The sequence below is a fragment of the Brachypodium distachyon genome, chromosome 3, assembly GCF_000005505.3.
Source record: "Brachypodium distachyon strain Bd21 chromosome 3, Brachypodium_distachyon_v3.0, whole genome shotgun sequence".
Lineage (NCBI taxonomy): Eukaryota > Viridiplantae > Streptophyta > Magnoliopsida > Poales > Poaceae > Brachypodium > Brachypodium distachyon.
Genome location: NC_016133.3, coordinates 29,283,810 through 29,351,510, shown reverse-complemented (window position 1 = coordinate 29,351,510; position 67,701 = coordinate 29,283,810). Strand labels below are relative to the sequence as shown.

Genomic DNA, 67,701 nt, shown 5'->3' with positions numbered 1-67,701 from the left:
TGATGGGAATAGAATAAAATTTCGTGGGCATAATAATTTCAGAAACATATAGCCAACACATTCTTGTTCAGAGCACATAATAATCTAGCTACCACATACAGCCAGCATATTTACATTTCAAAAGAAAAGAAAAACACAAACATTGCACATTTCGGTGCTCCTTTTTTTTTCCTTCTCTCCTGACCTCATTTCCTACTGTTTCTCTTGTTTTTTATCAAGCTCCAAGACACACTTGATTAACATTGGCCTGACAAAGCCGACGATGATACAGATTCCCCCAGGGGCATGCATTTTTTTCTGATAAAAAGAGCTTTTATTGAACTTAAAAGTCGCATCAAGAAGATACATCAAGCAAGTTCGCATCCGGTCTCTGCATAATAAGATGCATACAGCCCAACTAAACCATATGATAAGAAATAAAGAAAAAAAAATTAATACAACCGACAAGAAAAACACTCAGGAGCTTGCTGTCGCAGTTTACACTACAACCCATTGTGGGTAAAAACCTTCCTTAAAAGCTTGCTTCACTTGAGTACAGGCAGCCATAACCATAGGCATGTACACTTCCCGCTCCAATAACGCCCATGCATAAGAGAGGGAGATGGCCGGTTATGATTAAAAATAACGTCGTTCCTGCATAGCCAAATCGACCAACAAAGCACGGTCGCTCACACCAAAATCTTAGCTCTAAAATTACTGCCTATGACATGTAGCCAATTATCAAAAATATTTGATATGCCATGTGGCGGACGAAGATTAGACGCCACATGAATGGTAGACCATATGCGAACTGACAGTCAAAAAGTAGGTGCTTGATTGACTCGTTATGAGAGCAAAACGCACACTTGGGGTCATCATGCCAGTTTATTTTTAGTAAATTATCTTTTGTGAGAATTACCCCACGACGCAGAAGACACATAAAAACTTTCACCTTAAGCGGAACTTTGAGTTTTTAAAGGCTTTGATTCATCGGGGGCCAACACTTGTGTTGACTAAAGCGTGGTAGAACGAGTTGACTGCCCTGGGGTAAAACTCAAGAATCTCTTCTTGGTCATCTTTTTCCTAAGGTGACACCAACAGCCACATTGCTCACCTGGACGATCATATCATCATACACACGCAAAAATAGTAATCACGCACATATTTGCTTCTTCTTAACCAGTGATGGAAAGACAGAGTTTGTTGACAGTATTAGTTAGCAATGAGTTCGGTTACGAGCTTGCCCTTGTCATTCATTGTCCGGGGGTTATCCACCAGAACTGTCTGACTTTGAGGCCGGTCATACTGCAAGTAGCAAGAAGTTCAGTTAGCGAATAAAGCCATCATCATGGTCCATCATTTGATATCAGACAATAGGATTCCAACTAATGGACCAGCAGCAAGTGATTTAGGCTGACAACACACAAACCATGGTCCAAGAATTTTAATGGTATCTAAGATATAGTATAATCATCTATGTTCTCAGCTCAGGTACTTTCCAATTTTCAGAACCGATTCATATTTGCTAGCAATAGGGTGATTTATGAATGGGTATTGTGGCTATCCAATCACTGAAAGTCTGAAAGGTGTTAATCTGTATGTACAGAGTGTACTACTACAAGCTAACATATATACACCCCATGTCCTGATGTCCAGCTACAACTTGGAGCTCCCCTGTATATATACAACGAGTGGCTACCGCTTCGAGCTCCCCAGCTTAAAGAAAACAGAAACAAAGAGAGCCATTTACACTGGACGCTAACGCTATACATCCACTAAGCGGACACGAGCTGGCCGTCGTCGAAGTTTCGGGAGTAGCTCTGCAGGTCGTACCCGAACCTCGCCTCGCTGCGCTTCGGCCGCCGCAGCACGGCTTTCTTCACCCTCCAGTACAGCTGCCTCACCGGCGCCGGCGCCCGCCACGGTCCGCTGCCGCCGTTGATCTTCGCAGCGCCTGCCGAACCCCGGCCGCCGCCGTACAGCCCCGCCAGAGATCCCATTTTACAACAGATGTATTAAGCACCGGACTCCCGTCTATACAACTGCATGCAAGAGTGTTGTTCTTGGGTACGTAGCTTCGGTGTTGCACAGATGACTGAGATGAGCCCGTCGGCAGGTGCTTATAGCCTTGGAATCTGGAAGCGTCGCGGTCGTCGGCGGGGCCGGCACCAACCGCGCACTCGCGGGCCGACGAGGGCATCCACCATGCACGATCAGCCTCGCATCAGAATGGTCCTAGCAAAAAGCAAATTTCAGACATCTTTCTCCACGTTGCCATCTTACAGTCATAGATCGATGTGGCAATGGGCCCAAAAGCCGTCCAAAGGTTTCTCGAAGATACGTCTGTTGTGCTGGTTATGCTAAAGCTCAAGCACTAAAGCAACGGGGTCAGTGAAAAGCGTAGATTCAATTAAGATATATATACTCTTCTTTTGACTCACAGGATAGGATGATCACATCTGTACACGAATAAAGTGCCATGGAGGGAGGTGAATGACAAGCAGGTGACTGCACAAAGGGCGCTTTTTCATCAGACCAAACCGCCTTTTGCAGGTACGAAGCAATTGGCAAATCGTATGATCTTATCCTTAGATTAAGAGCAAGTTGACAAGGTCAACACCGCGATACAGTCACAAACATGGCAAAGGTTTATTGTACTTTGGGGCGTTTAACATTATCCGAATAGGATCAAGTTATTTAGGTTGGTACGTACTCACTTCTTCAAATATATAAGGCTAACACAAAAGTTCATGTTAAATTTTGATCAACTAGTAGTCAAATAATATTTCGTACATATGTATAAAAGTTATAGCATTAGAAATTTTTCAAGAGATATATAATGACATCACTTCCGCGTCACAATAGCCTAGTCTAATAGTTGCTCAAAATTCGTCAACTTGCAAAACCTGATTTGCTGCAAAGGTAAACAGATCTCTTCTTCTTATGAATAGTAGAAAAGGAAGCAGGCAATCCATTATTCCCTTGAGAATATCACCATCTTTTTGCTGAAGTAGTTCCAGGTTTTCAACTGCTAAGCATGTCCAAGCCGATCGCATAAAAGAAATTTCCAAAAAGGATAATAAAAAACAAAAAATAGGGGAAAGGCTGGTAATAGAATAAAATATCCTGGCCATAGTGATTACAGCAAACATATGCCAGCACATTTTTGTTCAGAGCACATCATAGGCTGGCTAGCAGATATAACCGAGGATGGGGTTTCAACCTTTTTTTCGAAAGTAAAAATGCTAACAGATAAGCATATTTAAATTTTAGAAAACACACACAAACATAGCACATTTCAGTGCCCCTTTTCGTGCCTTCTCTTCCTTTCCTCATGTTGTAATATAATAAAATCCTTACATGGGTCGGGACGCAATCCTACGTGGCGACGACCAAGTCAACAAATTCTAAAGACCGGTCAAATCGTCAACAAGGCATAGCCATGCTAACTAAGCACCGGTCAAAAGAGTTAAAGGGTCAAACCTCCCATACCATGGTCAAAGGAGTTAGAGTAGGGGTCAAGAAAACTCTAGGGATGAATTTACCACCTTACCCTCACTTTCTCTCTCCCTCAAGAGTAGCTATGGTCTTTTGTCATGGACCCCTAGGCTATAAATACCCCCCATGAGGGCATGTATCATTCACTCTCCATTGAAATAAGATCAAAGGAAGAGGGTTAGAGCAACCCAAGGAGCCCGTTCTCGAGTGCTGGGGTCGAGACTAGTCTCGACTCGACCTCGGGGACGCGACTTGGGAAGTCTAGTTTCGAGATTCCGGGCCATCTAGTATGACCTCGACTCGAAGTAGAGGGATCGGGTTAGAGTCTCGAGGGTATCCCAACCTCGCTACTTGGGAAGACAAGTTTGGCCCAAGTCCGAGACGGTCTCTAGAAATCTCTCGCTATAGGTGACTTGGGAAGACAAGTTCGGCCCAAGCACTTGGCTAACGACCCCCTCGAAGTCTCTCCTAACATAGAACTAAGTCGTACCCGCAGGGTCGACCGAACCTATTCAAAAAATATCGACGTGTCAACTTGTCCCAAGTATACGGCGACCTTCGCTATAAGGCAGACGTACACCCCCTACACATTATTCTCGCATTTGTACCATCGTGCATTAGCACCCCGTACTCCTGTTGTTTTCTGGAACAACAACACCTCATTTCCTATTGTTTCTCTTCTTTATATCAAGCTCCAAAAGACACTTGATTAGGCAAGAATTTACACTAAACACCATTTTGCACCCTATCCGAGATGACCTCCCTGGCACTACCCTACGCTGAGGACACCCTGATCTTAGACCACTTTTCTGATGTAACCCGCCTTGCAATTAATTTTCGTAAAATTATCTTCATTCCTCTAAATGTCGACCCTAAAATTGCCATCCAATTAAAAACCAAAAATGGTTAACCGGAAAATGAGAATGACAATGTCTTGTTGTCATGGTGGAGTCGTGGGTGCATGACTCCACCCAACAGAGTTCAAATCCTGATGTTCATAATTATGTTTTAGGGGTTTTACTTCGGTCTTTTCATAAATAAAAAATGACAATGTCTTCGCCTTTGAGCCTCTGGCCTGGCCCAAGTCTGGATGGATTTTTTTTTTGGCTAGTTGGACGTGTTTTGGAACTTAATTGGGCCTAGGGTTAGTTTCCAAGTTAATTCTGGTCGATTGGGTTGGTTCTTGATGACTGGATTAGGCTTCATTATGGCTTGGCGCCGGTTCTGGCGGTGTAAACAATGCAATTTTTTTTCTTTCCTGAACGGCAATACGTGATTGTGTGAGTGTACAATGATATTGCTTGTGATTTGTACAAGACTACAAGTGCCATGCTGCTTCAATTTTTACGACTTTCAAGGTTTAATATCAGTATATTAGTGTACAATGTGAACGGTTAAGGCCCAACTAAAAATCAAAAGAGTGGCAAAAAATTACGTAGTCTTTGAAAATAATTCATGTCATCTTCGGTTAATTTGGTTATTACCGAAACCAAACCAAAACTGAATGATTATTACAAAAACCGAACCATGTATTTATATAAAAACCAGTTTACCGAAATACATAAACCGAATAACCGAACCAAAGCGAAATAACTGAACACACATCCTAATCTGGCATGGCAGTTATCTCCTCCTCCAGGAGTAGCACTTCAAGGTCATATTGAAATAGAACTCACTGCGCTCATTTTCAAGTAACCCACCAGGCTTCTTTACCGGTCCCATGGGGTACCTCTGAGTATGTCGTCGTGTCCCTGTATGGCCCCCGCTCAGGTTAGATGTACTCGCAGATCTTTGGGAACAGCTTACGCGGGTGTTTGCGTAAATTTGTACAATAAAATAACTGTTGGCCAAACTTAGCCTTAATTTTAATTAACTCGAGTGGCTCTTCCCAGACCCCGTTGCTCGTATTAACATGGCTCATAGGGATGCTGGATGCCCGGTCAGGGGCGGATCCAGGGCAAAAAATGACTGGGGCACTCTTAAGAAAACTAAACCAAACTACATAATACCACAAAGAATGGGAGCCTTTTAGTAGAGTGAGTGGGGGTGCGGGGCATCGGTCCGCTTTATGTCAAAATTGCTTTGGCGCTTAAAATTACCACTCAAAATTAAAGTCTTTCTTTGGTTTCTTTGTTGAGGAGTTATTCTAACAAAAGACAACTTGACTAAGCGTAGATGGCAAGGGGATACCCGTTGCGTTTTCTGCTACGAACATGAGTCTATCCAGCACCTCTTTTTTGATTGTGCGATGGCGAAGGTTGCTTGGAGAGCAGTCCAGGTGGCTTTTAACATTTTACCTCTGAACAATATAGCTCATATTTTTGGTCCTTGGTTGCGGGGGTGGACAAGAATTTACGTTCCTTCATTTTAGTAGGGGCCGCAGCAGTTTTTTGGTCCATTTGGTTATGCCGTAATAACATTGTTTTTGACAGGAAGGAAGTGCGTTCTTGTATGCAGGTGTTGCTCTTATGTACAAATTGGCTGCGATTGTGGGCGTTGTTATAGAAGGTGCAGCACAAGGAACCGATGGAGTCTGGCACCAAGCGACTAGAGTGGATCACCAGGGAGTTTATGTCCCGGTTTGGGTGGCGTGCTAGCTCTGGGTTACTTAGTATGTAGAGCGGTTTCATGTGTGGCCTGTCACATTTTTTGATGGTGTCATGTGTTTGCAAATTGTCACAAATAATGTAAAACTTTAGACCGTGTGCATCCTAGATGCAGAGGCCGGAGGTAATAAAGTTTCCAATTTCTAAAAAAAGACTGAGTGAGGGGCATTAAAGGTGAAATTCTACGTTATTTAGTATAAACATAGTAATTAACTAGGGGCCTGGGACCCCCACTCAGTATACTCTGGATCCGTCCATGTGCCCGGTGCTTAGTTCCCTTCTGAACCTCAATACTCCAAACTTAAAGATGTGCCATGTTCTCTGTTTCTGAGGGAATATAAGCTGACTGTTTTTAAAGAAAAAAAAAGACTTGATTAGCATGTACTGTTTCTACGGCCAGTCGGGGACAAGCAACCCAAAATGGGTGAATGGCTGCGCTGCTACAAGTATGTTTGGTTCACACCCAACATAGCCCTTCCGAATCTAGGCAAATTTTGGCTTGCCAATTTTTTGACCAATAATTTTTGAGTACACACTTGACCAAACATACGGCAAGAATCTATTAGAGAGATTGCTAGATGCACGTTTGGAAACAAAGCCAAAATGTCATATGCTGCCAATATTTTGGCTTTGCTAGCTTTGTCTCAAGTCTCAAACATCATATTCACAAGTCAATACACTAATTTAACTGGGCGGTGAGAAGTCAACGACATATATAACTGAAAGGTATAAATCTGCATGTACATTTGTACACACATGGTACTGCCTACAGTAACAAGTCCACCTGTCGATTCGAGCTCCCCAACCTAAAGAAAACGGAAACGGAAAGAGCTACTCTGCATTTACACTGGACTAGACGCTCCACTAAGCGAAGACGAGCTGCTGGCCGTCGTCGAAGTTTCGGGAGTAGCTCTGCAGGTCGTATCCGAACCTCGCCTCGTCGCGCCTCGGTCGTCGCAGCACCGCTTTCCTCACCCTCCAGTACAGCTGCCTCACCGGCGCCGGCGCCCGCCACGCTCCGCTGCTGCCGCTGATCTTTGCAAGAGACACCATCTTCTAGATCGATGTTAACCACACTTCCGACTCACGCAGATAGAGATAGTTAATTAAGCACCGCGCTTGCTCTCTCTTGTCTTTGCTGCTCCGTCTGCAACTGCAAGTGTTCTTAGCCCCTATCTGATGACGAGCAATCGTCGTTGGCGGGTGCTTATTATAGCGTTGGAGTTTGAACGCGTCGCTGTCATCGGGGCCCCCGGCACCAGCCGTGCAGTCATAGATCGATGTTGGCAATGTGGATTATGGTCCCAAAGGCCGTCCAAAGATTCTCGAAGACACGTGTGCTGTGATGGTTGTGCTACAGCTCAAGCACTAATTAGTGAAGAACATACATTCTTTTCAACTAAGATACTCTTCTTTGGACCAAAGGATACTATCAGATCTTTACACAGATAAAGTGCGATTGAGGGCGGTGAAAGACAAGCAGATGACTGCACAAAGCCGCTTTACGCGTATGATGGACATGGCATATATATCCTCTCGGGACAGAGGCTGGCCCACAATTTGATAAGCACTTTCATCAAGCCGAAGCACGAAGAAATTGGCAAATTGTATAGTCTTATCCTTAGATAAGAGCTACCCTCCATTCTTAAATACTTGTTTGCATTAAAATCACGGCAATTATTTAAGAACAGAGGAAGTATTTAACAACGTCAAGACCACAATACTGTCACAAAGTTTGTACATGGCGAAGGTTTATGAAACTTTGGGGGCATGCTTAACTTTATCCAAATACGTCGGAGCAGAGCATTGTACTGCACAAAAGACAAACAGCCGATTGCATGAAGACGCTTTACGCGCATGGCGGACATGACATATATATCCTCTCGTACAGGTTAACATAGAGCACATGCTATATGATACTACTCCGTAAGCACTATCATTAAACCAAACTGGATTTTTTTTTGAGGAAAACCAAACTGGATTTTGCACGAAGCAATTGGCAAATTGCAGTCTTATCCTTAGATAAAGAGCCATTTGATATTGTCAACATCACAATACGGACACAAAGTTTGCACGTGACGAAGGTTTGCAGAACTTTGGGGCATGCATGCTTAACAGTATCCGAATAGGACCATGTGTACAAAGGTTGGTACGTCAGAGCAGAGCATATAACACTGTACTCACTTCTTTCACGTATATAAGGCTAGCTAACACATAAACTTTATGTTAAATTGATCAACTATTAGTCAAATGTACATGTTTTCAACTACTCAAGGAAAAAAGTTCCAGGTCTTCACTCTGTTTTAACGCCGAAAAGGAAAATAAAGTTCCAGGTTTTCAACTACTCGAGAACCAGAGCTAGTGCAAAGCTGATTAAGGTAAAGAAATTTCCAAAAAGGATAACAGAAGAAAAAGAGGGAAAATGATAGGAATAGAATAACATTTCATGGGCATAATGATTTTCCGAGAACACGCAAGCACATTTTTGTTCAGAACATATCATAGGCTAGCTAGCACATATTGTCAGCATATTTACATTTCAGAAAAAGAAAATACAAGCATAGCACGTTTCAGTGCTCCTTTTTTCATTCTATCCTGACCTCACTTCGTACTGTTTCTCTTGTTTTATATCCAAGCTCCAAAACTAACTTGATTTTGACATTGGTATGGCAAAGACGACAATGGTGACAATGATACAGATTCACCCAGGGGCATGCATATTGTTGGTCGTCTTTTCCATGAGATGAGACCAACACACACATTGCTCACTTGGATGATTATATCATCATACACAGACAGAAACAGTAGTCACACAGTCACACAGACATTTGCTTAATCATAACCAGTGATGAAAACAAAGAGATTTAGTTTACATTATTAGTTAGGATTGGGTTCAGTTACAGTTTGTCCTTGTCATTCATTGTCTTGGGATTCTCTACCAGAACTGCCTGAGGCCGGGCATCCTGCAAGTAGCAAGAACAAATTCAGTTAGCGAATACAACCATCATCATGGTCAAACATTTGATATCAGACATTAAGATTGCAACTAATGGACCAGCAGCAAGTAATTTCGGGCCTACAAATCATGGTCCAGAGAATTTGAATGGTAGCTAAGCTATTCATGCATGTTCTCGGGTACTTGCCAATTTCAGAAATACCAATCATGCTTAATGATCTGGCAAAATAACTCATATTAGAAGTATACCGTTTCGCTGGTAGATTAAATACTATACTGATTGTCAGGTATCTCTGGATTATTTAAAACATATATCACATGCCTAAAGGTTTTAAAACTGTTTTTGCAAATGGCTCTCAAGACCCATGGCGCCACAGTTCTAAGCAGAAATCGTCGCAAGAAAGTAAAGACTAAATTCTTGTCGACTGCGTTGGCCAGGAGTCAAACTTGAGACCTCCTGCTCTGATACCATATTGAATTGCATGTGCTAGCCATCTGAACCAATAGTCCGAGCTGATGAAAAAAGACCAGACAATTTACTTCAACAGAATCAGATTTTTTTTTTTAGAAACTTCAACGGAATCAAATGGCCAATCAATTCTAGTTTAACACGAACTGATGCGGGCCTGTGAATCTATAGCTTCTCCTAGAGCACCTCCAGCCGCCCCCCTAAAGGCCCCTCAACGGGCTTGGGGGCGCCGGCGTAAAAATTTAGACCCAGTCGGCCTCTCCAATTTGTTTTTTTAGACGGCGCGGCACAAAAGGTTAGCCGGGTCTATGCCGTGGACCAGCCTTGTCAGCGCCATTTACTGCCCTCATCGGCTTCGGCATTAATCGCCACCGGCTTCGCCTCGACTTCGCAGATGAGTTATGGTGGTCACCGGGTCAAACCGCCGCCCCGTCCCGTCGGTATCGGCGCGCCCCCGCGCATTCCCAACGTCGTTTCCCGCCACGTTCACACCCCGGCAGCCTATAAAAGGCAGCGCCGTCGATCTCACCATTCATTCACCTCAGCCAACTCCTCCCTCGCCTTCTCTGCTCTCTCTCCCTCGCCCTCGACGCCATGGCCCATTGGGACGAGCGCCGCTGGCTCCGCGTCGACGAGGCCGAAGCGATCCGGGCGGTGGACTACCTGTCGCCGCCGGACTGCCGCCTGCCCCACGGCTGGCAGCTTAGCTGGGGCGGTAGGCCCGTCCAGCCGGTGCCGACGGGTGCGCGCCTGCAGGAGCGCATCTGGGAGCGCTGGGTCGCCCTGACGTCGGCGGAGTGGTCTCGGGAGACCGGCAACGCCTGGGCCGGTCACTTCGCCGACGAGCATCGCCGCGTCGTCCAAGATGCCGGTCACTTCGTCGACGAACATCGAAGGCCAGCGCGCCTTCTGGCGGGGGCGCACCATCAATGGCGTCCTCGCCCACATCATCGCCGGCAATCAGCCGCGGCTCAATGGAGGCGCCGCACTCTCTCCTCCTCCTCCACCGGCCCTCCCCCCCCCCCCTCCTCCACCGGCCGGACGCCACTGCTACCTGGGCGGTGGCTCTGGCTCGTCCTTGCGCGCGCCCTACCGGCTCATCAAGATGAGTCAGGTTCATCATCGGACGGAGCACGATGGCCGAAGTCGGAGCCAGAGGAGGGGGCGCCTCCTCTGGAGTACGAGAGCGCCGCCATCGACCACCACGGCGACTCCGACCCGGAGGAGTTCCCGGGTCAGTGGGCCGCCGAGCGCGCTAGCAGGGAGGAGGCGGAGCGACAGGCGGAGGAGTGGCGCCGGCTCCTCGCCTATGTGTCCGTGGCCGAGGACCAGGCATGGTTGGCAGCCGAGGCGACCAAGGAGGAGGCGAAGAAGGGGGCGGCGCCGGCACTCGTGCCGATGAAGCAGGAGCCGGGAGTCATCGTCATCGACTCCGACGATGACTCCGGCTTCAACTTCGACAGCTCCGACGACGACGACGACAGCGTGGACGACTCGTGGATGGACCACCTAGACGACTAGGTTTTTTTATTATGTAAATTATCGCAAGTTTAATGAAATGTCGTCGAACTTTATGAAATGTCGCCTAATTTGATGAATGTTTGTCTAATTTGATGAAATTTCGTGAGTTTAGATTTTTAGTATCGGGGTCCGGCTTGGACGCGACAGGCCCCCAAATTTCACTTTGCGCCGGCGTCCTCCATATGGCCCAAAAATGTGACAGGCCGGACGCCTTACAGAGAGGGACGGCTGGAGATGCTCCTGCACGCCCCCTTTACCATACGCCCCTAGAAAGCTCGGCCCAGAAGAGCAACCTTGCGAGTGGGCCTAACGCGCGCTCTGGCGAGTCGTCTCGGGCTTACGGTCGTACGGAGTTACCGTGAATCCAAAACCCAAGGTCTCAAGCCCACCTACATCATTATATAACCAACCCGAGCCAGCGAAACCCTAATCGGGACACTTCTCTTCGCGCCGCCGCCTGCAGCCGCCGCCATGTCGAAGCGCGGTACGTGCAACCAGCTCTCTCCGCCCGGTCGCTGCCTCCTTCCCCATTTCGCATGTTCGTTGATCTAGTTTGTTGGAAAACTTTGCAGGGAGGGGAGGATCCGCGGGGAACAAGTTCCGGATGTCGCTGGGTCTGCCGGTGGCTGCGACTGTGAACTGCGCGGACAACACTGGCGCCAAGAACCTCTACATCATCTCCGTCAAGGGCATCAAGGGGAGGCTCAACAGGCTGCCTTCGGCCTGCGTCGGCGACATGGTGATGGCCACCGTCAAGAAGGGGAAGCCTGACCTGAGGAAGAAAGTCATGCCGGCTGTCATCGTGCGTCAGCGCAAGCCGTGGCGCCGAAAGGACGGTGTCTTCATGTACTTCGAAGGTAACGGTACTTTCCTTCTGCGCGCAGTACGATTCGTGTTTCTGTCTATGTGTAATGCTATGTTTCTGCTGCTTCACGTCATGCTATGCTCTTGCGTTGGTTGTATGGTGCATAAAGCATCTGTGTGCTACTGTTACTCTGGCTGGAGGTTGTCTTTTATCGTGGAGTAGTAGCAAACTCAAGAGAGGCAATTTGTTTGATGTGTTATGAGATTCGACCTTATTAGGAAATCTGGTTGTTCTGAAAGAAAGAAAGTAAGAAAGAAGAAACCTGAAAGCTTTTTATTTCACGTCACTCACCCTTCTTTAATTGGGAGTAAATCGCCCATGCCAAAATGATGACAGGGTATTGGGTTTAGCAAACGTTCCATGCTTTTCCATGTTGCAAGAAAAATGTCATAGAAACAAATCTTATTCGTATTAGATTTCTCTCATATGCTGTTGTCGACCTGTCATTGTTTCTTTAGAGTTACAACAGGTGCATTTCTGGAGCATGATCTTTTCATAAATAGTCTATTAAGTATGATGGTAGTTGGTATAATTTTTTGGAAGCATGTTGTTTGTATATTCCCTCCATTCGACTGTTCTCTTTGGACCCTGAAGTCATTGTAGCATTATAAACCTTTTGAACAATATGCTATTCTGTTATTTTTTATTTCCCAACAGGTGCATTTCTGGAGCATGATCTTTGTTGTAGTATTCTATTTAAACAATGACAGTGTTCTCTACCTGAAAATCTTCTGAAGTTGCAATATTCTTACGGCTTAATGACATGTTTCTGCGTTACATGCTTACATCATTTCCTTTTGGCTTTTACTGTGTACCACACAAGTGCCTAGTGAGTGAAATCTTGAGAAAACTGCACATGTTTGCATATTCCTAAATAAATGTCACAAACAAAGCCTTCTGGATGTAGTGGTTTTCTGTGAAGAATTGAGACTGCATAAGAATTCCTCCATCTGGAAGCTGGTCTCGTATCCTATCGCCTTGGTTAGCAGCATTGTGGCCTTGAAACTTCGGGACTTGCCATGGGACTTGCATAACATGATCCCTTATGTTTGATCACTTTGTTGCTTTTTTTTTGTTTTTTAAACCCGGCCCAAACTAGTTATGCAGGTTATTAATTTTCTTAAAAATATTTTACTGCCCATCCATTCTTTTCTTCTGCGACTCATTTACAAACAAACTTATTTAACTCATGTATGTAGGAGCAGCGAGAGCTGTAGCTTTTTTCTGTTAGATGCTCTAGGATGTCTATATTGTGCTCAACTGAAAAGCTTCTCAAGTATGCTTAAAATACCTTGTTTGCTTTGCATATTATACGTGTGATTGTTTTTGTTATTTCTAGAACATATTGACTTTGTTACTGGCTATGACCTACAGAATAATTATTCAGTGTTTTGCACCTTCTACATTCAGTGTTTTTGCACCTTCTAACATTTCCTGCATAGCCATGTGTTTTCTCAAATCAGTTTTACGCCCATCATATATTGTTCTCTACCCCAAAAGATTCTCAAGTATCCATTGATGTTATGCTTAAAATACCATGTTTGTGTTGCATGATATTCCTAGAACAGTTGGACTTTGTTATTGTCTATGACCCATGAATATTATTCAGTATTTTGTGCCTTCTACCATTTCGCTTGACTATGGCATGTTTTCTCAAATTACTGAGCTTGTCAACCTAACGTTGTATTTGATTTGCAGACAACGCTGGGGTGATTGTGAATCCTAAGGGTGAGATGAAAGGTAAGACCAGGATATAAGATGTTATTGCGGTTGCCTCTGAACATTGTATACAACCTTGCCGTATTATCTTGCACAGCTGCTAACTTGGCATTGCCGTATTATCTTGCAGGATCAGCTATCACTGGACCCATTGGCAAGGAGTGTGCCGACCTCTGGCCTAGGATCGCTAGCGCAGCAAATGCCATTGTCTGAGAGCTTGTTTGGGTCCAGTTTTGTACCGGATGTTAGATGATTAATGTGCTTGGATTATTTGTTCCAGATATTTTATCTTAATTTGGTGTGAACCTCTGGTTAATTTAACAATTGAGCTATGAAGTTTCATCAAAAGTTGATTGGTGATTTTGTACAGTTGGTGGGATGCTATGGTAGGTCATCCATAAGATACAAGTACCCGTCGTGGTCCAGTCTCTGGATCTGCTTGGCTGGACAAAAATCATACAATCCGTAGACGACAAGTAATTTTGTGTTCCACTGCACCTAGCCAGGCTGAAAATCCTGGCCCAAACCCTTCAAACTTCTAAAAAACTACCTACTGTCGTAACGTGCATTTTTTTCGAGGTTACAGCATCTTGGCTGACTTAATCACCTACTGTTCCTGATTTAAAAAAAAGGGAAGCGTTGGAGCTTGTCCGTTGCCCTGTCCGCACGGCAAAGGAAAATAGCCCAACAACATCTTCTATTCACATGAGTTTTTTTTTTCATTACGTCAAAGGAACTATGGGTCAGTATGGAGAAGTTTTCCCCCAAGGCGATTAGGGTTTCTACTCTCGGCAGTGCTGATGGCGACCCTGATTCCAATCTCCGATGCGGCTCAGATTCCGCCTGCAACCTTCGTATGGCAGCAGCGCTAGCAGCTCCAAAGGAGATGATGTGCAGGATCTCTTGGAGAAACTGCAGATTGGCGAAGATGACTTCGATGACGTGATCCTGGATGACGAGGAAGAAGACTCGACGGCAGGCCCCCAGTGGCTTGCTCTGGCACGGGTGAATTCGCCGAAATCCTATAGCGAGGCGGCTTTTGAGAGGGACATGCGATCTGCATGGTCCCTGGACAAGGACATGGTCATCAACGACATGGGAGAGAACCTCTTCCTACTGCAGCTCTTCTGTCTCGGTGATTGGCAGCATGTGATGGAGGACGGCCCGTGGCACTTTCGCAAGATGGCGGTGGTAATTGCTGAGTACGATGGGATTGCCAAACTATCTACCGTGGCTCTAGATCGTCTCCCAAGATCTACCCCCTAACTACCGTACCGAGAAGATTATCCGTGCCCTAGCCGGCAGGGTCGGGGAGGTGACGAAGCTTGATGATGCTCCTGCCCCGTGCGGTACCTATGTGAGGATCAGAGTCAAAATTCCGGTGGATCAACCTCTGAAAATCCTCTCCTCGGTGATCAATGGGAAGGTGAGACAAGTGTACAAGAATCACTATGAAAAGCTCAAGGTTTTGCGCTCTTTGTGGTCTTCACGGCCACCACCACCTGGAGTGTGGTGCTGGCATTCACGCGCCAAAAGATCTTGTGTTTGAGACTGGCTTCGGGCAGATCCGGTCTGGCGCCCCCGCGCTAGTGCCCGGCGGGGCTGTGGCGGTGGCCGTTCAGGTGGACTGGACAACTACTATGCTCCAAACTCTTTTGATGCAAAGGACAATGAGAATATGGATCTTGATCCTGATGCTAGTCTGGACCGATCTGCCAGGAAGCGTCTTGGCAAGACTAGCTCAAACGGACCTCATGCTCACAGATGGTGCTCACGGTGGTGACACATGCACCGTACCCCCGGCTAGCAAGGCATGCCTCACAAGGGAGAAAATAAGAAGAGACATAAGAAAGGAGATGATACAACGACTGACAACACTGAGATATCAGCGGGCTCCCTTGAGGAGTACCATCGGGAGCAATGAAAATCGTAAGTTGGAACTGTCGCGGGCTCAATAAACCCGCGACAGTTCGGTCGCTCTTAGACCTCCAAGAGTAGGTTAGGGCAGATGTACTTTTCCTCGCCGAGTCACATCTGGATGTAGTTAAGGCGGACAAAATTCTTCGTAAATTAGGTTTTGATTTTCAGTTGGTTGTTAGCAGTAATGGTAGAGCTAGAGGGCTTGTGCTATTCTGGAATGATTCGAATAAAGTAATGTTGCAGTATATGACTCCCAATTACATTGATGTTACGTTCTCTTGTGATGATGGAGTTGATTGGAGATTGACGGGATTTTATGGCGAACTAGGATGGGACAACAGACATCTATCCTGGGACTGCCTACGTGACCTCCATGCGCGCGCTTCTATGCCATGGTTGGTGCTAGGTGATTTTAATGAGATCCTATATAACGATGAAAAGGAAGGAGGAAATCCAAGACCGGCTAGAATGTTGCATGATTTTGGGGAGTGTCTTGCCAATTGCGACCTTGATGACCTGGGTTTCATGGGGGACCGTTTTACGTGGAGCCGGGGAGATATTAGAGAATGCGTTGATCGAGCAGTCGCTAACCCAATGGATCACCAGATTCCCTTGTGCAGCGGTGATCAATGAGGGTCATTTTGAAAGATCGGTATGGTCAACTAGAGGGGGGGAGGGCGGGGTTTGAATAGGCGACTAACAAATTTTATTTTTTCTTTTCACTTTTATGGGATACAAGCATCAATACATGGGTTCACTAAAACGTCTAAATGATGAACACCCCTAGTATCATGCAATAGCCGAAACACGAGCACAAGCAATAGATAATCAATTGAAACTTGCTTGACAGCCGAAGGACAAGATAAACAATTAAGCTTTGCGAGTAAGTAAAAGGGCAAGAATGATACCACACGGGGAGACGAAGATTTCACCGGAGTTCCACCTATTAGGGTCGGTGTACGTGTCCGTTTGGAGGAGTGCTCTACCACAAAGGTAGATGCGCCACAAAGGCTCATTCTATTCTCCAACTCACCACACCACAAAGGTGGGATGAGCTCTCACAACACCACAAAGGTGAGGTGAGTTCCACTAGTGGCTTCCTTGAGGGCGAATGCCGAACCCTAATAAACAAGGAGAAGGACACAACTCCACAACTTAATTGGAGGCTCCTTTCTGAATCCTCAAGCACCTCCTCACAAGATTGGAGGCTTTGAAGAGACACCTTCCGGCTATGGATCCCAAAATCCCAAGAGTAACAAAATCCACAAAGGAAACAAAGGGAATCAACTTTTCAATTTGGTGAAACCCTAGATCAAGATCTTCTTCTCCAATTCTCAAAGAATCAAGAGTGGGGAAGCACTAGGGAGGAAGATCTAGGAATTTGAAGCTCTTGTATTTAGGGGGGAGAGGAATAGCTTGGTGGAGAAGAAGTCCTGAGGTAGGGGACGCTTCCTATTTAAAGGACGCCTCAAAAACTAACCGTTAAGTGTATTTCGCGCAGCCGGGTGGTAGAGAGGTAGAAGAGAGGTACTACCGCCAGCGGTAGTACCGCTCCGGTACCGCCCCACTACCGCTAGAAGACAGTAGCGTTTAGGTGCGGTTCCGGTACTGGGGCAGAACTACCGGCCTGGATAGAGCTGCACTGCCGCCCTGGAGACGTTTAGGCACAAAACCCTTAGGCTAAGACTATGAGGTGGTCTCTCTCCCACTTAGGAAACGGCTTTATGTGGGTGCAAATATAATAGATTTGTGTACGTGAAGTTGATTCACCCAAACCTTTCCCATGTGGACTCCCTCTTAATAGTACAGATTTCCTACGACTCAATATAAATAAAAAGCCGTAAATCCTTCTACGCTTCTTTCCTTTTTGAGGGCAACGAACCGTCTTGTGCCATTTGATCTCACATCTGAAACACTTGAGCACACGGTTAGTCCACGAGTCATGTTGTCATTAACACCAAAACACTTAGGAATCGAAATGCCCTTTCACATTTTCGGTCAGACCATAGACCCATTGTCGTTGACACAGAGTACTTTGATGGATCTCTAATCAAATCCCGTTCAAGTGGTAAGAAATTTGAGGCACGTTGGCTCTCTGAAGAATGTGTTGATGAAGTTGTGCGTACTGCATGGAAGAAAGCTATTTCCTCAGGCGATATTCCTAACCTGGCTGGCCGCATTGCCTTTGTGCATGAGGAACTGCATCGGTGGGATTGATCAACTCTGAAGGGCCCCAAGAAGCGTATTGATGCTTTTAAAAAGAACGGGAGAAGTTAAGGCGCGACGCTATGTCCGCTGAAAGCACATCGCGCCAGAAGGAGCTGCAACTCCTCATTGAAAATCTCCTAGAGCAAGAGGAGATCACTTGGTGTCAAAGGGGACGGGCAAACTAGCTGCTTCATGGTGACATAAATACCTCCTTTTTCCATAATTTGGCCACGGCTGGGATGAAGAGAAATCAAATTAAGCTGATACTCGATGATACTGGTGTTTGGAAAGAAGGTACGGACCAATTGGGTACTTTAATTTCCAATTACTTCTCATCTCTTTTCACCGCTTGAGTTTCAGCTCCTCCCCCCGGGGTCCTTGATAAAGTTCGTCGCCGGGTGTTAGATGACATGAATAATACTCTTACTGCACCTTATTTGGCCGAGGAGGTGAAGAAAGCTTTATTTGACATCGGTGACCTTAAAGCACCAGGCCTAGATGGACTACATGAAATTTTTATAAACGTTTCTGGCCGATGCTAGGTGATGACTTAGTGCATGAAGTTCTTGTTGTCGTTAATTCTGGTTGCATCCTAGATGGCTGGAACGAGATGGTGATTTTTCTTATTTCAAAGCTTGCTTGGCCGGAGAAGATTACCCAGTTCAGACCAATAAGCCTCTGCAATGTGGTGTATAAGGTTATTTCAAGATGATTGTGGCCCGTCTGAAAGGACTTTTGCCTGAGATTATCAGCCCTAATCAAAGTGATTTCGTACCGGGACGTCTAATCACGGATAACTTCTTAGTGGCTTTTGAATGCTTTCACGCGATCAAAGGGAAGAAGCAGGGACATAATGGCATGTGGGCTGTAAAACTTGACATGCATAAAGCCTACGACCGAGTTGAGTGGGCTTTCCTTGAAGGGATTCTCCTCCGGCTCGGCTTCCATAGGGACTGGGTCCGTCTAGTGATGGCCTGTGTGACTTCTGTCGAATACAGAGTAAGGTTCAATTCCAGTGAAACGGACAGCTTCAAACCGACAAGAGGGCTCCGCCAGGGCGATCCTCTCTCACCCTATTTGTTCCTGCTATGCTCTGAAGGCCTGTCGGCGGAATTGCGTCATGCTGAATCGAGAGGTGAGTTACAAGGTGTGAAAGTGTGTCGTGATGCACCTGCCGTTAGCAACCTACTATTTGCTGATGACTCACTAATCCTCATGGGAGCCAATACTAACAATGCAACTACGCTGAAGCGGGTGTTGAATGATTATTGTGGGTCTCTAAGTTTGCAATTATAATGTTATGTTTTTGTAGGTCTCTAAGTTTGCAATTATAATGCAAAATGATTGTAACGCTGCTCCTTTTTCAGTTAATCTCACTTTTCCCTTGAACGAAACAATTTTCGAGTTTGCATTGATAGGATACTGATTTTATTATGTATTCTCTTAAGAACTTGAGTTGCCTGCAAATGGCCCAAGATTAGCTAAAACTATACATAACTAAAAATTAATGAACACATATCAAACATTAAAGATACTCGAAATTATTTTTAAGTGATAGTCCAATATCGTTCGATATTAGCAATATCATATCATATGCACTGGATTTTGAATCAGGTTGATAGTTTTCAGATGTCAAAATTCCCTTGACATACCATATACCACCAGATTCATACGGGATCAGTTTGGGTTATTATCTTAAACACTTTTCCCTAATATAGTAAAGACAAAAAAAGTTAAACTCTATACTCGTGGCAATGCATACTATTTTCATGAGTTTTCTCAAAAAATAATCTGATTTTTCTAGTATATTTCTGATTTATCCAACAATGTACTAATTTTTATCAGTTAACAAAATCAAGAATATATTTTTTCTAGCTTTACAAATTTAATTGTTTACTCTTAGTTTTCCTAAATATTTAGATTTTTGAAATCATATTTTTTTATCTGTTTGTTTTTCCCCTGAGTTATCCCATTTGCACTATTTTTTGTTACCACACACATCATCAAAAATCTCTCAGCAATGGTCTATGGTTTCCGTTTTCCTAACCAACTTTTTCTACCAGCGCAGCACAATTCAGTAATGGCAAACTAGGCTAAGAGATAAATCCATATTATTTAACGATACTTTTTCCGGCAGGAATTACTTGTCGAAATATTGTATCTAGAAGCATTTTAAACATAGATACATCTATATTTAGATAAATTTAAGACAAGTAACGGAGGGAGTACGTTTTTTTTTATCAGACCCAGGGAACAGTTGAGGGACAAAAGAAGAGTTTTCCACTATGTAACGACGTGTTCCTTATTTTCGGTACTATTTTGGAGCATATTCTCTGAAGATAAAGGCACTCCGGCGGGCTGTAGCCCAAGAATAAAAATTCTCGATGGATTTTCCATTCAACTCGGAAAAGATAAACACCAGAAAGCTACATGATGATGATCCCTGAAGTTGTATTTCTATCAAGAAGCCAAGTAAGTACATGACTCCCTCTCTCTATATATACATATACGGTTAATTATTTATTCCTCCGCAATTAAACTCTAACCTCACATTCACCAGAAAGATTGGCGAACAAGCAAAAAAACAGATTGACATGACTGACAGCCGACCCTACGGTAAATTAAATCAGCTCAGCGCTTCAAAAGCTACAAAGATTATTCCACCACGGGGACAAAAATTAAGCTGAACAGGCTGTTAATTAAAAATCTGCACAAAATAGGAGAAAATTAGTGCTTCTGTTGGTCCGGTTTTGACCCCGTCATATCCACGACTCCACGGTGTGGTTGTAGATGTAGGAGCTCATCCCGCTAATGTGCGCCAGCGCCTCCGGGTCCAGCATGTCTTCCCCCTTCACACCGGCCTGAAATCAAATAGAGTTAAATCTCGATTGATTTCAAAGAGTCGGTGATTGTTTGATTTGGAGTTAAAATTACCATCTGTTCGTAGTCGTCGTGATTCTGGGAGCCGATGGCCCTGGAAGCCTCGCAGTAGTCGTCGTTCTTGGCGAACCGGCCGCGGACGCGGGGCCTGCTGTCCGCCAAGGTTTTTCTGCAGGCGTACTGCAAAGTTTATTTCCGGCCGGGGAGGGGAAAAACGTCAGTAACGTGTCGAGTCGAGAATTATATCGTCAATGTTCTCTGATGATCATCTTTGTGTTCCGGGTGCGTCACCTTGATCTTCTTGCTGAAGTTCCTCTCGTTCCTCTTCTTGATGTACCGGTGGATCTTCTCCTTGCGCTCCTCCACGGAGAGCCGGGCCGCCTTGAAGCTGGTGTCCTCGAGGCTCGACCCCGTCGTCTCACCCGCCGCCGCCGCCGGCACCTGCCCGGGGCTCCCGCCGCCTCCCATCTATAAACCAAACAGCGAAACCGAGATCATGCCCTGTTTGTTTGTGGGATTCTAATAAGCGCGCGCGATTGGATCGATTGATAGATCGGTTCTTCTACCTGCATCTCTGCGGCGGCAGAGAAGGCGGCCATCTGCGCCGCGGGGTCGCCGTCGCCGCCAGCTTCCATCATCCGCTGGTACTCGCCGCCCATCTCCTCCATCCCCATCATCATCGAGATCACCGCCGCCGTGCCGGCGCAACCGTTGCCGCCGCCCACGAAGAAACCCCCCTGCGCCGCCGCGGAGTACGGCGACGCCGCAGTGGCCGCCGGGAACATCGCGGCCTGCTGCTGCTGCTGGCACAGAGTCTCTTCCAGCCCCGAGAACGCACCGGCGGCCAGCGCGGCCGCGAAGCCGCACTCGTCGGCCGCGTACCCCGAGGCGATCTGCTGCATGAGGTCCGACGCCGTGCTGCTCATCTGCGTCTGCAGCGCCCCCCTGGCCGCAGCATGGTGGTGCTGCTCGTCCGACACCGGCGGGAGCACCATCTGGCCGCCGCCGAACTGCTGCTGCTCCGCGGCAGCCTCGAACGCGTAGTCTATCGGGAGGAGGAGCTCGCCGCTGGGCGGCGGCTGGTCGTCTTCTTCGTCCTCGAGGAGGGCCGAGAGCGTGGAGTCCAGCGACGGCAGCGGGGAGAAGGCCCCCGTTGCCGAAGACATGTTGTCGCACAGCGGCGGAGGAGGAGGCGTGGCGCCCGTGGACGACGACGAGGCGGCGTCCTCCGAGGAGGCGGCCGCCCCGAACATGTTGTCGGAGGCGGCGGCGTTCACCGCCGCGAAGAGGTCGCCGGCACCGCCGGTGCCATCGTCGCAGAAGTCGAGGATGTGCGCCGCTATGGGGCTCGAGATGCCCTCCTGCAGCAAGAGAAACCAAAGCTTAGTTAGTTACCTCTACTCTGATAAACAAAGATGAGCTAGATGTGTCTTTCTGTCACACGCCTGTATAATGCAGATGCTATTGGCCACCATAATTCTAGACAGGGAAATCAATCAACAAACAAATGCCTCCTACAAGAACAAACACATTTCTTCTACTGTTGTATCCCATTCTTTTATAACCTGCCTTTGCAGGGGAATCAAATGCCGTACTGTTATATTGCGAAAGTACAGCTCAATTTTCCATCCATGAAGATAGGGAGAACAGTAGAAGTATAGGTCCGTATGCCGTATGCCGGGGGAATTTTACTGTTGGGATTATTAGAGAATTTAAGCAACCTTGATCGAAATTCTCTCCCCAGCGGAAATGCGGATAAAAAGGTTAACGAGATCAGGAAGCGAAAACTATCAAGTCCGGCCAGGCATCGATTCTCCGTGTACTGCAAGAGGTCCAAAAGCTGGAAAAGAAATCCTTCTCGATCCGGTCCCTCTGCCTTTTTGGCTTTGGTATGATAGGCACATAACAATTATTGCACGCCATGCACATACCGATTGGCCTAGCAAGGCAGGGAAGCATTTCAATTTGACATTTGAACGGAATCCAATCAAACGTCATGGGCAACAAGACAAAAGGGGATGCATCCAAGCATGCAGAAAAAAGAAGGGTGAAAAATTATGAAACTTGCAAAGGGATCGAAATTCTGGAGAAGAGAATTACGGCGAAAGAGTGATCGTCGTCGAGCATGGCGTAGGCTGTCGATTCGAAACCCCGGCGGTTGCTCCTCGGTTCTCGGGGAAATATTTTGCTCGGAACGAGAGTACTTGACGAGGAGGAAATTAATCGTAGAGGGAGATGGAAGATATGAGAAGCTCGTAGACCATGCAGATGGCAACGGCTTCTATTTATAAGGCCAGGAACAGCAAGATCAGGCACTAGTCGAGGCTAATTATAGGCCACGAGATACGGGAACTTTTGTAACAAGAACTGGATTTGAACAGAGGATTAGTACGATCAGGCCATCCCGGTTACTTAATTAGGACAAGGGTTACACACATGTCGCATGGTCAAAAGACAAATGTGCCCTCTTCTGAAACTGATATGGGCAGAGCGTTCAAGAGGGGGAAAGCTGGAATTGTCCCAAGATGGCTATTTTTGTTCAGGCTGTGAGCTGTATTTTGGCGCTAAACCGACTTGTCTATCCAAGATTAGTTTTTGCTCCTTACTCTTAGCTCGGTTTTGACCGAGAAATCACGCACAAAAAAATGTTGCGAGGAAAATGGAAGATACTATCTTCAACCCATTCCATCCCATGCATGATCATCCGAAAGAAGATGACGCTCCTGATTAAGCCACCCATGTACTGTATTAGATAAGAATGCTTTATTACGGGCGAAAATCCTTCCAATACTTTCTCATGTGCGTCCAGTGAGTAATACTCCTACTACGTATATATGGAGTATGACGCCAAAGAGACCGAGTCTTAATAGAAGTTGGAAATTGAGATTTAATTTTTCGATCCTGGCCTCGGTGATCATTCTGTACTAGCTACTGGCTAGGTTCAGAAAGCGAAGAGACATTCTTGCTTTAACAGGAGGCGCCCCTTGGCTGGTTACCCAAAGCTAGCGAGCAATTGCATAGACGTCGTTGGTAGGATTTTCCAGAGAACTAGATGCCATACGTCCCAGAAAGGAAATGCTCTCTCTCTCTCTCTCTCAATACAGCACATCAATCATGTGGAAAGGACATATATGCGTGCGTTACGTACGTGCCACAGGGTGATCACACACAACCAAGTAGCTAGAAAAGACATCATTCAGAACACTATAACGAATTGGATCGATATGTCAGCGTGGTAGCTAAGCGCAGTTTTTTTGCCGGATCGAGCATGGAGTGACTATACATACACGAAACCCATCAGTAGGCAGGGTATCAGTTCTCTCGATCCGGCACCGGTGGGAAGGCATATGTGTGCTAGGTGCTAGCTGCTGCTGGTAACGAAAAGAGTTAAGCGTGGGTTACCTTGTTGTGATTCTGATTCATGCCGCCGTCCGTACGTGATCTAGTTTATGCTGCTCACAGTGGAAGTAACACAGGTGATAACATAAGTGTGGCATGCTATTAATGAAGAGAAAAAGGTTTGTGCTAACTAAATATGTTACCATAACATCACACAAATCAAGACAAGATTAGTTTACAAGCTAATAAATAACATAATGTATGACATCACATATATATTCCTACCCACTATAGAGGTAGTAACTTAAACTAGTAACCAGTGGGACCAATTTAGTTATTTTGATGTTTTGATTTTTAGGGTGGTCCAACAGTGAAAATATTCATACAAATTTAGTTATTTTGATGTTTTGATTTTTTTTAACTATGTTATATAAAGGATTGGAAAATCTCAGGGTGGTCCATAGCTACGCCACTGCTAGTAACATATGTTACTACTCTAAGTTACTCCCCACAATGATCAGCCTTAGTTCATCATCCTGCGCAGGCCAGGGAATTACTGTCTATTATTAGGACTGCTTCATCAGTTGCGATGCAGCTGTCCTAGTTAACTTAGTTTCTCTTTCTTTTTTGGGAATCCCTTAGTTTCTCTTGACAAAGTTCGCAAGAATTTTTGATAGCCTGAGGGTGGCCCGATCTTTTGATGACGTAGCTAACTTTTCATTGTGTAGGAGGTGTCGACGTTGACGATCTGACTACGACCTAGGAGGCAGCGTCTTTAGCGACCGATACACAAACTCCAGAGGGTTATTGATCACGCAGGGGCACGATCAACCTGACCACGAAGGTCTTTATTCCTGCGAGCAATCGAAGAACAAAACAAGAACAAGATGAAAAGCAATCTGAAATTGCGAATAGAAATTATGAAAGTTCATGAATCTGAATACTCAATATAAGTGAAATCTTGATGACGGTAAAACAAATGGTCTAACCGACACACGTGATTACACGAAAGTAGCAAAAGCTAAACTTTATCTAATAAGAAACCAAAGCTCCATAGGGGGGCTCGTGGGGTATAAATAGGAGGGGAGCTAGGTGGTTTTGGCCAGATCCTTGAGGGACTCCGAAACGGCCTAGAAATCCTCCTAAAACACAACAAAAACGTCTAAAACACAATAAACAAAGGTTATAACCCTCATCTTTAGCCCATAGACACCCATTGGAGGGGGAACCCTCCATTTGGCCGAAATCCTATTGATGTAGATGATTCGGCCTTCTTCTCATCTCTCGTTATAGCGGCTTCAATGTTCTAAAATCTACACCTAATAATAAAAGGAATAGTGTTTCCTTCGTCGGTCGTCGTCCGTCGCACGATTTGGGCTTCGGCCTGGGCCCAGCCCAATTTGGGGGATCGGTCTTCTCGCCTACCGAACCAAGAGTCCGAAAGAAAAAATCGCTTAGTCAGTCCCTAACATGCGCGAGATGCTAAGCCCAACCTCAAATCCGCACGCGCGCCGCCAAATCCGCTGCTGCACTGCCTCCCCGCGCCTCCGGTGGCCCCCACAAACCTCCTGACCGGTACTGTCTCTCTTCTCTCCTAACTAGCTGGAGTAGCAAGAAGTTTTCGTGATATCTTTGTTAGTGTATGACGTTCATGTTCAAGAGTCCGTGGCAACGCACGGGCACTGTACTAGTCATCGCTTAATTGAGCTTGTTCCCGCGACCTTGCTGCCACCTCCATTCTTTGATGTCCAACGCTAATCCTTTAGGTACAAGCTAGGTCCTTCATTCCTAAAACATATAAAAGAACCCATCTTAGGCAGCAGCATATTCTCATTAATATTAAGTGAAGTACCGAGAAACGAAAGTACCTAATAATTTAGTTGTCGTGCACGAGCTCTAGTAATTGGTCCGTGTATCTCCGGTAGCTAAGGTGTAGGTGTTGTAGGGGCTGTGGTTGTATCATTAGTTGGGATGTCCTTATCAATTTTCATCTAAAAATGTCTAATTGAGAAATTGCAACGTTTTTCTGACAATATGCAGAATATTAACATCAAGGTGGATATTTTCATCTACGAGGTGCATGCATATGGTCAATCTCAAGATGATGTGCCGGACCAGTCTCTCGGAGGTGCTCATAGGGGTAGAGTGTGCGTGCGTTCATAGGGATGAGTGTGTGTGCGTGGTTGTGAGCGTCTGCGTCTGTACTGTGTTTTCTAAAAAAAAGTATATATCCAAGTATATTACTCGAGTCTTTCTTTAAATAGACGGGGTGGGGAATTAAGGGATTGATCGCGGGAGGAAAGGGGGAATAAGCAGGGGCAGAACACAAAACATATAAGCGAAAAACCCTTCCCGGGTCTTGTCTCTACCACATCAGATGCCACGCGTCCACTCAATGCCCCGAAACGTGATTTGGACAGTAAGGGTATCCGCAATAGTAGAGTCAGTACTGACTCTCCACGTCATCTAGAGTCAACGGTAAAATAACATGTGCAATGGCTTGTTTCTTTAAACTGATTTTAGATGATTTGTTAGCATTAAATGTGATATTATACATTGCTTAATATGCTCTTGGCTAACTCTTAGCTGATCCTTAGTCGTTTCTTTCCTTAAGAGTCCGACTCCTCACAAAAAGTCGGTTTTTCACGAAGAGTCAGTTCTCTTCTCTCTCCTATTTTTCTTTTATTCACGCAAGTAAATTTTAAATAAAAGTCGCTTAAGAGTCCGCCTTCACGAGTGTCCTAATGCACCATTTTGCCAAGTTTATGCACAGATTAAACGGTTCATCATTTTGTGGGCTAAAGTGAACCCATGTGTCATCGTTTCAGGTTGAGGTTCCTCGGCTCCAAACATGATGTTTTTAAGTTGTTGAACTAGATTGTTTTAAGTTGTGGGCTCAGGTGGATAGCTGCAAACATAGGCTCCTTTGCTGCGGTGAAACAAAGGACCTGGGGCACTGGAAGTCTGGAAGCAGGGCCCAGCAAGAATAGATAATTCTCTCTCAACCTCTAAAAAAAAAGACAATTCTCTCAAAAAAAAATCAAAATGAAGCCAAGGGCATGGTTGAAATTTCGTAAAGGTTGAGTCGCCTCCTGTAATTTCACTCCCCGCCGAGAAGACAAAATTTTCCCACTTCACTCGAATTAAAACCCTAGCGGCTATACCTTTGCTACCCGCCGCCTCCTCCCGTCGCCGGCGCGCTGCCACCCCCACCCCCAGAGAGATTGCCACCTGAGAGCGCCGCGTCCTCGCGCTCTCTCTGCCTCTCCCTTCGCCATCGCCACCATGATCTGCGCAAGTAAGCTTCGCTGCCTCATCCCCCCTCCTCAATTTTTTCAAAACCCTAGCTCTCCGATCCGTTTACCCGTGCGTTTATTCGTATTTTGTTGCTTCTCCCAAAGTCTCCGGTGAGGTGCCGGAAGAGCCGGTTGTATCGAAGAGTTCGGGGCTCCTCTTCGAGCGGCGGCTCATCGAGCGCTACATCGAGGTCGGTAGCTACGTCATAGATCTTGCGCTGCATTTCTTTATCATGTTTGCGCTAAGATTGTGTGGCGATGGCGCAGGACCATGGGAAGTGCCCCGTCACCAAGCAGGACCTCTCCATGGACGACATCGTGCTAGTGAAGACCAACAAGGTTATGCTTCTTTGGAATGTTAAGAACAATTAGAACTGTCAATGTTTCAGTAGCATGTTGGGTTGGATTGTCCTATGTTTTGTATGTTTATTTGTGGCAATATACCTTATTAGCTAAAAGTAAATTCCATATCAACCCTTGAATATTCGGAGAGCACGGAGTAGTTCTAGTCTCCGAAAAAAAAAATCACCAGCTCTGTTATTTGCAGGTTGTGAAGCCTAGGCCCTTGCAGGCTGCAAGCATTCCAGGGCTCCTCGGGATCTTTCAAAATGTAAGTGGTTTTGAAGTTCTTTCTTATTTGTCAACATACATATTTATACTGTAATTCGAAGTCAAACCTGGCAGTGAATCTTATCGTAGACTTTTAACGTTAGAAATGAACAGTTCCTGGCTTCTTGCAACACCATGTAACTGTTTGACATTAGGTTTATTCCTCCATAGCGCACCAGACTCTAAAATTGCAACACGCTAGTAATTGATTCCAAATGAAGCCAGTCCAAATAAGTGGATTATTCTTCGGCATCTATGGTGATGTAACTTAAGTTAGAGCTCAGGAAATTGCCTGCTCAACAGTCATATTTAATATGGGCTCAGAGACTGGTACTTTAAGATCTGTAGCTTCATTTCTTTGTAACTTTGCATGCTTTCCGGAGTCGAAATGATCTCAGTTAACTGCTGAAAGATATGAATAACCATTAAATTCTGTTGATAATTTTTCCTTTTACTGTGAACTCTAAGTACAGCATGGTACTATTCCTAACCATCATTGGTTGATACCTGTCATACTCTCACTAGAAAGAGTTTTCCTCTGATTTTGCAGGAATGGGATGCTCTCATGCTATCAAATTTTGCTTTGGAGCAGCAGCTTCACACAGCAAGACAAGAACTTAGTCATGCGCTGTACCAGGTCTTTGTTGAACCTTATGCAACAGTCTTTTTGTGCGAAGGAATTTTTTTGCAGGGATAAGATTAAGGACAATTTTCCACAAAAGTTTCTGTTATCGTGGAAAAATCTTGATTTGTGTTATTTACTGGCATCAGGACCATAAATTTTGGTTTATCAAGGGTCTATGGGAGAAATTTGAGCTCTCTATGGTGGATTCTTGAGAATGTTCCACTGGTCCAGTGATGCTACTTGTTTTAGGAATTGGCTTAGATATGGTCATGGTATATTCACTAGGATTTTTTTTCCTGTTGTGCTTATGTGCAAAGTAATTGTTGACAAATTATTTCTAGCTCACCTGAACATGTGGTGTGATGAAGGGGTAAGTAATTTTGTCCGTTATGTGTTGACCTGTCTATCTGAAGTTTACCAGAAAATTGCTGTCAGAACTAATTAGTTAGTTATAACCAAATTGGGTTCTTGTTGTAGTCAACTACTCGTTATGATTACCTGTAGATAACATCTGGTTTTATGCCGTTGATTCTAGTATGCCCTAGTTATTAGACTGGTCTGCACTCTGCAAAAAAATAAGATATGCATTTGAAATAGCCAAAAGGGAGGGGTATGCAAATAAATCTTGAAATTGTAGAAAATACTCCCTCTGATCCTAAATTGTTGTCGTTGAATGACAACAATTTATTATGGATCGGAGGGAGTAAAATTTATTTAGAAACAAAAATAGGAAGATAGAATAACATGTACTCCCTACTAAAGTTGTACTAAATCCAAGACACTTATTATGGATCGGAGGGAGTAATAAGAAAGGGAAGGAGTAAAATATAATCTGCCCTGATAGGTCATGTACTGATGTTGACAGCTATTCTGCTTTTATCCTGCATGGATCCTCTGCGGAAATGTGATATGAATGTTATATATTCATTCTTACTTTTGCATCTTGTCATAAACTTGCATGAAAGAACATTACCCTCCCATCTATTATCTGTTTACTAGTTTTTCTTGTTTGCCCCTTCCAGCATGATGCTGCCTGCCGTGTTATAGCCAGATTAAAGAAGGAAAGGGATGAATCTAGAGCACTTTTGGCTCTAGCCGAGAGACAGATTCCTGCATCAATGGCAGGAGATGTACCTGCAGCTGTTGTTTCCAATGGAAAAAGAGGTTCCTACTGTTTCAAGCTTTGCAAGTATATTTCTGGTTCTAGTTTTTTTTTTCTCTCTCAGTCTAGCTCTATTGGATGCAGCAATGGAAGATGAAATTGGCCCTGATGGGAAGAAAATTCGTCCTGGTATCAATCCTGTGATGATTGATGAACTAACAGAGTGCAATACCATGCTTTCTGCACAGCGTAAGAAACGGCAGGTACAAACCCTGCTCTATAGCTACAAATAGAAACAGTCAAAACTCTAATATGTGTTGGTAAAATGATGACCTCTCTAGAGAGTTGGCTTGTTTTAATGATGACCTCTCAAGAGAGTTAGCTTGTTTTGTCCACATTATGCAGTGAGCTAGCTTTAACTTATGTGATGCAATGTTGTAGATCTAATCATGTTTCACGACTTCATTGGTGAATGAGCGAACAATTCTGTCTTCACAGGTACCCCCAAGTTTGGCACAAATTGACGCACTGGAGAGATATACTCAAATTTCTAGTCATCCACTCCACAAGACAAACAAGCCAGGCATTTTATCTATGGACATCCATCCTTCAAAGGTTGGATTGTTAGTTTCCCGTGCTTTGCTATGTGCTTATCCTGTTGGTTTAAACTGGATGTAAGGTTACACAACAATGTGATTAGATAACATATTATCAATGCATTTACTCGTGTCTGATGACATATTGCATTGCAATATGTTGCACATAGATGGTTCCATTTATTTTGATGCTGTGTTCTGATTAAATCATTCGTGTACTGGATTAACAGGACATTATTGCAACTGGCGGCATTGACACAAATGCAGTACTTTTTGATAGGCCATCTGGTCAAATCCTGTCCACACTTTCTGGTCACTCCAAGAAGGTCTTTATCCCATGTGTTTTTGATGCACCCTCTATTCATTATTTTCATATATTTTGAAAGTCAATCCTAAAACTGGAACTTCCTAACTCACAGATAACCACTTTGAAATTTGTTCCTCGGGACGAGCTCGTCGTAACTGGATCAGCAGATAAGGTATGCCGCTTTCTGATGCGTTTAATTAGTGACGGAAAAATGAATACAATAACCACATGCTGATTTTATTAGCTGCTTGACTACGTCATTTAGTAATTGTGGTGGTGGTTTACTTGAATGCTTCCACTCAGTTAATTTGTGCATAAGATTACTCAATGGCCTTTCCTTTTTTTATATCTATCATGATCACCATGGTTTGAGAACCATTTTGGGTTTTTTGTTGTGAAATGGACAAAGTAGGTTAAAATTTAGTAATAGTACTTCTTTTGCCAGCAGCATGCATCAACTTATATATGCATTATTGTTGGTAGTAGTGTACGTAGTTTGATATTAACTGCAAAAATGATCCAACTCAATCAAGACTGAGTTGGGTATGGCACTTCTGGATTTGATTTAGGCCGACTGATATTCTGATTTCTTACTGGACTGTGTTGGGTATGGCTCAAACTGCTAAACATTTTCTTGAGTTCAGTATGCTGCTGGTTGGACTATCATATAAGTATATGGTGAATAGTTCAGGGGGTTTCACATGTGAGTTGGTTTATCTGCAAAGGATTTAATATTATGATGCTTTGGCTCATGTGTTTTCTTCTTCAAACAGAGACATGCTAGAAAATTTATGTTGACTTACAGGCTATACCACCCACTTCTGTATGTACTACCAGCAGCTTTTCTAAGTCATGGGAATATTTCCTTTTCCTGCTCACCTATGAATCGTCAAAATCGTTGTACTGTGGTTTCTACTGACCTGCTGATGTTACTCCTACTATAAGCAAGAGATTGAGAAATCATCAGTTTATTATGGTTTTAAGTTTCAACTATATGATGATACCAGTTTTGGTAGTTTAAGTCTCCACTGACCAGTTTGCAAAAAATGCAGACTGTTCGGATTTGGCAAGGAAGCGAGGAGGGAAACTATAATTGCATCCATACACTGAAAGATCATACTGCCGAGGTTAGTATTTGCTATTTAGGTGATCTTGCTTCTCCAAAACAGATCCTGCCCACTTGAGGCTATAATTTCCTGTCTTCAGGATTGCAGTTTAAGGACAGCTGATACTCATTGCATGCAATATTCATTATTCCTTTCCGTACCATTTTCTTGTCATTATATTAGATTTCTCAACATTTACAAAACTAATAATCGTGGCAAAGTTTTCGGTGTTCCTATTTTTGATTTACTTCTCTACTTGAAGAACAATCAAGGGCGATGTAGCTATATTATCCTTGATACAAATTTTCACTCGTCTTCAAGTTTTCTTGCCCATTGCACCCTTAGCTGTTGCAGTTCATTTTACATGTGAAAAATTCCCCATTCATCCGTGCACTACATTTCATGTAAATCATTGTGATCCTTGATTGTCGATAATGTTTTGTTTATAGACTGTCATTTTGAACTCTTTTAAATCCTCAGGTTGAACAATTCTGATTTCGATTATTTATTTTTTAAATCTCAGATTGAAGCTGTTACAGTTCATGCGACTCAGAAGTACTTTGTGACTGCTGCCAGGGATAATACTTGGTGTTTCTATGATATTTCAACCGGTTATTGCCTCTCACAGGTCCATTCACATAGGCTACAATCATCAATTCCTACGTGTGCACTCTACATGTGTATGCAATGCTGAAAATCCTTTTATCAGGTTGGTGAGGCTTCAGGACTAGAGGGATATACATCTGCGTCTTTCCATCCAGATGGTCTTATCCTTGGAACAGGAACTACTGATGCTGCTGTCAAAATTTGGGATGTCAAGACTCAGGTTGAAAATGCACTGTTTTCAAGAATATGTTTCAGATGGTCATGCATGTCTGCTCTTGAAATATCTTTCCTAATGAACATATTTTATCTGTAGTCAAATGTTGCAAAGTTTGAGGGGCATGCTGGACCAGTCACTGCCATGTCATTCTCTGAAAATGGTTACTTCCTAGCGGTATGCAGGTTTCCACCAAGCAGTGTACCCAATGCTGAATGCTTTTGTTATCCTGATATGTTTGTCACCCCCCTTGCAGACTGCCGCTCTTGATGGTGTCAAGCTTTGGGATCTACGGAAATTGAGAAATTTTAGGACTTTCTCACCATATGATTCAGACACACCGACAAATTCTGGTAAGGGACTTTGTATGTCACTTTTGTGCTCCACATACAAACTATAGAGTTGTGAATTGCGTATGTGCAAGGCTATAGGTAGTGGTCCAGATTCCCTTAGACTCATTTAAATTCTGTGTTGATATGTTATTACATTGTTGTCTAGGACTGTATTAGGCATGTCTGCTTTCCTGATATGGGTTCAATTGTATGGTGCATATGACTACTTCCCTGTTGTTCTGCAGTTGAATTTGATTTTAGCGGAAGCTATCTTGCCGTTGCTGGTTCGGATATAAGGTATGTTCTCCATTACCTGGCATACCGGTATTGCTACTGGATGGGAAATTGTCATAGATCTAGAAATGCTATTTTGTCCTCCTAGTTGTGTGACTGACGACTTGTGTAACTTCAAATAGTGGACGTCTTATATTACAATTCATTTAAATATGAGTTTGTATGCAAGAACAACCATCCCTCCTTTCAATTTTGTTATAATGGAAAATTAAATATTTAGTGTGTCCTTTGAGTGGTTGCAGGGTTTACCAAGTAGCTAATGTTAAGACTGAATGGAATCTTATCAAGACATTACCAGATTTGTCAGGAACAGGTTTGCACCTCCAATGTCCCAGTTTGAATTGGCATGTTTGATTGATGTGCACTAAACTTGTTCTCGTGATTTGTCCTTTGACAGGGAAAGTGACTTCTGCGAAGTTTGGGGCCGATTCTAAGTATATCGCAGTAGGTTCTATGGACCGTAACTTGCGGATATTTGGGCTTCCTGGTGAAGATCAAATGGACGATGATGCAAAACCATCGGCAGAGTGAGTAAATCCAGCGTACCTGGATTTACGTATTTGATGGTCCCTGCGCTGTCTTCTGACAATGGATGGATGGGTTGAGGCACACTGCAAGAGGATAGCAGGGTCCTTGGGGAGTAATGACGTGGACGTCAGCCGATGTAAAACAGACTGCGCCATTATTGTATTTTGTAGGCGTCACTAATTTTTCTGATGTTATGATTTGTTTTTAAGATGAATACAGTAGCAAAGTACTCGGCCTGCAGACATGTCACTTGAGTCTAGAATGTGCAAGTTTCTTATATCTTTCGGGCAAAAATCCGTTATTTGATGCATCAGTGCAATTTTTTAAGAAAATATGCAGCAGTTTCTACCACTACACGATTTGCTATCCGGCGACTACTGACTAGTATCAGTTCTCTTTTTCGAGAGAGTTGGTCTTGGTTTAAGTGGTGTTTGATGATCGTTCCGGACTGTGCATATGTTGTCTTTAAATTTCAGTTGCCTTCTTGAAATTGTTCAACATTCTATCATGTTTGTCTGTATAACTGCGTACGTCCAATGCAAATTGCATACTTCCAGTGCTATAAATTCTGCGCTAAGCTCTGCCCTATAAATTACCATGATCTGCAGACTCGCTGAAGAGTAGTTCAGTTCACTTTGTCGTAAGTCAATCTTCTTAAAGTTTGATGAAGTTTGTAGAAAAACCTACGAGCAACTACAGCTCGAAATTAATTGGGAACATATGAGGTGAAATCTTCTATCTAGTGAAACTAATCATATCCATTAGATTCCAAATAAATGGATGTGATGACAGCTGGAAGCTCTAATCACTTCATTGGAATTGATGCCACGAAGAAGTCGGGGTAGCAACACTTCATGAGACATGATTTAAATCGATGCCATGAAAAAGTCAGGGAAGCAACACTTCACAAGCCATGGTTTAAAAGATGAGAAAATAGAAAAAGTTCACAAACGGAAATGAAATTCTTTTCTGGTAAGATGAATGACGACATATCTAGTGCAAACCTTCGTTCGGTGCATATTGCAAATCCTCGTCCCGTGCAATCAGATTTAAAACGTCCGTTCTAAATGAGAGGTGAGAATAAAAAATAATACATCATGAGATACCATGTGAAAAACATGTTTAAGCGAGAGTTATGATTTCGCCGATCTGCACCAGTTTTAGATTCGTTCACGTTGATGGTTTGCCGAATAAAAAATTGCGTTACATACGTCGCCCGATGAATTCTGAGCCTAACTTTTTTCGCATTAGCAGGAGGAGGAGGAGCCCGTCGCGGCCGGACTCATCCCTCCTTCTGGCGGTCTGGCCCAGGCCCATCTCGCTACCGACTTGCCGACTGCCGAGCGCCCCAGCCCCCTCGCTCTGTCTCTCGTCTAGTCGTCTGCCTCCTCGCGCGAGCGCCGCCACCGCCGGTTGGTCTCCCCTTCGATTCTCTCTCTCTCTTTCCCGATTTCTCCTCCCATCACCACACGAACGGCTGCCGCCCTTTAGCTCCCCGTTTCATCTCCTTAAATTGAGGCCGCCCTACCTTGCCCTACTGGGTCCTCCTCCCGTACCTGGTCTGATAGATGGCACGCGGGCTTGTTTGCTGTGTTTGTCTCGAGGTGGTTATTGGAGTAGTAGGATAGACTGTTGGATGGGGACTTGATTTCCCTGCAAGATGGGGCAAGTAAAGGGTTAAGAACCTTCTTTGATGCGTGAGCACTGACCAGTAGGATAGATTGTTGGATGGGGACTTGAATTCACAACTTGTGGTAATCTCCAACCTTTTGTTTTCGTCGTGGTAATCAATGTCTCTAGCTTCTAACGAGGGCTTGTACTTGTATTACTCCTTTGATCTAGGGTTCACTTCATGTGTAGTTTGTTTTGTGTGTTGTGACACGCTGCCCTATACAGTACATGCATGGTATTGCTAGTCAGTGTCCCAGCCTGAATAACATAACATGGTTTTAGTTGGTCTTCTCGTCCGAGTCTGGCAATCTATAGTTCAGTCCTTGTGTCAAACAGGGTAGACACTCTTGTTGTTTCAATCTCCGATGGCAGGTTTTTGGATTGCACCAGCCTGTTGGAAATGTATCCTAACCATGCCATTATGTCCAAAAGCGAATGCCACTAGTGACTAGTGTTGTAGTTTTGGCATGGATATATGGACTAAACGTCTTGTAGTAATACATAGATCCAGTGAGGTGACAAGCCAAGTGACTTCATTACAACAGAGCAATGGTTATGATGTACCTTTGAACAAGTAATATGCAGTTCTGAAATGTGTTTGCATTTTCCCAGATATATTATTTCATCATTAAAAAGCAATCAGTTGCACCAATCATTTTGACAGCTTTTGATAAGATGTTACAATCCCTCATATTTGGTCACATCTAGGCTATACTGGATTGGACTAAAGATGGAGAAACAGAAGGGGACTAGCATAATCTGGAACTTGCTTCTGTTTAGAGTTCCATTGTGTACATTAACCTTTTCTGGAGCTCTTGAGATACATCACAAATATATCCTTGAGATTTAGTACTCCCTCCGACCGGAATTACTTGTCGAAATATTACATGTATCTAGACGCTTTTTAAACATAGATACATCCAAATTTAGGCAAATTTGAGACAAGTAATATGGGTCGGAGGGAGTAGTATGTTATTAATTCAAAAGTTAATACCTTTCAGGAGGCAGACGTTAGATCCTTCGTGCGATGTTGCTTTCAGCAAATATTTTGTTCTCATACGGTATTTCCTGCGAAAACTAATTGGAAACTTTGCTGAAAGTTCTTTTAGTCTCTTGTTTGCTGCAGATCTATTAAAGCATTCCCATGGCAACTCTGAAAGATGCAGCAGTGCGGAAGCCTATACTGGCGACAATCCGCCTGCTCGTGCCGGCTGGTGCTGCACGTCCTGCACCACCAGTTGGTCCAGCACTGGGGTTTTATAGGCTCAATTTGATGGCTTTCTGCAAGGATTTCAATGCAAGGACCCAGAAGTATAAGGCAGAAACTCCTATGCAAGTCACGCTAACCGCCTACAAGGATAGTACTTTCGAGTTTGTAGTCAAGTCGCCTTCCGTTTCATGGTTCCTCAAGAAAGCAGCAGGAATTGAGACAGCCAGCAGTCGTCCAGGTCACAATGTTGTATCATCCCTGACGCTCCGCCACGTGTATGAGATTGCAAAACTTAAGCAGGCTGATCCCTTCTGCAAGCATATGTCGCCCGAGGCATTGTGCAAATCTATCATTGGCACAGCAAATTCCATGGGAATTGAGATTGTTAAAGATCTCTGAGGAACTTGGCTTGTCTTTTAGTAGGGACACAACTCCGACCCACCTTCCTGGGTGACATTTGTGAGTTGTAGTTTTCAGTTGATGTGGGAGAAGATGGGAGTTCTTAAATCGTTGAACTTACTGAGCTCTCTGCTAGTGTTTGTTTAGGAATCGCCTGAGCTTAATTTTCTTGGAAGTCTCCATCCCAGGCAATTTTTTATTTTTCTTCGTACTCAAACTGAAATTAGAGATTCCTGGATATGTCTCCAACAATATATTGCAATGTCGATCTCTTCCAAGTGAAGATATTTCATGGAAAATAATGTGACTCCTGAGTTTTTTGCCCAGATGAACTATCTAACTACATGTCATACACCGTTCACAACTGCAACATTTTGGTACCACCTCTGTTCTTAAATTCTTGTCGTGGTTCTAGTACAAATTTGTGCTAAAATCACAACAAGAATTTAGGAACGGAGAGAGTAACTTTTACTACCTTTACAATATGCTAGTGTTTGTTAAGTTCTGGTATTAGGCCCCTTTCTTAAGTAACACTAGATCACAAAGCATACGTGCATGTCAATTTCGATGATAGAATAATATGAATTTCACAAATAAATGGAGGCGTGGAATATGAAAGTTAAATCTCCATGAAGTTTGTTGGTACTGAAGGAGATGAATATTAGTTAAAAGTGGAAAATGTGAGTTTTAATTGTTTCTAAGATATTTGGGTTGCTGCTTGCCTGATAATTTGTTGTTTCTCTTGCATTGGGTTGGTTCCCAATCTTTATTTCCTTGTTATTCTGGAAAAGGAAATAGGTAAAAGTGCTGCGTTGAGACAATGCTAAATGGGTTTCTGATATCCTGCGGAGAGAAGCCTAATCAACCAGTGGTTACCAATTTTTCTATAGCAATCACCAGGATAGTGGATGCATGAGAGTGAGAGAGCTCTTACAGTGCCTAGTTCTAATGTCCTAGCGGGAACAATGGGGAGATCCATCGGTCAAGGATGACCCAAACCTGATTGGACGGTTCAGGTCTTCAGAGAATGGATGCACGGGAGAGCTCCTATATAATGTCCTAGCAGGAACAATTGGGATATCCGTCGGTCAGGGATCCCAAACATGATCCTACCTTACCTAGTGTTAATATCTTAAATTAATACTCACTCCATTCTTATACAAATCCATGTCACTTATTTTGGGACTGAGGGAGTATACGATAATTCCATACACAAAGACGTGGCAGTTTATTTTTCACAGTTCATCTTGGTGCTTTCTCATATGGACTTTATCTTACCGTTATCAGGTCTTCCACTGGACTCAGACAACAATTAATTCATTACCAACACCTTGGATTGCATACTGTTTAGTTGCATATCCAAAGGAATTGGAGTGATCAATATGGTGGAATTAATGGGAGCATACAACATCTAAAGATCCAATGAATTAACAAAGCAATACTATTGAACAAAAGTCAGGAGCTTGCATAGTTTCAAAGAAGAAGTCACAAGCCTACAACTTTTTGTTAAGGAGCAAAAACTAACACTGAAGGTCAAATAGAGTGGAATTTTAGTGCTTTGATACCAGCTCCCGTTAAGGATGTTCTTAAGGAAAGGCATGCGGTTTCCTTTTCTGTTTTCCTGAATAGAACATCAGAACCCATTTGTTATCGCTGTTCAGGGCAATATTCAGAATTCACATTTGCAATCAACTCATGCACCAAACTGAACTGAAAATCTCTCGCGGTAAAGTCAAATAACAGAGCAAAGGATTATTCATTGATCTCCTCAAGAACAAGATATTGCAGAGCTATTGAGTATTTAGCTGTTCTTCATTCCTTGATTCCACTTTGTGAACTGCTAATGTTCTTGAGTATGTAGGATCCTAGGCCGTCACCTGAGGAAAGACGGACAGATTAAATCATGTGACATACTGACACACTGTAAACCCTGTATTCAGTTCACAGTCATGAACTAAAAACAAGCAAGGATGACTAAAAATAAACAAGAAATAAAGACAGATCCATGATAGGAAAAATTAAGGTTAATTAGCATTTTTTTAACTAAATATGCAGGGGCAATCTATTTCGTGTTGGTACTTCGGCATTTTCACCCAGGCATTCTCATCAAACAAGAGATTTAAGGCAAAAGAAAGCAAATCTACCAACTATCATGACTTATGTGTGAGCGCAAAATGTTCTACTCCTATTTTAGTGAACCAAAGTTACGAAGCTAAGGGGTGACAAATAGTAATATAAATATGTTTACTTAATAAAACTAGCAATGAACCAGAACAACTGCCTACTTACAATTTACCTTGGATTGTATATATGGAACTTATCCATCTCTTGTAAATAAATAAGGATCTTGGGTTGTCACCTTGATGTACATCAGAGAGCAAGAGATTGCAAGATCCAAGGGTTCCGAGCTTTGTACTAGGAAAGGGATTGAGATGTTAGTCTAAACAACATAGAAATATTGAGATATTTAAAGATCTGGGATGGACTTCATCACTTACTTTGCATGTGCAATAGCATTTTGACACAAAGCTAATGTGCGAACCATTGCTAGATCTCGAGCCCTTGTATTTCCATATCTTTGCTGACAGATCCTATTACAGTTTCAACATAGTGTAAGTAGTCATAAAATTTCAAGACTGCACGTCTGTAATTTCAGTAAATTACAAAACTGTATAACACTTTTGTTTTATTGTTGACATCAAACCTATAAGTGTTTTCCGTAATATCAGACCATCCTAAACAAAACAGAGTAAACAGGGATCTATATAGCCAATGGTTTCAGTAAAACAACTGGAACGGGTTCTTCAAAAAAAAAAAAACAACTGGAACGGTATTACAAGTGGAATATGCTGTGATAGGAGACAAAAAATGACACCCAGCACACTCAAGAAATGACTTGCAACTTATCATCATTAGACCATCTACAAAGGCCTGAAACATGCCGTCAAGTTGTTAGAAGAAATGTATATACAGTGAACCCTTGTCATGGTCTCAGCCCATAAGGGAATTTGTGTAACCAAAATGCTCAAACTGAGTCACAGACACTGAGTTTGCAGTGCACCCAGTAACTGTCATTAATTCCACGAAAACGAAAAGAAAAACACCTCTCAAGGAAGAACCCGGCAAAATCATCAACAATGACTGCAGCGGGAAAGTTGTCAAGCAGGTGAAATGCAGCGAAGTACTTCCTGATCCCCTCATCATCTTCAACGTATCTGCAGGCATAAAATACGAAAAACTAAGCATAAATTAGCGATGACGGCATGAAATAGCTGAGTGCAGTATTTCAACACATTGAGAAAACTCAAACTGGTCTGAGAAAAAGTCAAAAACACTGCAAATATGACAAGAATGACAACACATCACGTGGCCAATAATCTGATTCTTCTTACAGGATTCAAGACAGATATTTCAAAAGTGGACACGTTGCACATTGAACCAGAACCCGCATACATGAATTGTTTACACTCCTTACTTGATTTGTATTCTGTGAAGCACGTCCATTGATGGTTTAACATCCTGGAAGCAAAGAGAAAAATATGTGGCTTCAGAAATCGACTCAGTTTCACCATTAGCAGAACTGGCAAGCAAGGCTTCTCACTTGGGACAAGAAAGGGGGATTGCTCTCCAACCTCCCCCTACTGGAGATGAACACCACATCCCGGCCGCTCTCCGCCGCACGGTTTATCGCGAACTGGAAAAGGAGCGAGGTCTTCCCGCTGTTCTAGCAGCAAGGCAACAAAATCGGCGCACGGGAGGAGTAAGCTAAGAAATCCACAGATGTACGTACTGGATGAAACGCACGGATTCTACGACGGCGGCTTCGGTTTGATCCGGCGCATGGCGGAAAGGAGCAAGCTTGAACAAGCCCAAGAAAATTGTGAGACACATACCAGCATGGAGGTCCCGAGAGGAGGAGGATGCGGGCGTCGTCAAACGGAGGTGGGGCGGTGGAGGCGCGGGGAAAAAACATCTGCGCAATCGAGGGGGCGTTAGTTGCCGGAATACGGAGGAGGAGGCGGTGCCGGCGATGTGTTCGGTGGAATGACCGAATGAAACAGCGTAAGTAAGGTAGTGTTTGGTTGTGGTGGAAACGGAATGTTCCGAAAGTTGAGATAATTCACGTATTTGGTTCATAGGACATAGAAAAATGGAATGAAATCATGTAGTTCTTCAAAAAAAATTCAATTGCCTAACTATTCCATTTTTAAAAAATAAATTAGGAATCAGATGGTTTCAAGTGGAAACCAGTGGTTCAAGTGTTTAAAACATTTTCATTACATTTCATTCTTATAAAAATAGAACCGTTTCATTACATTCTCCTTTGCTCTGGAACCAAACACTACCTAAACACTACCTAACGGAGACAAAGAATATGTACCGAAGCTATAACGGCGAGTTTTTCCAATGGGAGAACGACACCCCTGTTCGTAATTCTATTGAAAGTTGTTATAAGCTAACTCTAAATCTTTCAAAATGCATGTACTCCTATAAGTTTTAATTCTATATTAAATGGATCACAAATTCAAATAGGATTGGACGAGTCTTGCTTGCTTATGTGACACTTTGACCGTTGTTAGGTCGGCATGGTCCCACACGAGGGGTAACACGATGAAGACAAATCTTATAGAAACCCCCTTCTTCTTGAAGAAACCCTCCTTGTCTCCTTTTCCCCACTCTCGGTCCCTCCTTTTTGTCCCTTCTCCACTTCACCGGCGTTGCATCCCTCCATCAGCCCAGCACCGACACATACCAACAATGAAACACACATGAGACCCGTTGACTCGGGACTTCATGAGAATCGGGAGCAAATTAGGGCGAGTCGCGAGAGAGAGACTCCAGGTCCGCAACAGCTGCATTTTGTCGGACGACAACCATAGGCTTGTAGTCAGCCGTCCTAGTCGCCAGCCTTCGCTTGGCCGCACATGGCTCTGCCCCAATTACTCCCTAATCCGTGACTCTAGGTCGAGCCCCCAACTGGTAATCCCAAATTCACTCCCCAAAATTTCTATTGTTTCGTGTTATTACTCTTATTTAGTTTAGATCATGTATATATAATACCTTATTAGTTGTATCATCTTTTATGTAATATGTCATCTCTATGTATTACCTTATACTAGTACAATGCCCGTGCGTTGCCACGGCCTCTGAATATCTTTGCTTTCACATTAAACATAATACATGCGACAGTTCTCGTGTATTGAGAAGACAACAACATAATTTGACATTTAATCGAAATGAATTTCAATAAGTTACTAAATTTATTAGTATAATGATGATGATGATGATAATGATGATTTATTAGTATAAAAAGCAAGAAAAGACTCGGTGTCCAAAACCACAACAAGCAAATTGGTAAATAATTGTTCTCTTCTCACCACTCTTGCTTACTGTACACCCTCCCTTGACACAAACAATTTCTCACTTTGCCACTTCTCTGCAACACATGTATTGGAAGATAAGAAAATTGGCAGGAAAATGATGAATACTTCGTAGCAGCATCTACCATAACATTCGGTTCAACAATATTTCAACTTAAATATAGAACATCAAATTGTGTTGATAAAGCACCAGACGGGAGATACATAGCTGGTAGCGGTTGGCATCATCCACGTTGGGAAAGCTGTTAATGCTGGGCAATAAATGTAGCAATCAGATTATATTGAAGTTGACGTCCACAGATGGGGCAGAGGACGAAATATCTATTCTACTTCTACTGCAACCAATCCAGGTGACCAGGTCAAATGATCATGCATTATCAATCAACCCGCACTGTCAGAAAAAAGTGGATCCTCTGGCATCAGCAGCACAAATCGTTCTAACCATGAACTAAACAGGGATCCTATCCCAAATTTGGGGGCTCGAGGCCAAAAACGTGCTCCAGGTCCCCCAAATTTTCTCCCGAGCCCCCATTCCCACGAGTGGGATAGGGAGCCCCTATTTTCCCGTTGCCTTTCTTCCTCACGCACGTGCTTCTCCCCTGCGCCTCGCCGCCCGTCCCGATGTGGACCGTCGTCGCCGTCTGGCCATGGCGCTGCCGCCCAGGACCATAGCAAGCCCTGCCGGATGCATTACGGCTGGACATCAGCCGGCCCGCGCCGCCGAGATCCACTGCCCCGCAGCCGTCGAGGGGCCGCCTCCTCCTCGCGGCCATTGGCCGGCCGCCTCCTCCTACTCCCAGCCGCACGGGGCCAGGAAGGACACCTCCTCCTCCCGGCCGTGCGCAAGGAAGGAGACGCCCGACTCCTCCTCCTACGTCATGGACGCCGGCCTCCTCCACAGCGGCAGATCTCCTTCTCTGTATTTGGTGTTTTTTGTTTTTTTTTCTGAAATTGGATATAAATGGTGAATTGGAGTGATGTGTGTTGAAATTGGATAAACAAATGATGAAATTGGATGCTTTGTGATGAACTTGGATGGTTTGGGGTGAATTTCAGATGAATTGAGGTGAATTTGGATGAAATTGTTTGAATCGGAAGAAAAAAGGGCTGTGATTTAGGGTCTCTCGCCGGAGACAATTGCAATTTTCCAGCCCCTATTTATCAGGGCCGGCCCCTACTTGCCATTTTAGGAGCTCAGTTTAGGGGCTATTGTTGGACATGCTCTAATAGTGTCTACCGAATCTCTACTCGTTGCTTGGAAGCCTTAAAACATACCGTGTACCCTATTTTTGTGTGTTTCCCTGATCCCTTCTTCTCCCTAGCAGCCAAACCTCCATTGCAGTATCCACCAGCGACTCAGAGATGGCCGCGATGTGATAGATGAAGCAGTTGTTAATCCTGTTATTTGCTCAAAATGAGGCAAACTCAATGTGAGTAAAATAGGTGGCACGACGCCGCGCCAGTGACGCCCCGGGGAGGTCTTGGCCGAGGTAGAGCAACAATGCGAGCACGAATCATGCGACGTCCATAGCAAGCAGCAACAAGGGGCGGGCAAACTGTAGCTCACCCAGGGGTGGGCATATTAACCGAAAACCAATTCACCGAACCGAATAACCGGAAGCAAAACCGATTAGATCGAAACCGAAATATTTTGTTCTTAATTCGGTTAAGAAAATCAGAAAACCGAAATTATGTCGGTCAGTTCGGTTTTGGTCCTGGATTAACCGAAATGACCGAGGTAACCGAATAACTGGAGTAAGTGGGCTTCTTCAGCAATTTGCCACTCCCAGCCCAATCCCTATCGGCCCATCCTGACAGTCCAGAGTCCAGACTCGTGCGTGGGGAGTCACGATCCCCGTTATCCCCCGGATCGATCACCCCAAGCCCCCGACACACCTTCCCCCCATCCATTGATAACCTTTCTCCTAACCCTAGCCGACAGCCCGTTACAGCGCCGCCGTGCTGCCTCCCGAGATAACGACGACTCCCGAACCTCTCCTCTCAACGGCAACGGCGTCAGCGTTCCCACCCCGTGCGGCTGCTCTCTCTATCCCCTCCCGTGCTCTGAACAACGGCGCTGTCTCTACCAGCAGCGGCCACGCCGGGTAGAGATTCCAACTCCCGATCGTTCGATTGCATCTCCTCTCCTGTTCCGTTCCTGGCATTTTTTCCCCTAATTCAAGTTGTTCGGTTTGTTCGGTCAAAACCGAAACCGAACCAAAATTTTCGGTTGACCGAATTTTCGGTTATTGATTTTGAAGGAAACAGATCGATTAGTGAAATCAAGAAACCGAATTTTGTATTAACCGAAGAAACCGAACCAAACAGTTCAGTGTAAACCGAACGCCCACCCCTAAGCTCACCTCGTGACCAGGCCGGGCACGGGTTTGAAGGCATTGGGGAAGTAGTGGAGGACGAATCCCATACCGGCGTCAGAGAGGTGAGCTTGGGCCGCGTCGCTCTCTCCTTCCTCTTCTTCTCGCCGCCTTCCTGCGTCGCCTGCTCCTCCCGTGCGCCGCCGCCAACGATGACACAGGCTTAGGGTTGTGTCTCAGCTGGTTGCCTGGGACGAAGCAAAGCAGGAGGTGCCGGCGACGTTGGGATTGGCGAGATTGGCGAAAGAGGACGGCGGGGCAGAGGAGAAGTCGACGGACCAACGGCCAGGGCTGCCGCACTTGGTTTCGGCGGGGAAGGAGCGGGCCCGCTGCAGGGCAGAAAGTGGTGGAGGAGGGAGGCAGGCAGATGTGATCGAGCAGAGCCGACAATCTGTAGCGCGAAGCAGATGGGAGCGAGCAACGAAAGCAATGGAGGAGGGAGACGAGCATATGTGATTGAGCAGAGCCGGCAATCTGCAGCGCCAAGCAGATGCGAGCAAGCAACGGCAGCGCAAGCAACGCAACTGCACAACGGCGCGTAGAGGATGAGGATGGGACGGCGGCCGTTAGTCGGTAAGGAGGAAGGGGATTATTGCAGAGAGAGGGAACAATTGCAGAGAAGTCCAGTTCCGTCCGAACTCTGGACTGTAGGTTGATTCTTGAAAAGTGAAAGGGGTAAAACACAAATTTGGCCGACGGACGACGACCAAAGAAGCATTGCTCCCTTTATTATTAGGGATAGATTAATTGAACCATTGAATATGTGTTCAAATTATTACCAATTATTTTGGTCCAAATATTTTTTTGGCCTGGGGTGTCAATAATTCTTGCAATGTCATTGTGATCATCGGCCACCTCAACATCCCAACAAAATCCATATTTGAGTTGAAGTAACCTTGTTGACGAGTAATAAAAGTCACTCAATCGTATCTTAAGTTGTATCATATACATTAAATATATGTTTAGATAGAAATTCCCGAATGGTATGTATTTGAGCATTGTATCTAAATAGGTTCTCATTTATTGTGTCTCGTGATTGAGAAATTATGAATTTCTTTAGGTTTAACGATAAGAATTGTATTTAGATTAAGACATCATATCTCTTTCTTTGTTCGTTAAACAGGGCACCACATCAATTTTTTGTTTAGACGACATACTTAAGATATGATACAAGGTGGAGCATTGGACTGGGGATCATGCCTTGTTCAGTTTGGAGGAAAATAAAACATAACAAATGAAAGAATATAGTACGACGATAGGATAGCACCTGCCATCGTCAGAAATTGTCCCACCTCATTTCTATTTAAAATGGAAGTTGTACATAATGTTCATTTTTTTTCCCAAAAACAAAGAAAATCAATAGCAGTCCTAAGGATCACTTTTTTTTTCACAAACCTAAGGCATCTGCAATGAATTTTTCAGTCCTTTGGATTTACCGTGGAAGTTCTTTAAACCGAGTGAGCCCTTAGTTTAACATTGGGATGTGAACACGCTACAAGCTTTGGGACTTGGAGCTATCGAGAGTGGTCAAGTTAACGACCAGTACTCCGTGTATCTGAACTTGATGCAAGCCCTCCAATACCATTAACTTTGTTAACACATTCATTTTTTTAGTGAGATTTCTTTTCCCTGACCTGGTTCATACTCCCGTTTTTCACAAAGAATGACACACAATTCGGGATTTTACTTTGATCAACAATTAAATTAATAATTTGAGGGTTAAGTGCTACAAAAATTATCTCATTGGATTCGTATTTAAAAAATTTGGATATAAAAAGTTATAACATAAAATATACATATTATTGGTACAATCATTGGTCAAAATTCGATATCGAAATGGATGCGCATATTATGATTGTCCACGTTTGAACTATATTTCTCAAAAAACAAATGTATGCGCGTCATTCTGTCTTAAAAGAAAGGAGTACTAAATATATGTATAGTATAAATTCCAGCATTTAAAGAAAGAAATACAGGCAGGAATTAAAAGCGATATCCTTTGGGTAGATTCTTCTGCTCGCGAGGCGAGAAAGGGGAGTTAGCTTCTTTTTTTTTTTTTTCAGGTTAGCTTCTTCTGCTTCGTTCTTCCAAAGTATTCCCCGTCTTCTCCATCGGGGAGAAGACTGCACCAGGTCTCGCGCTATCCTGCTTTTTTTCTTTCTTTCCATTCTCTCCTTTATCTTGCTTGCTTGTGCCAAGTTAAACGAAGCAATCGCCGTTCTTGAGTCTTGACTAGGCTTCCCCTCGCGATCTTTCTGATTCTAATTTTATAGGTAATTTTCCTGCTTCCAGGCACTTTCCTCATCCCCAATCGCAACCGAAATCACCGATTTTTTGCCCTTTTCCGGCGGCAAAACCATTGGACGGCGGCCAATCGACCACCGATCGAGCCAATAAACCCAAGATTTCGTTTTGACGAGCTGGGCGTGCCCCCGGAGGCGTTCTTGGGAACCATCTTTGGTACCAGATCCATGTAGAGCGGCGACATCTTGAGCTCCCCTTTCCCCGGCTAGTATTGTCTTGCCGGGGGTTTGTTGGTTCCTGGGGAAGTCCTCTGAAGTTCTTGCCAATCTGGGCGATCTGTGCCCAGACTCCGGGGTGCAGCTGTGTTAGGGCTCTGGGGGTGGATGGGGTCGGCAGCAGATGTTGTGGAGATCAGCTCCGACGAGGAGGACATCACCATGGCCAGGAAAATGCAATGGGTTGGGAAGCTTTTTGATGATGATGTTGATGATAGGGTAGATGGGGACGATTTCTTTGATCTCGTGGTGATGGGTGAGTTGTCCGCGCCACCTGTGCTGCCACAGAAGGACAACTCTTGTGGTGGTGATCATGCTGAGGATGACGATGATTGTGTAGTTCTAGATGGTGATCCTGATAGGGCTACTACCATTGGAGGGGAGAAGGGAAGTGCTGGAGATAGCAGCTCGGATGAATTGCAGATTGTTGCAGAGAAAGGACCGGTATTTTTTCCTTTCCATTTTGATACATAGAATTTATTTTCTGCATATCACCATAGAGGCAGTACCTTGTTATGTTGGACAGTTGGAAGATAGAGATGAATGCTGGTGTATGACAACCTTGTGCTGATTTCATGAATGTGTATATGCACTTTAGAATCGAGTTGCAGATGTTGTTTACAGAGCTTATATTAATTTAGTATCATGTACTTACTGCTGCTGGACATGCATTTTGATTCAAATAATATGAAAGTGGTTAAAGATCCATTATTCAACTCGCAACAAGGAAGTAGTTTGCTCAAGTGCATATATCATTCCATGTCTACTTGTTCATATCCCTATAAGTATTTGTTGTTTCTAATCCATGTTGAATTTCAAATGATAATTTAGGAGTTTTTCATAGAACTACAGTGTACCTGTAGGCTTTAGTTGCATTCCATTACTATTTACCTTGACAAATGTCTATTCTTCTGCAGGTAGCGTGCAGGGACTTCCCTCATTCACGCCATCTGTGTTCTAACTTGCCCTTCAGCACTACTTCTCATGTGAAGCATTGTAGCATGGTAAGTAACAAATATTCACTGCATGATGTTGTTGGTGATATGATACAATAAATATACATCAAAGTACACAATGCATATTGTTAATGCTATTTCATTGGTACTTTTAAATGCAGTGCCACTGTTTTGTATGTGATGCTCCAGCTCCATGTAATTATTGGGGTAAAGGTATATCTCTTAATGATCATTGTCATGCTACGGATAAGGAGACGAGGTGGAAAACACTCAGGCAAACATTCAAGTACAGAAGTCTGCCAGCATGTCATCCAGAAAAACGTCAGAATATCGTCTACCCAACAGTGGCATCATTCATACATCAGGATACAGAGTGTCAAGTCTCACTCATACAATCACAACCGTCTTTAACATCAAATACCGGCCGCTCTACTCTTGCCAACCGAAGTCCTCTTCTGAATGCTACGAGCCAGAACCAACAAAGGCACACTTCAGTTAGAGTCTCGCTGAACGGAGCACAAGCTATCAGTGCACCAAGAGCATCCCCTGCGACAATAGCTCGGAGAAGTACAAGCAATGTTCACACCGCTCAAAACACTAATTCACGTGGAAGCTTTAAAAGAGCAGGCACAGCTTCTCCAGGCCACACAATTCATAATGCGAACCAATTTGGTTCTACTGCTCCAACCAGTACCGTGCCCCTGATGAACAAGGCATTGCCACATGTATCCTCCCAGCCACTTCAAGCTATACCAAGAATTAATACTTCACATGTCTCCCATCCAATTCAAGCTATGCAAAGAACTTCTTTCAGTAGTATTGTTCAGAACAATGCTCCTCAGAGATCTCTCAGTGCACCAATATCATGTCAGGGGCAACAAGGTCAACCACCTCCATCTTGTGAGGTTGCCTCCAATGGAGTGTATGGCATAGCACCACAGCTTACACGGTGCACCTCGCTTATGACTCAGAAAACACAATTGCTGCCAGAACCACTAATGGATGTTTCCACACAGAGCTGGCAAGACATACTTGCTAGTGTGGCATCGGACCTGGGAGTATTAGATGATTCCCATTACAGTACCAGGACTGTGCAGTCTCAGCAGCCTGCGAGGACTCCCTCCCAACCTCCACATGCCAGTCCTAACCAGGGGGGCAGTCTTCACGCTGAGCCTGTTGTATCCACTATAAACCTGATGACTTCTAATGAGCATGACTTGCTCAATCATACAACATGTGCTGGTGTTCAGACAAATCCTTCTACGCAAACAAGCCGAACTTTGGATCCTCTGAATTACCAGAGCAGTCTTGTTCAAAATGAAGTACTTCTTGATGGTTTTGTAAGCCATCCTGCTGATGGATTATTGGTAGAAGCGGCTCATCACAGGGAGTCTTCAGGATTGGATTCTACAAGTCTTGTATTTGACTTTGAGCTCGAAGATTGGGCTTAAGCAGCACTCTGAACAGGCTGTCCATCTTTGTGGTCTCTGAACCCCGTGGACAATAAAACCGGTCATTGACAAACTGGTTCATATGTTTCCTTCGTATGATATAGGTGAAGATGTTCCTTGTACAGTCTCTAGGTTCTGTGGTAGAAACATTTTGTTGCCTGGGTTGTTATTTACCTATCAGTCATGCAAGCCTTTTAGTAGGCCTTAGACGCTAGTAACAGTTACCACCTTAGAATAGCAGAACTTTCATTCCCTAGTTGCTGATCATATTTCTATCCATATTCTAGTGCCCAGGATACATCTCTGTAGTACTGTGAGGCACTTGGTTTGGCTTGATAGTCGAATTTACACTAGCAGGGATAAAATGAAATGCGCTGTATCAGGTGAAACTGAAGATCGAGATCTAGAAATTCTTGAAAATTTAGGAGACATTGCTCTATACCTATGCGACATTCCAATACCTTACTGAACGTGTCTGAGGGATAAGAAGAACAAAGTACAGGTGCATGCTCAAATAATGTTTTCACTGTTTTGTTTAACTGTTTATACCATCTCAGGATTGCCATTGCTTTTGATCTTGAAAATTTTACTGTGATAACCCACAATGCATGCATCCGTGGTTTTGTGTAATCTGCAATGCTTGACAAAGATAACATGCCAGAAAAAACGGTGTAATTTGCAATGCTTCACAAAGATATCATGCCAGATTGGTTTTCAACAATACCCCTGCCGAAGAAGTTCTACGCATGCCCTTGAGTTATTGCTGCATCCATTTTATATTTGAAGATAGTCTGCACACAGCAGTTCTTGATGCTTATCAAGACGGATCACAAATGAAAGGCGAGATGGTGATGGACTGATGGAGCCTGTAATCGAGCCCAAGTTAGAAGAGTTCAGCAACGACATGGTTTAATTGGATTCAATTCGATTTGGTTATGTTTCTAGAATTTATAGGGAACATTGGAAAATTTGGAAGCTGATTTGGACTCTCCAATGACTGCGTTTACATTGCATGGACACAAGCTGATTCCGATGCTCATAGTTGTAAAGGTTGCCATGTACAAAGTGTTTGTTTGACCATACATATATAGGGCTGACATGCCCGAATAGAAATACATAATGATGTTTGGAACACAAGAAGTGCATGACAATTTTGCAGGAGTTTGGAAATCCTGTGTTTCTAGACAGGGCCTGGTTGGTTGAATAAAATCAGTCTGGAAATCCTGTGTTTCTAGACAGGGCCTTCAATTAAATCAAGAGTGTAAAAAAAACTCAATTCCAGACTGATTTTATTCAACCAAGCAGTACCTCGGGACCCATGATTTGAATGGGGGCATTGACATGACGGTTCCTTATGCTGACAGTCTAGCACTACACCGAATCACCGATTGGGGCATGAAACTGATAGCATGATGCATTTCTCTAATCAACGCCCTTCCTTTTCCCTTTTCCAGAGTTTTCAGAATTACTGACAGAAGAATTTAGCCAGGCGTGTATCAGATTGCCACGGCAAGCCGGTGCGCGCCCCGATCGCTCTGCATTTGATGCCTGCCTGAGACATCAGCAGCAAGATTGGTGTATATCTTGGTCAGGGTAAGTGAAACAAAAACCCTGCTTCTTTTATGGCAGAAGGAGATTGGTTTACCACTTGACAAGCGAAAGGCAGCATCTTTTCGGGAGGCATCTCTGTGGACAGTCCTATGTAGAATCAATAAGGGAAATAGTACCATAAAGTGTCAATGATAACTGATCGACGGTCACTATTTAGTTGGAAAAAAAACTACTGGCGGGCATTTAGTCCAGCAATGAAGTAGTGGTTCTAGTACTTCTCTAGCAAACTTCTTGCTCCTTAGGCAAAATATAGTTAATAAGAGGGGGAAAATACACAGTCTGAAAGAAGTTAATATGTCTCACCATGAAGTACTGCTCCTATAAACGCATCACCACAACCAGTGGTATCAACAAGCTCTGAGGCAGGAATTCTTTCTGCTGTTCCTATGAGCACTCTTCCAAATATAGTCCCAATCCCTCTTGAAGAGAGTCTCATGAACTAGAATGATAAAATTGAAAATGATAATATAGTAAAAGACTGCTAAGCAGCCAATAAATTTCTAATAATTTCGACGACACAACAATCTCAAACAATTGCAAGAACCAGAAACGTTGTCAACTTTTCATACCTTGGATGACACACAAGTTGGCAGGCTGTCATCGTTATGCGCTTTCACCTGTAAGGACTCAGCAACATTCTTTATATCTGCTGCACCCACTCCAGGATCATCACCTGCTTACAAACATACCAGAAGACCAGAAAATTATAAAATGAGCTTGAAATCTCAAAGGCAACAGGTATACATTATGTTTCCTTGATCGTGTTAATCTTATCAAGAGAAAACCAAAAGTCCAAAGCTGACCATCTTCGATCTGCTCAAGCATCATGCAGCCCTTCTCTCCAAGGGTTGCAATTACAAATTTTGCATGGGGATATTGCAGAAGGATCTCTAGTAGTGCAGACGGAATGGATGAGATGGATGTCCATTTCTTTTTCAAAAGAAGACGTCACTGAAATTAGTATGTGAAAAAGCTAATAAAACTGTACTGAGAGTATACAACTGAAGATAAAGAGTATACATCTCTCTTAGAATATATCATGATCTCACAATACCTCTGGAAATTTCCCTGAACAGACAATGTAACTTGCTACTCCGAGTAAACTTTCCAATTCCGTCTTTGTTCTTTCCGGTTCCGCATCAACCAGTATAGGAATCTTCATCAGATCAGCCTGCACATTTATCAAGCAAGATACTAAAGTATGATTTATCTTTTTTAACAGGTTTGATATACGGTTACTGTAGGCTTAGAATTGGATTTTTAATCTCTTAAAGAATTAACCAGCCAGTATGGATCCACTTGGATTTCGAACATTGAATGGCACAAACCAAATGGCAGAGAAGCATATGTGCTGTATCAGTAAACTGATGTTGCAACAATTTTGAAAAATGAACTTACCTGCTTAGCAACAGCTAATGCCATTTCATGTGAGTATCCATCTAGGTATAGCAAGTTTACATCTTGCAGTGCAGCTGACAAATTTGACATTGATAAATCACTAGGAACCATTTGTGGGTAGCCTGACGTGATTATACATGTGCGAGTTTTCCTACAAATGTAAAGAGTTCTTTAAGTATATGCATGATAACTTCTTTATGATGCCATAAATTAAATTGCAAAAGATGAATAAGAGCCATCCCATAATCCTATATTCCTACTCTTGAAAAAGACTAATATCTTCAACCCTGTAGGAAACTGATTCAGCAACCAGCAAAAGAATGAAATGTGGACACCAAAGGACAAAATGGTTAGGTATAATGGATCAGGTGATGGGAAAAAATATATAAATATCCTTCCTTTACATGTATTTCCCAAAACTGTAAGGCACACGCGCTTCTCAATATTTAATTTGATCAATAATTACTCTAGCTATATATGGATTATTCGGTATAAAATCAATAGCATTGGAAAATATTTTTTAATATGAATCGAATGATATCAATTTTGTATCACAAGATCCACATGTTGTTGAACAAATTCTTGGTCAAAGTAAACTCTTCAAAAGCATGTGTACCTCACAGTTTTTGGCGGAGGGAGTATGTCTTCTATTTTTCTTTGGTCCTATCTAAATGTGCAGTATCTGAGAACAACAGAACAAAAACTATGGAGGCACTGCACACCTTTCATTAATGATTTATGTTATGCCGCACAAGGCATAAAAGAAAGAAGATTGGAGAAAACTCTCCAAATAATAAGGTAATTTAGATATCATTCAGAATAGGAACTTTCATTTAGGAAATTTATGTGCATGTACTGGCGCAGAGTAGACAAGAGGACCAGCAAATTCATTCAGGTCAGCTTAGGCATATTCATCTGTGCAAGCTCTACCTATCTTCACTGTTTCACTTACCTATATACAACAACATGAAACTAAGTACTACCCTGGCTTCAAATAATGATGATGATGAAAAAGATAAGTTCTTACGTTGTCTTATCAATAATAACATAAACAAATGTTGTGTTTCCGCCATTAGAGATCTGCAAAGCAGAATGGCACAAAGAATATGAGACAAAAAAGACGAAGAGAAGTCCAAGCTGATATTTCAGTGAAGATTTTACACGCATCTCTCATCTGTTAATCTTTAAGCTACTGTAAAAAAAATCATCTCATGCAAGAAGGTGGTCTAAGATACGTAATTCAGGATAATTTTTTTTATTTCTTGAACACAAGAACAAGTTATGTGGTTATGTAACTTTTTGTTCCAGAGAAATAGTATCGTCTAGCTTAAAGATAATCAATCAGGATTTCAGTTATCTTCAGTAGTGGGCATAACTTCAATGGTACTGAAATTGGATGTTGTTATCTTCCATATGGCAGGAACAAATATCGATATGAATGTTTATTTTGGGGGAAATAGTTACAAAGTGTGTACCTTCCCTATAACCATATACTTACTTGCATGCATATGATTATCAAAGATGCAAAAGTTATTCATAATCCAAGCCTTACTATAACATGTGACACATCAATTCCAGCTTCCTTGAGCTCTGAAAGAACAGTTCCTCCAATTTCATCGTTGGCCACCTGAAAAGACATGTATGTGGGGTGAAGCACGTCGCATGACACACTAGTTGAGCAAAGTTCAGTGAAGTTTACACTGTGAATGGAAGAATTGTGGTGTAGAACCCGCCAACGAGTTACCACAACAACAGGTAGAGAAAATGCAATTACCTTGGAGATCAACCTCGTGTTCAGGCCCAGGCGAGCGGCAGCGGTCAGCGCGTTCCCGGCATTCCCGCCCCCTGATATCTGCACACACCAAGAGCCAGCAAGGAAGCAAAGAAAATTGTCACTGCAAATGCAATGCCGCAGATTCAGCTCGTGGAGGGGACTAGGCAATGCAACCGCGCGAATTTCGCAGTGCCACTGCAAAAGGGGGGGGGGGGGGGGGGGATCTTGAGCGAGGGCATGGTCACCTGAAGCTCCCCGCTGCGGATCTTGTCGTCGGGCCGCGGGTACGCGTCCACCGTGGCGAGGTAGTCCAGCGTTACCAGCCCGCACCCCAACTGCCAAGGAAAAAAAAAACACGACCGATCACTCGATCAGACCAGACTAGAGAGAGACTACTGACCAGGGGAACAAGCAAGCACGCGAGCGTTGGCGACTGGCGAGTGAAGCGATCAGTGTACGAGGTCCAGTGTCTCACCACGACGCGGTTCGCGGCTAGGACGGCGGTGGAGGGACCGCGCGGCGGCGTGGTGGAGATGTTGGCACCGGGAGAGCGGAGGAGGGATCCTGGGCAGCGAGGCGCGGCGGAGGGTGGGAGAGAGTAGGGGGGCGGCGAGTATCGGAGGAGCGGCATGGTGGAGGGCCAGAGGCACGAGCCGGCCGGTCGATGGCGGGGTGTGGGTGGAGAGAGAGAGCAGAGCTGAACTGAGCTGAGAGCCCGATCCTGGTAGTTGCGGAGTTTGGGACGGGAGGTAGGTGGTGGGACCGTGTGGGAGTAATGCGAGAGGGTCCCAGCCTCCGTTGGATTTGTCTTGGCGCCGACCGCCGAGTAGACTTGCGAAAGTGTTTTTGGGCTTTTGTGTAGAGAAGAAGCATGGGAACCGAGGGTCCGTTTGGTTTCCAATCAAAAACCAAACTAGTCTCGTTGGGTTAGACTTGGCGTTTGGTATTGTTAAATTTTTCTGTTTTCTGGGAGCGAGTTAGTCCGAACGGGTCAAAAAATTCTTGCCCACGAAGGAGAGCCAGACCGGCTCGCCTCCGACGGCAAAACGCGCTTCGCGCGAAAAAAAATACTCCGCTCTTGACGGAAAACACGACTTCATCCCCTCAACAACTCATCCCGATTCCTGCTCTTCTGCTCGATTCTTCTCTTCCATCTTGATTCCTCCGTTTCCGCTTGCCTAGATCTTCGATTCTTCTCCTCCATCCCGATTCCTCCTCTTCCGCGGATCTCCTCCTTCCTCACATGGACTCGGTCCCCCTTCTCCCCCTTTAAGTAAAGGCCATCGCCGCTCCTCTGATTCATCGCCAAGGTTGCTGCTGGAGTCGAAGAAAGACACAAATCGGCCAACTCTTGCCCGTCCGCGATCTTCCGCAAGGCAAGCTTCGTTTAGCACCCCAATCCTTAAAGTTCGCATTCACATATCCCTGGGTTCTTTTTCCCTATTTACTGTGATTGAGTTAGATGGCCATCGGTCCATATGTCATGTTCAGGTGCCGATGTGATTTGTGATTGGTAAAGACTATCGAGAATCTAGTGTATTTGCTCTCTTTATTTATTTAATGTTGGTTGTAGTAGCCTACATCTAAAACTAACAGTACGTGTTAACTAGTACTCCTACTTGGTTGATTGTGTGCATATGCTTTAGTCAAGGTATGCATAGATCAACTTTGTTATGAGTGCGTATCTGATACTTCCTTCTCTTGCATGTTTGAATTTTCTTGGCAGTACACAAGTTAGGTAACTCTCTGCTTGTGATTTTTCTCGTAAGAAGCAGAGCCTCCTCTGCTTGTGTCTTGCATCTCCTAAGGGCAAATGTAGGATTTAGTAATGTGGTGCTAGGGGAGAGAGTCATATGAAATAAATAATAAGTACTATAGTATGAACTATGAAGTATCTATTTGTTAGTGTCAAGTACCCGCAGCTGATTGGACTAAACTAAATTGACTCGTGGGATTATAAGGTTTTTTTTAATTTCTATTGATTGTCTCAGCATAGCTTTGTCTACAATTTTCCTGCACTTCCTACGTACTCGTGAGTGATGACAACTTGTTGTGTAAGTAATTAATTTTCAGTCTTCTTTGATTGTCTTATAGATGGATGACATCGCACAAATTAACAGACAGATTGCCTTCTTCAGTGCTTTTGTACTCGCATATTGTACACTACTTATATATGTAAGCGAATCGATAGGTCCTAGACGATATTCATTGCTAGAGAAAAATAAGGAAAGGATGGCATATCTACGGAAACTATATTGTGGTGAGGAGAAACATTGTATTGGGGAATTGGGCATGGGAAAAACCGTTTTCTTCAAACTTTGTCGTGAGTTACGGAGTATCGAATCACTGAGAGATACATGGCACTGTACTGTAGAGGAACAAGTAGCCATGTTCCTCACAACAGTAGGTCATCATAAGAAAAATATCAATATTAGTTTTCATTTCACAAGGTCAGGAGAGACGGTGAGTCGTTACTTCAATAAAGTATTATTTGCAATTGGGGAACTTGGACCAGAAATGCTTAGGCATCGATCACTTGATATTCCATCCAAAATTCAAGGCAACCGGCGATTTGATCCCTATTTTAAGGTATATAGTACAATACTCCATCTTGTTTCAAAAAAACTAGAAATTAGCTTCATAATGTGGTAGTTGTATTTACTAATTACTTATTGCTAATGTGATGTTTAGGACTGCATTGGTGCCATTGATGGAACCCATGTTCCATGCCATGTTCCAGCTCGGATAGTACACAGATTTCATGGCAGGAAACCTTTCCATACCCAAAATGTTCTTGTTGCGGTCGACTTTGATTTGTTGTTCACATATGTTAGTGCGGGCTGGGAAGGTTCGGCACACGATTCAACTGTTTTAAGGCATTCTCTTGAGCATCCTAATGGCCTAAGAGTCCTTGAAGGTAGGTCCCTACCATTTAGTACACACATATATATATATGGACATATAACATATAAAAAGATTAATTTTCTTTGTAATGTCATTTTAGGTAAGTACTATCTTGCAGATGCTGGGTATGTAGCTAGGAGAGGATTCCTACCACCATTTCGTCAAACTCAATATCATTTGCGGGAATGGAGGGGTAATAATAAACCACGCACCCCAAATGAGTTATTCAACTTAAGGCACTCATCCTTTCGTACTACTGTTGAGAGAGCATTTGGGACTTTAAAGAATCGGTTCAAATTTCTCACAACTAGACCTTATTATCCCTTTCCTTCGCAAGTACGAGTTGTCATAGCATGTTGCATCCTTCACAACTAGATATTGCTAAATGGGGGACCTGATGAACTAGTCTATAGTGAGCAGAACTGGTTTGAACATTATCCAAGATCAGCAGGCCGTGTCCAACGAGATTTGCGTCAAGAACAGAGGGAGGTACTTGGAGACAGGGATAACATGGCAGCCAATATGTGGAGAAATAGACATAATGTTAGGAATGGTTAATTTCTGTTGCTTAAGCTCTATGTATGAATTTGTTGATACTATGTTGTGTTAACACTTTCAGTAATGACTTGTGAGTGTTTTTCTGTGAAGTTAATTTGTGATCATGCTTTCTATAAATATTTTTTCTCTCCTTGATACATATATAATGTCATATATAGATATGTATATATGCATCTTAGGGGTTTTATTCTGTCTAAGTATTCTAAAACTTAGATTGTGTTACAGAGATATATGGCGGGCAACAACGTGGTGTGGCAACCCCAAGTTGTCGAAGAAATGCTACACTATTACAAAGAGAAATTTCAGTCTGAGGGGAAACAATTTATTTTCAAAGAGTTGCATCACGAGGACTGTGCAAAACAAATCAACACAAAGTTTGGCACTGTTTTCACACAGAGGCAAGTTTATCACAAGTTCCACAAACTGAAAGCCCAGTGGAAGGTTATTTTAGAGGCGAAGAACTTAAGTGGTGCCAATTTTGATGATGTCAACAAGATAATTTTATATGACAAGACAGAGGTTGTTCGGATGAAGAATGTGAGCACTACTATGTTAACTTATATTTCCATTCATTATCATTTCTTTTCTTTAGTAAACTAACATTTTGATTTTCCTTCCATTGTCCAGAACAAAGACAAAAGGGCAAAGTGTATCAATGTGCCCATTGCTTCATTTGATGATATGGAGTACGTATTTCAAGATAAGCATGCTACGGGAGAGTTCTCAGTCCTGCAAACTCCCTATGACCATGTTTCTTCTCGTGACAAGGATTTTGTTGGCGACAAGAATGTGAGTGATGCCGATGTTGATCCTGCAACGCAATATGATTCGGATTGTCTTCCCGAAGACACCAACAGTGAAAGCTCTTCTTCAAAGTGCCCTAGAGGTGGTAGCCGTGACAAAGGTAAGAGGGTCAAGTGTGATGACAGCGTAATTACAGACATGACACATTCTCTGCATGATATGTCTGAAATCATGCGTTTCACACACGTGACTAATCCAAATGAGAACTTATACAAAATAATAGATGACATGGAAGAATACCGCTCTACATTTTACTTGCATTACAGACATCTCTGGCCACGAATGAACAAGTGGCTTCCATGTTGAAGGGGCGTCCAATGCATTCTATCAAAGAGTGGGTGCGGCGATGGGTCGCGGATAACTATCCTTCTTACGTGCGTACTAACATGTGATTCATTTTAGTTAAAACTTTTGAAATAAGTGTTTATTTCAGCATCGTGCCATGTATGTAATAACGTGACACATTTATTTATTCTTGAATAATAAGTTTGTTATTCAAATTATGATTTACCAATGTCTCAAATTAATTGTCCTGCAGTTGCAATGTTTCTTATGAGTGATTATCTATTGTGTAGCTATTTACAATTTGTGTACGCATTCAAATGAGCTGGTTGCCTAACCTGAGCTGAGCTAATCCGTTGCTAGTAGTTGGGCTTGCCCTAAAAAATAAATCAACCAAACGACTAACACCTAACTTTTGCCGGCCAAAGCGAACTAACCAAATGCATAGCTGAGGCAAGACGAGCAAAACTCAGCTGCGGCTAGCACCTAAGTGAGCAAGGGAACCAAACGGACCCCGAGTTGCGATCGGAGCATCTCTGACACGAACGAGCAAAATAACATCCAGAATGTTACAGAACTGAGATGTTGGACATAAAACAGTTTGTGGTTTTCAAGATGATTTATCGTAGAACACGGCTGGTGTGGTATCTATTACTATCGTTAAATTGAAGTTGTTAGCGATAGTTGGGCGCCCCAGCCGTCCTGCGCGGCCTGACCCTCTCGCCCTCGCCCGCCCTTGTCTCGGCCTCACCCCGCCCCCTCGCCCTGACCTCCCCCCCATCCGACTCCTCCTCCCACGCTGCACAAGCAGCCACAGGAAAAAAAATCATCTCCCTAGTTTCCCTCGCTGCCACCTGCCGATGGCTCCCTGCCCGCGCGCCTCCGCTTGCCATCCCTAGATGCCGACGCGTCCGTCTTCGAGCCCGCGCCTGCCATGCCATGCGAAGGGGGCATCGAGGAAGTCAGCAAGCGTTGTTGCAGTGCCTCCATGGATTCCATCGTTTTAATAGCACGGACCAATTCCATGGATTCCATCGATTCACTAGAAGAGCTAAGATGAGGAAAAATCAATCCGTTGTTGACAAGTAAAGAAGCAGCAACATCTAGCAATCACCGGCAAAGGGATTTCATCTGGAGCAACTCGCGGACGCACGGGGATGCGGACTCGTCTTCTCGCATACTACACGGAGCTAATTAAATATAGTCAAGATCATTGGCTCTCCAATTGTTGACCTTTTAAAAAAATAGTTACGGATGCTTGACAAAAATTATCCTTGAAGGTATACATTTTCTTGCCATGCAACCGTGCAGAAGAGGTTCATAGCAAACAAAAAGAGGCGGCTGAGTCTAGGGGTGGGAGGGGGTGTCTTTGTCGAGTAGACTGAAAGGAACAGAGAAAGATGATGTTATTTAGCAGCGGGGCACAACGACAGGGTGATCTGAGAGAGATGAAGTTATAAAGATGTGATGATTGCAAAGCGGGGATGAGATGGTAACAAAGACGGGAAGGGAGGGCGGCCACAGAAAGAGAAAGGGAGGAAAGGTATTGTTATCTTCCGAGAGAGTAGAGCATAGACTTATAGAGACAATTTTTTTTCTGAAAAACCTTTTTTAGAGGATATTTGGTGGTGTCAAAGAAGACCAAAGAGAAAAAAGTTGCACCGCGCGAATTTGCGGGGGAACGGCGTGGCGGTCAGATTTGGCGTTGCATGGCACGGGAGGGCGTGGAGATATTTCAGGGTGGCGGTTGAGGCAGCGCGTGTGCGTGGTTTTTTTTTTGCGGCAGCATATTTGCAACAGAGGGGGCAAAATTTGAGACTGCCCCAAAAAAATTGCATTCGCCCCGTAGGTATAGGACAACTGATGGAGGACATTTTTTTACCCAAATACCTTATAAATCATTTTTTAGGGCACCAAGCCTATGTTGCATCATCTATTAGAGATCCTTTTATAGAATTCAAGAATTGATTGAGTTGTTTCTGAGATCAAAGTTCAAGTTGCGCAAGTACAGTTAGAGGTGACCAACAGATCGTTGTGCAAATCCAAGCCCTAAAAAAATGCTCTAGTATACCAAACTCACCGACACAAAGTCTAAGTTCATCCAAATCCAAATACACAAGATCCATTTTACTCACAAGAAATATACACAAGGTTTACAAAACAACCAAATTCAATTGGACCTCCATGACATGCTCACCCGAAGCTGGCACCGCCGTTGGAGGGCCTCCCCATGGCTCGGGAGAGGGTGGGTAGGAGAGGGTAGAATATAAAAATTGCTATTAGGGGGGCAAAGTACGAAAGTACTGTACATAGTTTATATAGTACGAAAGCTCCTGCCGGTCCCCGTGCTTCCGCCATTGGTTGCGATGGCAACAGCGGGGTGGAGAACAAAAATGCTGATTGGTACCATGTGGTACCGTTGCTCCACCCGCATGCAACCGTTGGATACATGAGAATTTGGATACATGAGAATGTTGTTGGACCGACAAGGTCAACTATCGATAGAATCGAGATTTCGACTTGAGTTGACTCCATAAAAAAAACTTAGCTGCTGCATGCTCCGAGGGCTAGACCCGACCCTAACTTTTCTTAGCACATGGTTTTGACCTCGCTCATGTCTTTCTTATACAAGCATATGGTCCTAATAATTTTGTTGTCCAAATAGCTGGACCCACGCCATTTCTCCAGAAAAAAGGAAAGTACCTAGTAAAATGTTGTTTTTTTTGTATTGGATAGCGTCCACCAGGCGACAACAGAGGGAGCCTTTTGTTTCTACTTCGGAATTTTAAAATTTTGATGCACTATCCCCTGAGTATTGTGTGCAACTCTCCCCTTTTTTTAACCACAAAACATGTTATTTGTTCATCAAAGTTTAATTCCATGGTTTATCTTAATAGTCGAGGACTTGGTTATACTCCTATTTTGTAAAATTACAAAAACAAATTGCGCACAAACAGAATAGTTTTCCTTTTCTTTTTTTAGAACACTACCATCTTTTTTGAGAGAGAGGTTTTAAAAAAAAATTGAGAGAGAGTTTTTTTTTGAACATTTTGAGAGAGAGGTAGAACAGTAAGTAGTTTTCCATTATCACTTTCAACCTTCTGCAATGGGCTGAAAACTCTACATACAAGCCCAGCCCAACACAACCTAAAAGCCCCCACCCCGCAACTATAAAAACGAACCATCCCCAAACCATCACAAACCCTAGCGCCCCCACGCCGCCCACCCCACTCGCGCCGCCGCCCCCGCGCAAAGCAAAGCAGGAGGAGCAGGATGCCGGCCGGCCACGGTCTGCGGTCGCGGACGCGCGACCTGTTCGCGCGCCCGTTCCGGAAGAAGGGTTACATCCCGCTCACCACCTACCTGCGCATCTACAAGGTTGGGGAGTACGTCGACGTCAAGGTGAACGGCGCCGTGCACAAGGGCATGCCGCACAAGTTCTACCACGGCCGCACCGGACGAGTCTGGAACGTCACCAAGCGCGCCATAGGCGTTGAGATCAACAAACAGGTATGGATAGATCTCCTCTGCTGACATCGAGGTTGTGCAACCGTTGTGGATCCATCTCGGCGACCCTCGCCTATAAGGTTTTGCAGCTACTCGCATTCGTAAGATTTGTGCAAATCGTAGTTATTTTCAAGTGCGATTTTGTTTATCTAGCAGCTGTTGTGCCCTTCTACCTCCTGCTGGAATGTTTGGTACGAGCTGCGTTGGTCTGACTGGTTAAGAAGTCCGTTGCTTACATGATTTTAGGGCGGTGATTTTGGTTATATTAGCACTGTTGTAGTTTCTGCCATCGGTATTACGTATATTTGCTTTTGAGATGAATTAAGCTTCTGGGTTAACAGAGGTATTACATTGTTAGAGAATTGAATTCTAGTTTTCGTTACTTTTCATTACGTCATGATGTGGACTCTTGTGTCAGAGTTTGGGTGTGATAGTTAACTGTAATTGTTCTACTCAGAATTGTCTACTGGTATCTGTAGCATATTATGCTTTCGTGTTTGGATATGTTCGTGCGCTTAGAAACTGAAAAAAAAACATAAATTGAGTTTACTATAGTGTACAAATTAAGCCTATCACTGACGGAGAGGGAGTGTGCTTTGCTGGACAAACTGGCTGCTAAGGCTACCGATAGTGATTCACTTCTGATCAGCCATGAACCCATCACATAACTGCTTCTTAGTTTCTCAACTTGTAATAGTAATATATGTTTTGCTTATTCTCATGGGTAATAATGTAATTGTTGCTAAAACGCATTAATACTGTATAAGTGCAAACATTTCTTATTGTTTAAATTATCTCGGTTGTGTAAGACAAAGCTTTGCATTTCATTCTTAGTGGAACCATTTGATATGCTGTCAAGTTCTGGTACTAATGTATATACTGTTAAACTGATGTCTACATTGTCCAGGTTGGAAATCGCATTATCAGGAAAAGGATCCATGTTCGTGTTGAGCATGTTCAGCCGTCCAGGTGTGCTGAGGAGTTCCGCCTGAGGAAAGTGAAGAATGACCAGCTCAAGGCCGAGGCCAAGGCACGCGGTGAGGTCATCAGCACCAAGAGGCAGCCACTGGGCCCTAAATCTGGCTTCATGGTTGAGGGTACTACAATCGAGACCGTCACTCCCATTCCCTATGATGTGGTCAATGATCTCAAGGGCGGTTACTAGGATGTTGGTCTATTGTCCTGCACAACCAGTATCTATGTTGCTCTTTTGAGTAGGATTTGTTGGGTCTTTGTTCCTGTCAAGAAGATTATGGTGTAGGATATCCTGAGTTTTGCAGAAATGCTATACTGCTATTTCCTTAAGAATGAAGATGTGCCGAACTGTTTGTGATATCGCTCCTGCAATTTAACTATAGTTTTATTGCATACCATCATAATGTTCTTCCTCTCTACAGCCGAATTATCTTGATAATGATTATGAGCTTGCTGTTGGCCTGTCTACTTGACGTACATCTTCTCTGCTTGATATGCTTCTCTTGGTTAAACACACTGTTGCTTGGCAAGTTTTGCTTCGTGTATTTCGTCTTGGCGTGGTTGTTACAAGATGCGAAGCCTTTCATTGTTTTGTTTCTTGTAATCTTGTTCGTCCTGGAGATGTTGATTTCTGAGCCATTGTGGAGCGAGGAGCGAAAGGCAAAAGCTATTCACAGAGGAGAAGAAACTAGGAAGCATCAACGGAACACAACAAATGTTTGCAAACTGTTGCCATGAAAATGGCGATATATCCGGAACAAACACCGATCGGACAAAGCCATCGAGCATCAGTTTGTCCTCCCCTCACCACAATCTTTTCAACGAATGCTCCTTTGTATTTAACGTTCACTCTCTGTAATTTTGTTTGCAAAATGTTGGCATGGGGATGTATTCCTCCAACATACCCCGATCGGACAAATGCAACGAGCTGACGAGCACCAACTTTGTCCTCCCCTCTCTCGCATCACGATCTTTTTTCTACGGATGTTCTCTGCCTACGAGCGTCTGTCTCCCACCTAAAACACAAACGCAGAACCTCTCACAAACTACACAAGCGCAGAAAAAAAAAAAGAATAGTCCCACACGGCGTCCTCTAAACACACCCTGAGCCGTGGCCATCCATCAGTCCCGCAGCGCAACGGCGGCCTCGTGCACGAGCGCCCCGGTGGCGTGCGCGACGCCGTGCGCCTCCCGCTCGGCGGCCTCCCTGCAGGACCCGGACTTGGACATCCGGTTCACGAACGCCGCGAACCGACGCCAGTTGTCGGGCTGGAACAGGTCGGGCCCCATGCGGAGGTACGTGAAGGCCACCATGCGGTCCTCCTCGGCGCGCTCGGCCGCCGTGGCCACGACCTGGTCGTGGGCCGCGCCGTCGTACCGCGGCAGCGCGTTCTCGCCGGCCAGGCCCACCCCGGCGTCCCGGGCCGCGGCCGCCACCTGCCGCACCAGCGCCTCGGGCATGCACCGCGCCTCCCGCGGCTGCTCGCGGTCCCGCATCTCCACGCAGGTGAAGTTAAGCACGGCGCCGTGCCGGGCCAGCATGCGCGCCACGGGCCGGTACCCGTCGCGGTCCCCGGTGTTGTAGTACCCGGCCGTGAGCTCCGGCGCGTGGGACCGGGTGCCGTAGTGCCAGTGGATGCCGGACACCTTGGCGGAGAGGCGGATGTCGTCGACGTCGGGGGAGGCGGACGCGGAGAAGACGGACGCGGCGCCCGACAGGACGCGGTCCCCGTGGTCGAGGAGCATCTGGGAGTACCACGACATGAAGAACTCGCCGTACTCGCAGCCCCAGCCGCCGCCGTCTTGGCGGAAGAAGAGCGTGTCCTCCGGCCAGCTGTTGTACTCGCCGGCGTCCGTCGGCCCGCTGATGCCCCACTCCGGCTTGCCCGCCGCCTCCGCCGCACTCTTGAGGCTGCTAAGCATGTACTGCGACAGAGTAGACCAACAATGTCAATTAATTGTTTTTCCTGATCATATACAGTACAGCCATCGGAATAATTCAATTCATACCCTGTTGTAGCATTGGAAAGCGCCGATGCCGGGGAACCTCCAGGTGCCGTTGCTCTCCGGGTAGGAAGGGAAGCGCAGCTCACCTGCTGGGCCCAGGCCGACTTGGATTTCCTGCGCGCATGCACAAATATGAAGAGATATCAGCATCGCAACGACGCCAGGGTCAGGGTCTATGAACTGAACGGGGCGGGGGGACAGTCACAGTACAACGATGGTGTTGCCGAGGAAGCGAGTGAAGTGGTCGCGGAAGGCGCGCATGAAGTCGGTGTAGCACTGGACGGGGGCGCGGCCGTTGAGCACGGGCACGGCGTCGCAGCCGAGCGAGACGTACTCGTAGTTGCGGCGCTCCCATTGGTCGGTGTAGGCAAGGTCCTGGTCCTTGTCCATCTCCTCCGTTACCCACCTCGGCAGTGGGATGCTGCACGCACGCGATCGCCAACCTCGATCAGTAAGCAGAAAAAGATCCAACGGAAAAAATGTCTGGGGACGGACGCGCGTACGTGACGGAGTCGCCAACGTTGCCGCCGCACTTGTGGAAGGACATGACGGCCTGGACCTTGAGCCCGGTGTCGCGCGCCATCTCCATGAGCTCCATGTACCCGGCGAAGTTGTACCTCCCGGGGCCCTCGCTCTCCACGGTGCCCCACCACACGTCCACCATGACGCCCTCCACGCCCGCGCTCTTGAGCGCCGCAAGGCTGGCCGCCATGGCCTTCCTGCGCTTCAGCCCGCTCCCGCACTGCTTCACGGTGTCCAGCGGCAACATCACGAACACCGGCACCCCGGAACTCCTCGCTGACGCCCGGCACGCCGTCGATGACATCCTCGACGGCTCGCACGCCGCTAGCCGCCTCTGCAGCCTCAGGCCGATCGGCGGCACCTGGGACGCTGCCTTCCTCCTCGGCGCGGCGACGCGGCGCGCAGTGGAGGGCGCGAAGGACGATGCCGCCACGGCACTCTGAGCCAAGTTAAAGGCCATGCTTGATTTCCCCCCGGCCCGTGGTTACACTAACGCGCGCGGCCGAGTTCGATCGAGAAAGTGTTTTTGTGGATTAGTAGTATTTGGATCCGCGAGGCCTTTGGCGGGGCGGGTAAATGATTGGGGTTATTGGGAGGTCGGAGACCGGGAAATATCTATCGGTGAATTTCTTAGTTTGTTCAATGCGTGGAGGGAGGTCTCGACGAGGAAAGGAGTCGCCGGCGGGAGGTTTATATAGGAATCGGGAGGAGAAGGGAGCGAGGAAAGGTGACACATGGCTCTTGGTGGGCCATGAGTGTTTTCGTCTGGTTGCGATGGGGCGGAGAGTGCAGCGGCTGACGTGTGCTGGAGTTTTTTGACGCGTAATGGGACCAGGAGGCCTTCGTGTGGCCGATTTGGCAGAAAATGATTGCATCAGCATTGGTAGTGCCGTTCTCCCGTGACGTATCACCGAAGCGTATCTCCATCCAGGACGAGGACGGCAACAGGTCGGCATCTCTCGCCGCCTGGAGCCAGAAGGAAGTCCTACCCAGTGAATCAGTGACCACAGCCTCCACAGGAGGAGAGCTCGTATGTTGAAGGCGCGTTTTAGTATCGGATTTTCTAGGGATCAGTCACCTGAGGATTTTTTTTTCTCAGTCGACACCGAAAAATAAAACAGTTAAGTAATCAGATAACCGAAACGAAATCAGCAAAAGGCGGTTGGCCTGTTGGTGTATCGATGTTTGCTTTGTTGCAGACGTCACACAGGTTTGACTCACATCCTTCCCAGTTTCTTTTCGCTTTTTGTTTCCTTTTTTTATTTTTGGTTTATAATTTATAAATCGTTTCATTTTTTTTAATTTTTTATTATCTTACATTTTTTGTTTTTAACTTTATATATGTGCACTAACGTAAATTATACGATAATTTGTACATTTTTTTATCTCAATTTTCTTTTGGACGAGTTGCGTATTCCGAAAATTTCACTTGCAATTTTAAATATTTCACCTGAAATTTTAGAATCGTGCATAACTTTCACCTGCAATTTTAGAATCCCGCATAAAGTTTCACCTGACTTTTTAGAATCGCGCAAAAAGTTTCACCTGCAATTTGAGAATCACGCATAAACTTTCACCTGCAATTTTTAGAATCGTGCATAAAATTTCATCCGCAATTTTTAGAATCGCGCATAAAGTTTAAGCTGCAATTTTAAAATCAGGCATAAAATTTGATTGTTATTTTTTTTGTTGCATTTTTCCTTTGTCCGTGAAGTTTGGCTGTACCGTGAAAGTGTAATTTCATCAGGATCGATCATTTATCAAGCCAGTACCAACGGAGTGGCCAAAAAATAGAACCGAAGAACACTCGGTCGCACATGCA

At 44.4% G+C, this 67,701-nt stretch overlaps 9 protein-coding genes across 17 annotated transcripts; 5 read left to right on the top strand and 4 right to left on the bottom strand.

Moving 5' to 3' along the window:
- The first annotated feature begins 11,496 nt into the window (after positions 1-11,496).
- On the top strand, positions 11,497-13,976 carry LOC100829924 (60S ribosomal protein L23). The gene is made up of 4 exons (XM_003573978.4): positions 11,497-11,513; positions 11,602-11,886; positions 13,593-13,634; positions 13,744-13,976. The coding sequence occupies exons 1-4, from the start codon at positions 11,501-11,503 to the stop codon at positions 13,824-13,826; spliced, it is 423 nt and encodes a 140-aa protein (XP_003574026.1). The 5' UTR covers positions 11,497-11,500; the 3' UTR covers positions 13,827-13,976.
- Positions 13,977-20,113: 6,137 nt separating this feature from the next.
- LOC100843173 lies at positions 20,114-22,879 on the bottom strand. 2 transcript variants are annotated; one of them, XM_010236503.3, is made up of 5 exons: positions 22,722-22,879; positions 21,188-21,982; positions 20,913-21,089; positions 20,676-20,801; positions 20,114-20,602 (listed from the first exon to the last, which is right to left on the bottom strand). In XM_010236503.3, exons 1-5 carry the CDS (start codon positions 22,746-22,748, stop codon positions 20,501-20,503), a joined length of 1,227 nt encoding a protein of 408 aa, XP_010234805.1. In that variant the 5' UTR covers positions 22,749-22,879; the 3' UTR covers positions 20,114-20,500. The 2 variants fall into 2 exon arrangements, with proteins under 2 accessions (XP_010234805.1, XP_014755789.1); XM_014900303.2 differs by lacking the exon at positions 22,722-22,879 and adding an exon at positions 22,067-22,198.
- Positions 22,880-27,077: 4,198 nt separating this feature from the next.
- On the top strand, positions 27,078-33,888 carry LOC100829617 (pre-mRNA-processing factor 19). The gene is made up of 18 exons (XM_003573977.4): positions 27,078-27,258; positions 27,362-27,447; positions 27,524-27,595; positions 27,804-27,866; positions 28,416-28,502; positions 29,513-29,654; positions 29,737-29,855; positions 30,091-30,207; positions 30,419-30,514; positions 30,608-30,667; positions 31,548-31,622; positions 32,125-32,229; positions 32,311-32,427; positions 32,521-32,598; positions 32,678-32,774; positions 32,999-33,050; positions 33,290-33,360; positions 33,445-33,888. Exons 1-18 carry the CDS (start codon positions 27,246-27,248, stop codon positions 33,576-33,578), a joined length of 1,584 nt encoding a protein of 527 aa, XP_003574025.1. The 5' UTR covers positions 27,078-27,245; the 3' UTR covers positions 33,579-33,888.
- Positions 33,889-34,828: 940 nt separating this feature from the next.
- On the top strand, positions 34,829-37,183 carry LOC100829116 (50S ribosomal protein L11). Of its 3 annotated transcripts, none has more exons than XM_003573975.4 (2): positions 34,829-34,987; positions 36,356-37,183. In XM_003573975.4, exon 2 carries the CDS (start codon positions 36,391-36,393, stop codon positions 36,853-36,855), a length of 465 nt encoding a protein of 154 aa, XP_003574023.1. In that variant the 5' UTR covers positions 34,829-34,987; positions 36,356-36,390; the 3' UTR covers positions 36,856-37,183. The 3 variants fall into 3 exon arrangements, with proteins under 3 accessions (XP_003574023.1, XP_003574024.1, XP_024317737.1); XM_003573976.4 differs by having other exon boundaries at positions 34,833-34,987; positions 36,373-37,183; XM_024461969.1 differs by having other exon boundaries at positions 34,833-34,987; positions 35,955-37,183.
- Positions 37,184-38,278: 1,095 nt separating this feature from the next.
- On the bottom strand, positions 38,279-42,213 carry LOC100842867. 2 transcript variants are annotated; one of them, XM_014900610.2, is made up of 7 exons: positions 40,749-42,213; positions 40,457-40,574; positions 40,331-40,374; positions 39,960-40,070; positions 39,354-39,446; positions 39,215-39,270; positions 38,279-38,732 (listed from the first exon to the last, which is right to left on the bottom strand). In XM_014900610.2, the coding sequence occupies exons 1-7, from the start codon at positions 40,826-40,828 to the stop codon at positions 38,668-38,670; spliced, it is 567 nt and encodes a 188-aa protein (XP_014756096.1). In that variant the 5' UTR covers positions 40,829-42,213; the 3' UTR covers positions 38,279-38,667. The 2 variants fall into 2 exon arrangements, with proteins under 2 accessions (XP_014756096.1, XP_010234801.2); XM_010236499.3 differs by having other exon boundaries at positions 39,152-39,270; positions 40,749-42,196.
- Positions 42,214-44,123: 1,910 nt separating this feature from the next.
- Positions 44,124-50,039, top strand: LOC100828814. 2 transcript variants are annotated; one of them, XM_010236501.3, is made up of 5 exons: positions 44,124-44,341; positions 46,675-46,743; positions 46,904-47,574; positions 48,048-48,134; positions 48,248-50,039. In XM_010236501.3, exons 3-5 carry the CDS (start codon positions 47,239-47,241, stop codon positions 49,535-49,537), a joined length of 1,713 nt encoding a protein of 570 aa, XP_010234803.1. In that variant the 5' UTR covers positions 44,124-44,341; positions 46,675-46,743; positions 46,904-47,238; the 3' UTR covers positions 49,538-50,039. The 2 variants fall into 2 exon arrangements, with proteins under 2 accessions (XP_010234803.1, XP_003574022.1); XM_003573974.4 differs by lacking the exon at positions 46,675-46,743.
- Positions 50,040-50,545: 506 nt separating this feature from the next.
- LOC100842249 (ketohexokinase) lies at positions 50,546-55,062 on the bottom strand. Of its 4 annotated transcripts, none has more exons than XM_024461967.1 (12): positions 54,796-55,062; positions 54,566-54,655; positions 54,321-54,398; positions 54,099-54,173; positions 53,574-53,626; positions 52,547-52,697; positions 52,203-52,319; positions 51,952-52,078; positions 51,718-51,821; positions 51,452-51,587; positions 51,183-51,223; positions 50,546-51,089 (listed from the first exon to the last, which is right to left on the bottom strand). In XM_024461967.1, exons 1-12 carry the CDS (start codon positions 54,949-54,951, stop codon positions 51,003-51,005), a joined length of 1,215 nt encoding a protein of 404 aa, XP_024317735.1. In that variant the 5' UTR covers positions 54,952-55,062; the 3' UTR covers positions 50,546-51,002. The 4 variants fall into 4 exon arrangements, with proteins under 4 accessions (XP_024317735.1, XP_024317734.1, XP_010234798.1 ...); XM_024461966.1 differs by having other exon boundaries at positions 50,546-51,085; XM_010236496.3 differs by having other exon boundaries at positions 50,546-51,085; positions 51,183-51,235; positions 54,796-55,061.
- A 6,996-nt stretch (positions 55,063-62,058) lies between these two features.
- On the top strand, positions 62,059-63,748 carry LOC100828513 (60S ribosomal protein L21-1). The gene is made up of 2 exons (XM_010236495.3): positions 62,059-62,378; positions 63,283-63,748. Exons 1-2 carry the CDS (start codon positions 62,142-62,144, stop codon positions 63,538-63,540), a joined length of 495 nt encoding a protein of 164 aa, XP_010234797.1. The 5' UTR covers positions 62,059-62,141; the 3' UTR covers positions 63,541-63,748.
- On the bottom strand, positions 63,582-66,526 carry LOC100841343 (beta-amylase 1, chloroplastic). Its single transcript, XM_003571806.4, has 4 exons — positions 65,861-66,526; positions 65,568-65,778; positions 65,361-65,471; positions 63,582-65,276 (listed from the first exon to the last, which is right to left on the bottom strand). The coding sequence occupies exons 1-4, from the start codon at positions 66,337-66,339 to the stop codon at positions 64,473-64,475; spliced, it is 1,605 nt and encodes a 534-aa protein (XP_003571854.1). The 5' UTR covers positions 66,340-66,526; the 3' UTR covers positions 63,582-64,472.
- Between the last annotated feature and the right edge of the window lie 1,175 nt (positions 66,527-67,701).

Bases quoted from the DNA above. Each gene is read 5' to 3' on its own strand.
- LOC100842249 (XM_010236496.3), bottom strand. From the start codon at position 54,951: ATGCCGCTCCTCCGATACTCGCCGCCCCCCTACTCTCTCCCACCCTCC. The intron at 53,627-54,098 runs GTAAGGCTTGGA...TCTGCTTTGCAG, and splicing joins TTGATGTGTCACATGTTATA to ATCTCTAATGGCGGAAACAC. The intron at 51,588-51,717 runs GTATGAAAAGTT...TTATCATTCTAG, and splicing joins CAACTTGTGTGTCATCCAAG to TTCATGAGACTCTCTTCAAG.
- LOC100842867 (XM_010236499.3), bottom strand. From the start codon at position 40,828: ATGTTTTTTCCCCGCGCCTCCACCGCCCCACCTCCGTTTGACGACGCC. The intron at 40,375-40,456 runs GTGAGAAGCCTT...CTTTGCTTCCAG, and splicing joins ATCCCCCTTTCTTGTCCCAA to GATGTTAAACCATCAATGGA. The intron at 39,447-39,959 runs GTGTTTTTCTTT...AAACTGTAATAG, and splicing joins GCCGGGTTCTTCCTTGAGAG to GATCTGTCAGCAAAGATATG.
- LOC100828814 (XM_003573974.4), top strand. From the start codon at position 47,239: ATGGGGTCGGCAGCAGATGTTGTGGAGATCAGCTCCGACGAGGAGGAC. The intron at 47,575-48,047 runs GTATTTTTTCCT...ATTCTTCTGCAG, and splicing joins TTGTTGCAGAGAAAGGACCG to GTAGCGTGCAGGGACTTCCC. The intron at 48,135-48,247 runs GTAAGTAACAAA...TTTTAAATGCAG, and splicing joins ATGTGAAGCATTGTAGCATG to TGCCACTGTTTTGTATGTGA.
- LOC100828513 (XM_010236495.3), top strand. From the start codon at position 62,142: ATGCCGGCCGGCCACGGTCTGCGGTCGCGGACGCGCGACCTGTTCGCG. The intron at 62,379-63,282 runs GTATGGATAGAT...TACATTGTCCAG, and splicing joins GCGTTGAGATCAACAAACAG to GTTGGAAATCGCATTATCAG.
- LOC100829116 (XM_003573975.4), top strand. From the start codon at position 36,391: ATGGCAACTCTGAAAGATGCAGCAGTGCGGAAGCCTATACTGGCGACA.
- LOC100829924 (XM_003573978.4), top strand. The intron at 11,887-13,592 runs GTAACGGTACTT...TTTGATTTGCAG, and splicing joins TGTCTTCATGTACTTCGAAG to ACAACGCTGGGGTGATTGTG. The intron at 13,635-13,743 runs GTAAGACCAGGA...ATTATCTTGCAG, and splicing joins TCCTAAGGGTGAGATGAAAG to GATCAGCTATCACTGGACCC.
- LOC100843173 (XM_014900303.2), bottom strand. From the start codon at position 22,096: ATGGTGGCCAATAGCATCTGCATTATACAG. The intron at 21,090-21,187 runs GTAGAAGAACCG...TTTGGTTTATAG, and splicing joins CTGCCGCCGCAGAGATGCAG to ATGGGAGGCGGCGGGAGCCC. The intron at 20,802-20,912 runs GTGACGCACCCG...TAAACTTTGCAG, and splicing joins ACTTCAGCAAGAAGATCAAG to TACGCCTGCAGAAAAACCTT.
- LOC100829617 (XM_003573977.4), top strand. The intron at 27,596-27,803 runs GTTATGCTTCTT...TGTTATTTGCAG, and splicing joins TGCTAGTGAAGACCAACAAG to GTTGTGAAGCCTAGGCCCTT. The intron at 28,503-29,512 runs GTCTTTGTTGAA...TGCCCCTTCCAG, and splicing joins TTAGTCATGCGCTGTACCAG to CATGATGCTGCCTGCCGTGT.
- LOC100841343 (XM_003571806.4), bottom strand. From the start codon at position 66,339: ATGGCCTTTAACTTGGCTCAGAGTGCCGTGGCGGCATCGTCCTTCGCG. The intron at 65,779-65,860 runs GTACGCGCGTCC...GCGTGCGTGCAG, and splicing joins AACGTTGGCGACTCCGTCAC to CATCCCACTGCCGAGGTGGG. The intron at 65,472-65,567 runs GTACTGTGACTG...GCATGCGCGCAG, and splicing joins TCCTCGGCAACACCATCGTT to GAAATCCAAGTCGGCCTGGG.